We start from the raw sequence: 72,089 nt of genomic DNA, 5'->3' as shown, positions 1-72,089 counted from the left end.
GATTCTCTAATCGCTCTTACTATGTTCCTCAATTCATTCTCAAATTGGAGGGACAATTGCACGTTCAAGCGATTCTCTAATCGCTCTTACTATTTCCTCAATTCATTCTCAAATTGGAGGGACAATTGCACGTTCACCATTCATTGACATTCTTGTTGTACATGACTCCGTTACTTCGAATTATGACTAATCCATCATACCACTTATCGTACATCCCCTGTTACAATCCTTAATCCTTAGATACTCGCTATGTGTTCGATTGAGGATACTTTGACGAATTATTCCTTTCATGGTTACTTTGGTTATAACTCGCTCCTACGAGTGTCTCTGGGCCTCTTCGGTTATTTACATCCCCTCAAACTAAGTTCTACCATCTCTAACCATTCTTAGCTCTTACAAACCTTAACCGGTCGAATCTGATTATCTATCCAAGAGTCGAATCTGATTATCCAAGATAGGTAGTATCGATACTCTACTTGTAGTATCATTACCTTAGGGACAAGTATCGATACCCCTATGAGTATCGGTACCAAAATAACTTTCAAGTCCTGAAAAATGACCCAGTATCGATAATAAACACCCTCAGTATCGATACTGTAAGGGCCTCAATTCATCCAGTAATGATATTGTTCATCCCGTATCGATACTCGAACACAAAAATGGTTTTTAGGCTCGAGAAACATCTAAAAATCACTTTAAATGCCATAGTTTGGTTCTTAAACATGTATTAAAACTGTAGGAAGTTATTTAGGGTCTTAAGGTAGCGTAAAAACATCTTCTTACAATTAAAACATCCTTTGATCATAAAATCATGTATACACCCTAAAATGCTCATTTTCACAAATCCTAGCAATTTCTCACATTTATGGAAGCCTTAACACTCCGAAGGATTAGAAATACACTACATTGATTTGAATCTCGAAATTGAGCTCCTTGCTTAGCCACACTCTTCTCCTTGGTGGATGGAAACCCCACTTTCTTAATTAGGAATAAACCAAGCCTTTGATTCTTTAGAACTATGTTGCAAGGGATATTAAGAACGATTAAAGAAAAAGTTCGATTACTTCGGTTCGCCGATGGTCAATTAATCGTTTGAACGCTCCTATTTGGTATATCAATTTTTAAGATAATTGTGATATTATAAATTAGAATTGTATTTGTAATTTAAAATAATAAAAAGTATAAAAGTATAAATCACGTGGTATCCATAACCACGAGTGTAATTATACTAGCTAAAAAGACGTAAGCGACAGAAAGAGTGTATTTTATATCAAATTGGTTCTTAGATTTGTTTAAGATCTAATATCAAGAGGGGAAATACAGCGGGGGGAGAGATTCTTGGGTAATAAAGAGATTTTTCAGATGCACCTAATTTATTTTCTTGTGAAAGAGGGAATTACGCTATCATTTTGGTTCCGTTTCTCTTGGTCCCAACTTCACCGATTCTCTTCGTCTTCTTACATACTTCAGTGATTCTAGTTCTTGTGATATTGGGGAATCAAAATATGGCGAGTTTTCAGATTTTGTTCTTTGGTATTCGAGCAACCCATACCTCTTTCATTTGTTCTTTCTTTCTCTATTATTTGTTTCACTTTTTTTAAGTTTAAAACTTAAAATCGACCATCTTAATTTAATTTAAACTAAAATCAACCACAATCATGTTATGTTATGGCATATTATAATATAATATAATATGCATCGTACCACTGACTTCAAATAAATGATGAGTTGAAGAAATAAGAAAATTATGAAAAATTAAGAGAATAAATTAAAAAATATAAAATTTGTTATCAAAAAGAGAAATTGAAAGTACATACTTATTCTACGATGATTTAGGAGCATGTGGTTCAAATTTGGCAAAAACAGACTTAAAATAAAGGATGAATTGAAGGAATAATGAAATTAGAGACTAAATCATAAAATTGTTATTTTTTTTATATTTCGAGTAACTCAAAATTTCAAAATTTTAACTCGACTCAAACTCAATGAATTAGTAATTTGAGTTGACTGAATAACTCGTAATTGAAAAAATTGATTTCAAGGCAAGTCGAGTTTTGCTCACTCCTATAATCAGTGACGGAGCCAAAACTTAATCTTAGCAGAGGCCGTATCTTTTAACAGATCTAATTTTTATACATAGATTTATTTTTTTATTTATTTATTTTAAATGCATAATTTTAATATCAAATATGTATATTAGTTCTATCATTTCTATGGAATAACAATTAGAATATTAAAAATAAAATTAAAGTAAATTATATAAAAATATAAGATTTTAAAATGTGTCAAAGACATAATTATTACATAATCATAATAAAATATATTGCTCCTTTAAATCTGGAAATACATCCATGGGTGATATTGTGCTAAATATACTAAATTAAATATAAGATCAAACAACTCCAATTAATAAAATATTATTGTTTAATTGATTACCTTTAAAAATTGACACACAATTAAATTTAGACCGTTTAAATAAATATGTGACAATCATAGTAGAATGAGCTTACTTTTATTGTGAAATTGATGATTCTATCACAATATTGTATGTTGGAAGAATGAAGGCTTTATTGCTCATTACTATGCAATTTTTTATGGTAAATTATACGTTTAATACCTAAACTATTACTTTTGTTATGTTTTGATATCCAAATTTTATGATTTTTAAATCATATTTAATGTTTAGTTTAGGTTTCAAAAGATAATGTCATGATTGAAAAGTAAAATAAAAAATATCGTGTTAACAGTTTTGTTAATTTTTTAATGATGGATATCAAATTGAAACTTAAATTAAACATTATATAAGATTTTTTTTAAATAAGTGTCCAAATTATATTGTTTTCTTCTAAACAAGTGTTTAAACTTTTTTCTATCATACAATGTTCCTAACTTCGGGGTGGAATTAAGAATTTATTATAGTGAGGTTAAAATATTTTTTTATTTTCCATAAATACAAATTTTAAATTGAGGGAGCCTGGTAATTTTTTATTTTTAAAAATATTTTTTTTGTATTAATTAATAATTAAAAATATAATTTACTAGGGTCAAGGCTTCCCTTGACCCACTATGTTCGGCCCATGCCTAACGTTATAAACGTTACCACTTAGGGTGCCTCGGGCATAACAGGCATGAAAGAACCCCCATTGTGTTTATATTATTTTTAAAAAATTTATTTTTGATAAAAAAAATAACAATTTTGTTTTTTTAAAACCCTAAATTCTTTGAAATTACAAACCATAAAATTCTTATATTTTCTCATGTCGTCGGTGATTGCTTCTTTTGTCGTCAAGTCTATCAAGGGGGCTTCACACTAGTGAAAGGGATGACAGGGCAGATGATGTTAGCGAGGGACGATCGAATGAACAGTGTTGGAGAAGGACGATATGGCAACATACCTTTTTCTCTTTCGTTTGATTCTCCTCCACTGACGATGATAACTTATGATTGATGATTAACAGTGGATTTCGTCGACGACGGGTGAGGGCTCGCCAACAGTGGTGATGATCAATAACAATGATATACTTTGGGTAAGGGATTTAAGGGTATTTGGGGATTTTATGGTTGATTTTAGAAATTTTTAAGAATTTAGGGGATATTTTTATAATTTTATGACCATTTTAAAGAAATTAGAGTTTCTTTTAAATGTAATAATATTTTGAAGATTTTTTAAATATGTTTTTTAAAATAACATAAATGCGACACATGTCATTTAACAAAAATTTGTAACGACGTTTATGACTCAGACACCTAAAATATTAATGTTTATAACATTAAACACCTATATTGATGTAAAAAAGTTTAAATATATATTTTAAAAAAGGGTGAAGTACATAAATAGTTCCTGGACTTTTGGGACGTTTGCATTTTGGTCACTCAACTTTTAAAACTTGCAAAATAGTCACCAAACTTTTAAATCATTTTCAATACGATCCCTGATGTTACCTCTCATTTGTTGAATCTAACGTGGCACGTCACTATCCCCATTTTCAGCTGAATAAAATATCCTTTAGCCATATCAACACCTAACTCGATTTTTCTCCCAAAAATTGAAACCCTAAACCCTAAAATAATTTCTTTTATTTCATTTGCTTGATAAACAATTGCTAGTAATTGAGACACCACCAACTGCAATCTCAACATGATTTTTTTTTGGAATGTTAGCTACCTTACGCACAGCTTGGATGAATAATAATGCTGGAAGACGATTCTTTGAGTGCATTAACTATGGCCGAACATAATCTCATTTAAGCCATAGTCATCCTCATTGAAGCTTACCCCTCAATTACTCATGTGTCGCCTTGTTATCAGGACTTGAACAACCACAAAATGAATCACCTCCCATATTCTTTTCAAAAATGAGACTCATATGAGAACATCCAAAATGACATCTCGTCTTTACGATAATTCACCAAATTCACTTGAATACCTCTCTATTCTCGAATCGTTTATGTTATATCCATCATTCTCTGATTAGTTTTGGGACCTTGAAATATATTCTCATTTTGACCGATTACTTCTTCCCGATAATAACCCAACATTTTCAATAAGTTTTAGCTTGAAAATGTTTAGGTGGTCTGAAATCGTAGGATTCGTGAAATTGTCGGATAATTCACAAAGGGCTTCCCGTACCCATTTGGAATAAAGAGAGTTGAAAGATTGTTGAATTTAACCCAATTTTGAATCCTCGTTCGACATTGTTGCAGTCGTTGTTATTTTTTGATACATACAATTTTGGAATTTCCCGATTGGAACCAATCCTACGTGGGTAGCAATATATTTTTAAAGAACTCCGAAGAATTCCCATACTTAAAAGCAAAAAAAAAAGAAGATATTTTGTGGAGGAAAATTAGGTTGGGTGTTGATATGGGTTAAAAGATATTTTATCCAGCTGAAAACAGGGATAATAATCCACCACATCAGATTCAACTAACGGGAGGTAACGTCAGGGAATGTATTGAAAACGAACTAAAAGTTCGGTGACTGTATTACAAGTTTTAAAAATTGGATGACCAAATTGTGAGAGCCCTAAACGTTGGGGACTATTTATAGACTTTACCCTTAAAAAAATTGATATTATTTGGGCACCTACTAATTTATCAAATCAATGAGATCGAACAGAAAACAACCAGTAACAAACGACACATGTGACAGCTTTTGTTTTCTTATACACACCAACCAATAAGAGTGCGTCGCTTCTATCTTGAGTTCTTACAAACTCGTCAGATCAACGACCAGATAGACCATTTAATTGAATACACGTGTCAATAAAATAGAGGAGGACCGTGGAGAGCGTGTGGCCGTTTTTGCTTCGGGACTCGGGATGATTTAAAGGGTACGACTTTCAAAATTCCCGCTAGTCTCAAAGAATCGTTGTCTTTGTCTTGACATTTGGCGCCAATCGTCTTCACTGCAAATTTGTTCGCTCTTCCACTTGCTTGGTCTCGTTTGCAAATCCATTCGCTTGATACATCCACTCCTAAATTAGATAGTAATATTTTTAATAAGAGGAAATATTGTTTAAATTAAATTTAAGGTATAATATTAATCAAAATTAAAGTAACGTTTTTTACAAATACATTATAAACTTGTTTGATAAATCAAATAATTCCTTTTTCAAAGTTATTTGTCTCTAGTTATTTTAATATTTTATTTATACAATTTAATAGTATCATTCTTTTAGTGTTTTAATGTTTGCAAAAATACATTTTAGTTTTTATTTTTAAACTAAAGGAGGGCATCCTTTTTTCCTCATATTCGATATGATCTCATCACCTATTCAAGAAATAAAGAATATGACACGAACCAAGCGGTTTCAATGATAAAAGAATTGTTATAATTTTTTAAAGTCATGGGTTTGAGCATCAGAAATATTAGGGGTCTGAGCGTTCAATGTCAAATAAATGAATATTATATTTAAAATTATATTGACTTATATTTACCTCATATTAATAAAAAAAAAAGAGTAGAGAATAGAGATAGTCACATAATGAGATAGAAGTTCTGTCATGTCCCCTCCTTTGAAAAATGAAATCCAATGTTGATCTCGACTTACCTTTGATAGTTGGAATGTTTTAGGTCTCAAATCCATCCCAGAATTATATATATTCGTCTTTGATTCGTTTCAGTATGAGCTAATTTCACCAACAAAAAAAAAGCAAAACAAACCAAAAAGAATGAAGAAGCTTCATCTCTTTCGTTTTTACTACCTTACATTAACTTTTTTTTATATATATATATTACCTATTTATTAATTTAAGCATCAAACATACACTAGAGTACAGGCTCCGATGATCCAAAATTTATGCCTATCTTACATAGACTTTTATAGTCCCATGCTCGATATAATATCTTATATCAATCATCTCTAAACTCAATTTACAATAAATGTTAATAATTTCTTTTATCTAGATTAATTAATCAATAAATCAGATATTGATAATTAAATAAAAAATAAATTATATAAATATTATAGTTTTAAAAGCTAAAGGCGCTTAAGTCACAACATTCCAACATTTACCTAACGAGTTTTGGCTACTAATTAGATGTTATGGCTATAGTGCCGTACGGGATGGGTTAAGCTATAACGGATAAAGTAGGCAAAGATATTTGAGTCAATGAGATGAATTAATTTTGCTGGTGTGAATTTCCATTGGAAGAATGGGTAAAAAGGTCAAGAATCGATTGTCGCGTGCAGCATGCGTAGGTTACAAATGCAGAAAAGTATCTTTTGCCCCACTTTTTGATTATTACATGGCGTTGGCCATGACGTATTTAATATGATATGATGATATGATAGATTTAGTATAGATTTTGACATAATATCATTCCCCAAAAAGTAAAAGATATTTGTTTTATAATTTACATGTAAAAACATAATAATAGTGTAATTTGTTTAAACGATAATTTGATATTTCAGGTCCGACAAGTGCACATGATTTCTCCACTAGATAAGCATTTTCCCCTACTGTATTTCTTCTGAAAGAACATATTGCAGATGACCTTGACTACAAGGTGTAATTTTACTTCACATTTCTTTACTTTTGATTATTGACTTTCAGTTAGAAAACATCTACTCTTGTTGTCTCAAAAGCTTTTGCTACTATAAAAGTGTGGTTCACCCAGTTGTTAACTGTTTGATATTGAAACTTACAATGTGTTGCTTTCCAAAATGTTGCCTATACCTTTTCTCTTCATTTTATTGTCCTCAAAACAAAATATCTAATTCTGCACTACTGCTATGGTAACAAAGTCGGTAGCAGACGTTCTTCGTGAGCTGAACTTGAATGTTAGAGAGATTCATTCAAGAAAATCACAGAGTTACAGAACAAAGGTATCTGATGAATTCCGAAAGTCAAAAGGTCTTATTCTTGCGACATCGGATGTATCTGCCCGCGGGGTTGATTATCCTGATGTTAGGCTTGTCATTCAGGTAAGGCATTATTTTCTAATTAGAATTAGGTATTTCGCTTCTGAGTCAGAAACCCTACTCTGTACACGAGTGAATTTTCCTTTTAAATTCCGGTGGACTTTCTATACCCACATTCAATTTTCAGAGGAAGAATAAATTCTTTCTTCATCTTAAACTTTTCTTATACTTCTATGTACACACTGTTTACTTTGCAAATTTTTCTTTACCGTTGATGATCATATTTTACATTTTTCTTTTTCTTTTACCATCATAGGTGGGCGTCCCGTCTGATAGACAACAGTATATACATCGGCTAGGTTGAACTGGGCGTAAGGGTAAAGTAGGGCAGGGAATACTCTTACTAGCACCATGGGAAGAACATTTTCTGTCTAGCATCAAGGATTTGCCCATAACAAAGGCTCTTTTGCCTTCTTTAGATCTTGAAACAACAAAAAAGGTAAGCTTAGTCGAATGTACCTTATCATTTAACTACAATGAGGAACTGTTGATGTTCCAAAAGTATCTACGAATTGGGGAGTGAATACTCTGAATTTTATAATGGTGTTAAAATATGGTTGAACAGGTGGGCCGGGCACTTTCTCATGTAGAGATGAAGGCCAAAGAATCAGCCTATCAGGCATGGCTTGGTTACTACAATTCTGATAAGAAAGTAGGTAAGGATAAGTACAGACTTGTGGAGCTTGCAAACGAGTTCAGCAGAAGCATGGATCTTAACCCTCCTGCGATTCCGAAGCTCGTACTTTCAAAGATGGGGCTAAGGAATATCCCTGGCCTGCGTGCCCGATAGACTGCCAAAGCTGAACCAGTGATTCAGGCATCTCTAATTATCAGACCTTACCCTTGAATATTTTGTTAAATTTGTCTAGAAATTAAGTTGACAAGTTGGAAATTTCATCTTGGTTGGTGGCCAACTTATTGAAATTTCATCTTGGTTGGTGGCCAAACTTTGAACATGTGAATTTCATATTTGGTGGCTAACTTGTACACATTGGAAAATTCTTTGGTAGGTGGCCAAACTTTGAACATATTGTTCTTGAAACTCAACTATAAATAGGCCTAAGTATTTCTATTAGAAATCATCCCAAAAACAAGTTCTCTCTTCCTCTTGTATTCTTCATTCTCCCACTTTGTAATTCTAAAGAATTCCATTTATTGTAATATTGGCGATATAGTGAAGTTATCATCCGGTGTGGTGCCCGAGGAGTAGACGATATTCTCGTCGAACCTCGTAAATATTGGTTTTTTTTATTGTTTTTTCGGTTCTTTTCCATTGTGTTTCAATATTCAATAGTTTGACAGGTTTATCCGCTGTGTAACCTTTGGTGGTTTTAATCTTGACATTTTAGGTCAATTTTAAAACTACGTTCGTGTGGGAAATAACCAGTTTTCCCCAACAATTGGTATCAGAGTTTCGGTTGAGGTTATCTTGGTGGTTCCGTTGCTGAAAAGATACAGTTCGTGATATTGAATATTGTTCGTTAGAATTAAAATGCCAAAATACGGATCAGTTGAGACATCAAGCTCTTCATCTGGACCGGTGAGGAGGGTGATGTCAAATGCAAATTTTCGGTGGAGTTCGTGGATCCGATCATTTTGGCATGTGGCAAGGCGATGTGTTAAACGCTTTATTCCAACAAGGTCTAGACATCGCCATTGAAGGAAGAAAAGCTCAAATATATGGAGGAGAAAGAATGGGGAACAATTAATCGTTTGGCGTGCAGCACGATTCGATCTTGTCTTTCCAGGGAGCAGAAGTATGGCTACAAGAACGAGACTTCTGCAAGTAAGATGTGGAAAGCTTTGAGGAAAAATTCCTGAAGAAAAGCTCTCAGAATCGTCTCCACATGAAGAAAAGATTGTTCAGATTTGATTATCAACCAGGCACCAGTATGAATGAACACATCACTGCGTTCAATAAGCTAGTGGAAGACTTATTGGGCATTGATGAAACCTTCAAAGATGAAGATTTAGCTTTGATGTTGTTGTCATCTCTTCCAGATGAATTTGAGCACCTTGAGACAACGTTACTTCATGGTAAGGATAATGTTACCCTTAAAGATGTAACTGCTTTGTATAGTTATGAACTCAGGAAGAAAACCAAGAAGGAGAGCAAGTACGAAGCAGCAGAGGCCATGGTGGCAAGAGGTCGCTCGAAAAGTCAAAAGCCAAAGTGGAGAGGGAGATCAAAGTCGAAGTCCAGACTGGGAAAAGATGAATGTGCCTTTTTTCATGAGAAAGGCCATTGGAAGAAAGATTGTCCGAGGCTGAAGAAGAAAGGAAAAGCTGCTCCAGATGCATGTGTTGCAGAGCATGATGCACATGACTCTGACATATCATTGGTTGCTTCATCAACAACATTCCATTCCGATGAGTGGATATTAGATTCGGGTTGCACCTATCATATGTCCCCTAATCGGGAGTGGTTCTCCGATTTAGTGGAACTAAATGCAAGAGTTGTTTATATGGGCAATGACAATGCCTGTAAACTGTTGGGATAGGTTCAATTCGATTGAAGAATCAAGATGGATCAACCAGAGTTCTGACGCATGTTCGATACGTGCCCAGTTTGAAGAAAAATCTCATCTCGTTGGGAGCCTTAGAATCCAAAGGCTTAGTAGTCACTATGAGAGATGAAGTTTTAAAAGTCACATATGGCGCACTTGTGATGATGAAGGGCATCAGGAAAAATAATTTGTATTACTACCAAGGTAGTACAATTATTGGAGCAGTTGCAACAACTTCTGGAGGTGATGATTTGGACGCAACCCAGTTGTGGCATATGCGGTTGGGACATGCTGGAGAGAAATTCTTGCAAATTCTGGCAAAGAAAGGATTGTTGAAAGGTGCAAAGGCTTGCAAATTGAACTTTTGCGAGTATTGTGTTCTGGGAAAGCAGAAGAGAGTGAAGTTTGGCACCACTATACATAATACAAAAGGTATTGTAGATTATTCACTCAGATGAATGGGTCCTTCAAAGACATCGTCTTTGGGAGGAAACCATTATTTTGTAACTTTTGTAGATGACTTTTCCAGAAGAGTTTGGGTGTATCCGATGAAGTCTAAAGATGAAGTGCTTCAAATTTTCCTGAAATGGAAAAATATGATCGAGAACCAGACTGGTAGAAAGATCAAACGTCTTAGGACGGACAATGGAGGGGAATATAAAAGTGACCCATTCTTTGACGTTTGCCATGAGTATGGTATTGCTTCACTGTTAGAAATATACCACAACAGAATGGGGTGGCAGAGCGTATGAATCGAACACTATTGGAGAAAGTCCGATGTATGTTGTCTAATGCTGGGTTAGGCAAGGCATTTTGGGCTGAGGCTGTGACATATGCTGGCCATCTCATTAATCGTCTGCCGTCATCAGCGATAGGAGGAAGAACACCATTGGAGGTATGGTCTGGAAAACCTGCTACTGATTATGATTCCTTACATGTATTTGGATCCACTGCTTATTATCATGTGAAAGAATCCAAGCTTGATCCGAGAGCAAAGAAGGCTCTCTTTATGGGAATCACCCATGGAGTGAAGGGATTCATCCTTTGGTGTTTAGACACCAAGAAGGTAATTTGTAGCAGAGATGTTACCTTTGATGAATCTTCCCTAGTAAAGAAGGTAACAAGTGAAGCTGTCCAGACAAGTAGTACTCCGCAGCAGGTGGAGCATACTCCAAAACAGGTGGAGTTTCAGCAGATGATGATCCCAGAAGTTGATGCAGCTGATTCTTCAACTCCAATAGAAGAATCAGAAGATGAAGATGTTTAAACCCAAGAACCATTTGAGACACTAGAAACACTTGCAGTTACAAGGCCAAGGAGAGAAATTCGTAGGCCTGCTCGATTTGTTGATATGGTGGCCTATGCTCTTCCAGTTGTTGATGATGATATCCCTATCACTTACCAAGAAGCAATACAAAGCTTGGAAAGTGATAAGTGGAAAAGTGCCATGGATGAAGAAATGCAATCTCTCCAAAAGAACGACACTTGGAAACTGGCACAATTACCGAAAGGTAAAAGAGCCATTGTATGCAAGTGGGTATTTGTAAAGAAAGATGGATCTCATAACAAGAAAGATGTTCGCTACAAGGCACGGTTGATAGCTAAAGGCTACGCTCAAAAGGAGGGAATCGACTACAATAAAGTATTTTCCCCTGTTGTGAAACATTCATCCATTAGAATATATTGGCTTGGTAGCACAGTGAATTTGGAGCTAGCTCAACTTGAGAAATACGACTTTCTTGCACGGTGATTTAGAAGAGGAGATCTATATGACACAGCCAGAAGGATACAAAGATGGTGGTTGTGAGAAATGGGTTTGTAAGCTGAAAAAATCGCTATAGGATTGAAGCAATCTCCGAGGCAGTGATACAAGCGATTTGATAGCTTATGAGGAGGCAAAAGTATACTAGAAGCAAATATGATCATTGTGTGTATTTGCAAAATCTCAAAGATGGATCTTCATTTATCTTCTCTTGTACGTTGACGATATGTTGATCGCTTCGAAGAGTCAAAGGAGATAGACAAATTAAAGGCTCAGTTGAATCAAGAGTTGAGATGAAAGATCTAGGTGAGGCCAAGAAGATTCTTGGTATGGAGATAAGCAGAGATAGACAGATAGGGAAGCTTTGTTTAACAAAGAAGCAGTATCTGAGAAAGGTATTACAATGTTTTGGCATGAATGAAAATACCAAACATGTAAGTATCCCATTGGCTTCTCATTTGAAACTTAGTTCTCAATTATCTCCTAAAACTAACGAAGAACGAGTGTATATGGAAAAATTTCCATATGCTAATACAGTTGGGAGCTTGATGTATGCAATGGTGTGTACGCGTCCTGACATTTCACAAGCAGTTGGAGTTTCCGATTATGCTTGATTTGGATAAGCGTCGATCAACTACTGGTATTTGTTTACTCTTGCTAAAGCCCCAGTTAGTTGGAAGTCTACATTGCAATCTACGGTGGCCTTGTCTACTACAGAGGCAGAATACATGGCAGTTTCAGAGGCTGTAAAGGAAGCAATTTGGCTTAACGGGTTGATGGAAGACTTGGGAGTTGTTCAAAGTCACATTAGTCTCTATTGTGATAGTCAGAGCGCTATTCACTTAGCGAAAAATCAAGTCTACCATTCAAGGACTAAGCATATCGACGTGAGGTATCACTTTGTGCGGGAGATCTTTTAAGAAGGAAAGATTCTACTTCAGAAAATTGCGACATCAGAAAATCCTGCAGATATGATGACCAAGGTGGTAACAGTAATCAAGTTCAATCATTGTTTGAACTTGATTAACATCCTAAAAGTATGAACACCTTCGGGTGTGTGACGCTTGTGAGCGCAATTAGAGGCACTACAAATTTGGGGAGTTGAAGAAGTTGAGTAGGCTTGATAATTTCAAGCCAAGGTGGAGATTTGTTAGATTTGTCTAGAAATTAAGTTGACAAGTTGGAAATTTCATCTTGGTTGGTGGCTAACTTATTGGAAATTTCATCTTGGTTGGTGGCCAAACTTTGAACATGTGAATTTCATATTTGGTGGCTAACTTGTACACATTGGAAAATTCTTTGGTAGGTGGCCAAACTTTGAACATATTGTTCTTGAAACTCAACTATAAATAGGCCTAAGTATTTCCATTAGAAATCATCCCAAAAACAAGTTCTCTCTTCCTCTTGTATTCTTCATTCTCCACTTGAGAATTCTAAAGAATTCCATTTGTTGTAATATTGGCGATATAGTGAAGTTATCATCCGGTGTGGTGCCCGAGGAGTAGACGATATTCTCGTCGAACCTCGTAAATTTGGTGTGTTCTCTCATTTATTGTTTTTTATTCGGTTCTTTTCCATTGTGTTTCAATATTCAATAGTTTGACAGGTTTATCCGCTGTGCAACCTTTGGTGGTTTTAATCTTGACATTTTAGGTCAATTTTAAAACTACGTTCGTGTGGGAAATAACCCGTTTTCCCGAACATATTTAAATATTTTTTTGCATATCATCATATAATTAAGTAATTATTATCATCTTTCATCCTGCAGGTTCTTCAATTAAAGTAAAGAGAGATCTTGAAATGGTAGTCAAGAACACAACTTGGCCAATGGCATGCAACACCAATGAACACAATTTCTATTTTTCCCCCTTGCCATGAAAATGTTATCGTTACACTGGTGTAACTTTCAACAAGAAACAACAGAGCTAGGAAACTGGAATTCTAAAAACAAAAATGGAAACCCTTTGCATTTTGCGAGTTATAAAATGATATAAACTCGGTTGTGATCCTAAGGAGCTCTCATTTGAGTTACAATGTGAAGAACCCTAACTTTTATCGTATCTCCAATGAACAAAAAACTAGCTTCCGAATCCCGCATTATTGTCGACTTTAATCTGTTATAACAAAAAAGAACAAAAAAATAAAAAAAGGGCACTTTAAGAAAATGAATTCCTATCAATTCATAGTATACATAGAAGCACAAAGCCAAGAAACATGGTTGATCCATCTTTGGAGGAACCATTATTGGAAATGGGGTTGGGAATCCTCATCTTCGATCATAATTCTTCTTGGCCACTGATCTGGCTGTAAATTGAAAATAAATGATAGCATCATAAAACAATCTGGCCAAAACGAATGGAATAAAATTCTATTCAAGTTGCCATAAAACTTACTACATCAAAATTCTATAGCAAGTTGGAAAAGACAGTCTGACAGCACCCTAGATGCAGGGTACTTTTCAGGCAGGCAGCTTTCAATAACAAACTACCTCAGACAAATAAGAAGACAATTTACCTACAGAGTAGCGGTGAAGAAGACTGGTCCTGTGAAAACTGTTTGACCAGAGGTACCGTGAAATATTGGCTCATCAAGTATCCCACCTTAGCTACTCACATCACTTGTCAGCGATGGAGAAACTTCATTCATGCCTGATAAACCCACTGAGGTCCAAGTGATCCAATTTGGAGGAGTTCAGCAGGGGAAGAATTCCCAGAATTATGATCATAAGGATACAGCATGACAACAGATGGAATGTAAGGTCCATTAGATGACACCTCACTGGTGTTCATGGCTGGCAGTGGGCACGTGGCGTATGGCATGCTAGCAGCACTACTCAGTGAAGAGTTTGAGCGGGTTGATCCATTATGAGACTGGTATGTCGTAAACGAATCGTGCCTATGTGAGCCACAAGGCCTCTCTCAGCTGTACTTTCACCAACAACAGCTCCCAATTGGTCAAACTTGAACATTGATTTTCCATTCTGGTTATGACTTTGGCTGCCCCAGCAGCTCGTGATTTTGAATGCGCATTCCGGTTTCCTTCTTTATCACTATGATGGCCATTTCGATTGTAATTATGTTTTCCCCTCCTTGAATTTGCAGAATGATGTTCTCTCATTGAAGCTTTCTGAAGTAGAAAAGATTGAAAAAAAAATTATTGAAGGCTGTAATTCTCAAGGTTAGAAAGTTACAGAAACTAGAGAAAAGAGACATTAAGATATTTTCAAATATCTGATAAACCGAAGTAGTTAACATCTTATGAAGATTGCACCTCAAATGATGGTCATGTGACCAACGTTCTCCAAGGAATGCAATTTTCAAGGGCATCAATTTAAGGTAATAAAACTCATTACAGATTGTTATGACTTACAGGATTTAGCAGGTATGTCATGGTACCACTGCGGTCTCTTGGCATTTCATCAGCATACCGTTTGTATACACTAGCTGGTCTGTTTGAGACAGTTTGAGGAGGAGCAACGGGAAAAGTACAAGGTCCACAATTCATTAATGGAGAAAAGAGACTCAAATTAGATGGAAGAGGTCTCCTGGGACCATCTAATGGGAAATGGCCTTGTGAATAAACGGGTGACACCACAACAGGTGAGGGATAAACCAGATGGGTAGGAAATCGTGAATCTTGGCACAACTATCCATACTGCAAGTTTTGCCAATGGTTAGCATTATCACCATTAAAAGTATCAGATTTATGCTCTGCTGACTCAAGAGATGTAACCTTTCTCAAAGAACTAGATGTACATAACACCTCAGACTGATTAGGTCTTGCAGATGACTTAGAATTTTGACCAGAATCATTGTTGTCCGAACCTTCATCACAACTAAAATGGCTTGTGGATGCATCAGGAGTTCCTGTTTCTGCTGAAATGTTGTACATAGGACAGAACAAAAATGGAACTGGTGCCCGGTTACTGTGAAAGACAAGGGAGAAAGTTCAGATTCATCCATAGTTTTTTGCCCTGAATCAGAACCTAAGAGCAACGAAGACACATGTAGCAATGGATCTGAGCAATCTGTCTGATCTGCCTCAGATCCAGGTATTTGATGCCTAGTAACGGGTAAAGACCCAGACGGTTGAGGTGCAATAGTTCTTTCAGCCATTTCAGTGCTCACTATTGACTGTGGATTCCAGTCTCTGATATCATCTGCCGGAGAGGAATGTTCAGATACGATCTTACCTCTCCTACTTGCAGCAGAAGGAAGCACAGACGCAACTGTTTTCCTACCCCGTTTCTCGCTAGATGGCTTAGAGACCTTAGCTGGTGGCCCTTCCCAAGAACTTTCTGACGAGGTTATATTTCTGTAAGAACTAGTATGTGAAGCAACTAAGGGTCTAGAACTTGCAGTTCTTTCGTTGAAGTAAACATCAACGCCTCGGTTATCTTGATATCGGTAAACATCTATATAATCTTCCCTAGTTGATCCTTGAGTTTCTTCAGAAAACTTGTGTTTTATTTTTGTAGAATTATCATGTTCATGTTGTAACTCAAGTTCTGCTTCCCTTAGGCACATTTCTGAAAAACCACAATTTTCACTGCCAGGCTTAACTAGATCCTCAGCATTTGAGGCTAATCCAATGCCTGAAAAATAATGAGCCAAAGGAGAAGGGACCAATCCTTGGGGAAACATTTGAATATCTGTAGGAATAAATCCACCCAAATTTCTCTGATTGTATCCCATTGATTGAGAATGGCTATGAAAAGGTAAGTGACCTGCAGCTAAATTTAATGGAAAAGGAATCTGACCATTAAAACCATAAGATGCAGATGATGCTATCATGTTCACTTGATCTTGCTCTTCTTGATGCATTCCTTGTGCACCTGGAATTGAAGAAAAGTCCTGACCCAAGGTTCCCAAGCCTGAATCCTCCTTACAACTATTTAGAATACTTATTGGAACGACAAGAGCATCAATGCTTTGGTGGGTGGAAGAACACCTAATAGATAAAGATTTATCACACAAACATTTATCTTTGTTTCTTGCCACCATATCAGAATCCATGTTCTTCATGAAAGCAATCTGGGTTTTCTCACTTTCTTGCCACCATAGATGAGAGGGATATGATTGTTCAGAGGATTAGTTTGACCATGCTGATGTTAGGGAAAAACTTCATACAAGAGAGAAGGAAGACCGAGATCTCCATTTTGAAGCAAAAGATGATTACTGATAGATATTTCTGCACATAAGAAAGCCATGCATTACATGTTGCATTCATATTTCATGCATCAAATCAAATTTTTTTACAGATTTTCCAAGAAAAGAAGAGAAGAAAAAGACGGAATTCAAGCCTTGAATGAAGGAAATTATATTTCGATTGACAGAACCTCAAGAATTGAGGAGCCCAATCCAAGATGAATTATTACTTTGATGTGGGGCCACATTACCCAAACAACATGATATTTTTAAAAGATTTTTTTTAAGAAACTAAGCCTGATTTTCAGGGGTTTCTTGATGACAATTTTCAATGAATTTTTATAAAAAAAAACCAAGCTTGAGGGACCACCGTGATATGTAGGGGTTCTTTGATGAACACTTGAGGGACCAACATGATATGTAGGGGTTTCTTGGTGACAACTAAGAAACTGAGCTTGATTTTCAAGAGTTTCTTAATGATTAAGTCCTTCGGGCCATCAGTAAGTCTCTTGAGCATGATGCGTAAGTCCTTCGGGCCATCTATAAGACCTTCAATGCATGATGTTTTCAAATGAGATTTAAGAAACTAAGCCTTCGGGGGTTTCTTGATTTGTAAGTACTTCGAGCCATCCATAAGACCTTCAGTGCATGATGTTTTCATATGAGATTTTAGAAACTAAGCCTTCGGGGGTTTCTTGATTTGTAAGTCCTTTGGGCTATTTATAGGACCTTCAGTGCAAGATGTTTTCAAATGGGATTTAAGAAACTAAGCCTTCGGGGGTTTCTTGATTTGTAAGTCCTTCAGGCCATCCATAAGACCTTTAGTGCATGATGTTTTCATATGAGATTTTAGAAACTAAGCCTTCGGGGGTTTCTTGATTTGTAAGTCTGCCGGGCCATCCATAAGACCTTCAGTGCAGGATGTTTTCAAATGAGATTTTAGAAACTAAGCCTTCGGAGGTTTCTTGATTTGTAAGTCCTTCGGGCAGGATGTTTTCAAATGAGTTTTTAGAAACTAAGCCTGATTTTCAGGGGTTTCTTGAGGATTATTTCCAAAGAGTTTTTCAAAAAAGGAAGTTAAGCCTATTTTTTAGGGCTTCCTTGACAACTAAGAAACTAAGCTTGATTTTCAAGGGTTTCTTGGTGAGTAAGTCCTTCAGGCCATCAATAAGTCTTTCGAGCATGATGCGTAAGTCCTTCGGGCCATCTATAAGTCTTTCGAGCCATCCATAAGACCTTCGGGCAAGGTGTTTTCAACATTTCCTTTTGTGCAAAGCATTACATTTCGAATCAAACGCCTCACTCGTGAGACAAACATTTCTAGTAGACGGATCATGAGATATTTTTCCTAAGAATAAATTTTGTTTCGCTGGAGACGATTTTCCTTAAAACAAAATCAATCTCACTTGAGATTGTTTTCTCTAAAAAAACACGAATTTCGTCTCCCTTGAGGTAGTTTCTCTTGAAACAAATTTCGTATCTCTTGAAACAATTTCCCTCAAATCTTTGAGATCGCTTCATTTGAAACAAATTTTGTCTCCCTTGAGATAATTTCCCTTGAAACATCAATATTTGAATTTGGTTCCCTCGGAACAAGAAATTTTATCTCACTCAAGATAGCTTCTCTTAAAACACTTTTCTTATTTATTTTGATCCAGATGTTGAATATTTGACATGAATTCCAAAGTTAGCAGAGGTTTCATTTCACAATTGAAGAAGAAGATTTCAGCAAAGAATCGATTCACGTCTTCATTTTTGAAAAAAAAATGGATCTCAACAAGGATTCGGGAACCTTCAGGTCAGTACCTTCGGGTACTTCAAACACAGTTATTACTGACACATGATAATCTTTTGCAGGTTAGAAGATCTTCAAAGGGAACCGATCAACATTTCCAGTAGAGAGTTCATAATGAGAAGAACTCATCCGACGAGGGAGAAAAAGATCATAATGAGAATAACTTGTTCAACCTTAGCTCGATTCATCACATATGGAGTTGAATCAACAACACCTCACTCGAGGGATCAACATTTCCAGTGGAGATTTCATAATGAGAAGAACTCATCCGATGAGGGAGAAGAAGTTCATAATGAGAAGAACTTGTTCAACCTTGGTTCATCATTTCCAGTGGAGAGTTCATAATGAGAAGAACTCATCCAACGAGGGAGAAGAAGTTCATAATGAGAAGAACTTGTTCAACCTTAGCTCGATTCATCATATATGGAGTTGAATCAGCAACACCTCACTCGAGGGATCAACATTTACAGTGGAGAGTTCATAATGAGAAGAACTCATCCGACGAGGGAGAAGAAGCTCATAATGAGAAGAACTTGTTCAACCTTAGCTTGATTCATCACATATGGAGTTGAATCAACAACACCTCACTCGAGGGATCAACATTTCCAGTGGAGAGTTCATAATGAGAAGAGCTCATCCGAAGAGGGAGAAGAAGTTCATAATGAGAAGAACTTGTTCAACCTTAGCTCGATTCATCACATATGGAGTTGAATCAGCAACACCTCACTCGATGGATCAACATTTCCAGTGGAGAGTTCATAATGAGAAGAACTAATCTGACGAGGGAGAAGAAGTTCATAATGAGAAGAACTTGTTCAACCTTAGCTCGATTCATCGCATATGGAGTTGAATCAGCAACACCTCACTCGAGGGATCAACATTTCCAGTGGAGAGTTCATAATGAGAAGAACTCATCCGACGAAGGAGAAGAAGTTCATAATGAGAAGAACTTGTTCAACCTTATCTCGATTTATCGCATATGGAGTTGAATCAGCAACACCTCACTCGAGGGATCAACATTTCCAGTGAAGAAGTTCATAATGAGAAGAACTCGTCCAACGAGGGAGAAGAAGTTCATAGAGAAGAAGTTCATAATGAGAAGAACTTGTTCAACCTTAGATCAACATTTCCAGAAGAACCCGCGACTTGAAGAGAAGAGACCAAGATAAAAAATGGCGCTATTTTATCTTTGCTTCATTCCCGTTTCACATCAATGAGCAAAGAGGAGCAGCTGTGATCACCATTTTCTTATTTTAATTAAAACCCATGCTAGTGCCCATTCTCCACTAGACCCTCCCCATGCCCCACGTGAAGCACTCTATTTTTTCCCATACTTTGTTATTACACACCAACATCCCACCACTATGCTATGTCTCCTCCACAGATTCCAAGCCATCCACGCCCATACCTCCACAAATTCCAAGCAAGCTCCACACCCATATGCTCCAACACGACCACCAACTCCCCACTCACCTGTAAAAACAGAACACAAGGAAGTGGAATGTTTTTTATTTGGTTGTAACTGGGTATTTAACCCAAACAAATATAATATAAATAGGATTCAGAAATCCTTGCAAAAAGACACTGTAAACTTCATTCTCAGAAATAAATCAAGAACAAAACAAAAAATTTACGAGCAAAGAGGTATTTTATTTTTCTGGTTTATCATTTCAACTATAGGAATGCAATAAGAAAAATATAGTTAAATTCGTAGTTAGTTCTTTGTTTATGCAAATTTACGAGTAAAAAAATATGATTAGGTATTTCGATTTACCTTGTTGCCGTTGATTTCGTCAGAGTAGTAGTGTCGTCGGGGAGCAGGTAGACTAGTAGGTTATTTTGGGGTCGAAGGACCACCACGTATAGTGGTCGGTCCTAGGCGTGGTTCTCGGGCGATGAGAGAATGGCGTGAGAAGGGTTGTCGTTGTGGTTTTCCCACGTCGTAAACCACCAGTCGGAGTAGAGTGGCCACCCAAGTAGGGTGGCCGGGGTGGTGCTGGTTTCGGCTTACCGGAGCATCGGGCTCTTTAGGGGCTGCCACCGTTTGAGTGAAGAGAAAAAAAAAGAGAAGGAGTTAGGGCTGTTTTCGTGCATAGATGATTCAGGAAAAGGGGGGAGTGTTGATATCTTAGGAATTATGGGTAAATCATGTTAGGGTCCCTAGACCTTTAGCATGTTTTATCTTTTGGTCACTAGCTTAGGGTTAAATAACCCATAGGCCCTCTTTGTTTAGTCTGATTCGTATTTTAGTAACTTTTTAGGGTTAATCGTGCCTTAGGTCCCTTGAATTTTAGCACATTTTGTGTTTCAGTCACCACATTCGTGGGTAAATATCCCTTAGGTCCTTGTTGTTTTGCCGAGTTTTATTTAGATCAGTAGGTTGATCGTTTGTTTGTTTATTTCAAATAGGGCTGCATGTTTAGTTTTATTTTATTTTAGTCACTTGTTTATAAAGTTTAGTTATTTCATGTTATTTGTGTTATAGTTTGTCATATTTATATATTTACATTTTTAGCCATATTATAATATTTATATACATATATCATGTCTCAAATGTACTCATGCATATTAATTTATTTTATTTCGTGCACATGTTGTATCATATGTAATTATAAACATATTTATTAAATTTATTTTCTGTCCTTGTATATTCATATATGAAAATGTATAGTAAATGTTTATTCCATTTCATTTAATATAATTTATTTTAACTTGTAAAAATATCTAGTTGCCAATATTTTATTTATTTGAATATTTTCAAGAAGAACGATTTGTAGAATGGGCGTGGAAAGCAACGCTTGATCGAAGTGGTGTAATCCGATATGACGTTCGAACAAATATGAACTTGAAATAAAATTGATTTTATTTTGCTAATTAATTCTTTTTATATTAAGTTAATCAATGTGATGCATGTTACTAAATAGCAATTTAATTTCATGCAAATGTCGATTGTCAATTTATATTCGATTCATATTTTTAAACCGGATAGGAATATTCTTTACAAGTGAGAAATAGTCGAGTTAGCTTTCCCGATGGAGGATTGTTAATTTTGAGATTTCTTTTCGAGTTAAAGAATTTTCTCTAATTAACTAATTTGAAGCAAAATAATCAATGTTTGATAAACATATCATATTTTTAACTTTATATTCGATTCATGAATTCCACAATTTACGATAACGTGTAAGCGATTTTAGTACCAATCTTGGGCGCTATGGGGGTGTTAATCATTCCCTATGCGTAACCGACTCCCGGATCCATAAATTGAATTTTTGGTAAACGCAAACCAATTTTTTCTTATAAAATGATTTTTCTTAAAATTGTTTTAAAAGACGTTTTTAGGTGTTCGACCTACCTAACCCAAAGGTCGATGACGACTCCTTTTATTTTAATACCAATCAATTCAAAATCACCTAATTTTCCAAATAAAAGTCATAACTGTTTTTTAAAAACAATAAACAATTGTTCCGCCGAAAAACGATTACGACACAAGGGGATACGTTTAGATGAGTCCGTGATGAGCACCCAAAATACGGCTCTCATAATAGCACCAAGCTTTTATCAGTATGATGCTGCGCTTGAACAAATGGTTCTGATTTATCAAAACATCAATCTATGAAACATGGACATAAGTTAGATTAAACTTTACACACTTCGTAAGCAGAGTTTATCATTCCAAAGATAAATCTCTCAAGTTTTAGAGTCAGATTTGCATTACTAACCTCTTCAAGGAAACAAAGGGTACATAATCCACCAAGCTGATTAAATGAAATGTCTACCACAATATTTTCTACTAGACACTTAATAATCTTCACCTGAACGTATATGGGAAGGAAGAAAAAATCAAAATGAATAATTGTATTGAGATTTAGTAAATGTGTGGAAGAATCCTACAACTAGTTTTATGCAAGAAATTTCCAGAATTAAAACAAGGAACAATGAACTCCCCAGGCCCAGCAAAGAACCAAGTATTACAAATTTGCAAATTTTAATAAAAGAATGGTAAACGTCAGATTGTATGAAAGACAGAATTAAAGATTTGATCTGAATTGTTGAGGGGCGTTTCATTATAACACTACCTCGGCCTGAATTTATTGAACTTCTTGTACTCGGAATTCAGCATACTCCTTATTTTCTTTGTTTTCCAGCATACCGCGCACCTTGTGAGCTTACATGTCCTTCAAATTCAGATTCTTTCTGACCTCCATAAAGTCAATATCCCCATCAGGTAAATATGTTTTAAGGGGCACAGACCCAAAAGCAAACACCTGCCAACAACAAGCATGCAACTGCTCGGTAAAAATGATTGATGAACAGAAAAAGTTAAAACTACATACAATTTAATCTACATTCACCCCCTCCGCTCAACGGCCAGAGCATGAAATGTAACCATTGTAACCTTTTTATCCTTCTTACGAATTCCACTTATCAATGGATAGAAATAAAAACTAAAGAATTTGACATACTGTAAAGTTCCATATAACGACATTGATAGAGTACACAAATTATAAATGAAATGGAATTTGATTGGACCTGACAACGGAAGCATTTGACGATGAGGCCCTGCACATAATCTGTGATGGCATTACGGCGACCTGCAGAGGGTGGATCGGGCTGAATGCAAGCAATGAGGTCGGCGGTTCTTTCCTCAGCTTTCATCCACCGTCCGAGTCAAGCATCCGAAACACGGGGGTGGCTTCCTTCGGTAGCAAACCGGTTGGCAATAGCCCGCTCGGTGGTTCCAGCGCCGCCCACCCTCCATACTCTCCCATGCAATCCTTGGCTACTTTTACTCCCTAAACAGCTTTCTGAACCCTCCCACCGCCACGCCACAATTCGACCTAAAAACAAAGAAGTCAACTTTAAAATCACTTTTAGTTTTTCTTTGTTCTTTTAATTAATCAAGAAACAACACTGGATTGTATTAACCTTTCTGAAGTAATAAAATGGAAAGTTCAGTGAAGACTGCCAAAAAAGAATGGGGGTATTCCAATGAGTTTCCAAGGTAAAATGACAACATGCAAGTTTCTTTCTTTCACTAGTCGGTTAAGGACATCTACAAAACTTAATAAAATGGCCCAAAATTGAAAAAAAAAGAAAAAGTAGAGCGTAACCAAAAGGGAAACAATTGGGGGGCAGTGAAATGATCAAACACCTAAATTGGAGCTGCCCCAATCCTGTAAATTGGGAGATGTCGGCAAATAAAAGAGAGATGTGAACAAGAAGAAATAGAAGAAATGCGAAAGCAAAAGGAAAAAAAAGGAATGTGATGGGGGTGAAATAGTTAAAAGAAAAGAGATAACTATATAGGGGATCAAGAAAGAACGTCTTTATGCCATTGTGGTGAAGTGCAGGAGAAATGAAACAGAACGGGGGCGTTTGGTTGCAAGAAAAATAGATTGCAGAAGCATTATAGAGGAAGGAAGCTGGGTGCATTTGAGGTTTCTCTTTTACCTTTCCTTAGATGGAAATTGAATTGAGAGGAGGAAGAAGAAGATAGAATCTCTGCCGGAGAGATTAAAGGGAAGAAGAAGGATACGATTGAAAAGAAAATTATTTTAGTATTTCCTTAAATTAGACGGCCGTTTTAAGAAATAATTCCGCATTTCAATTTTAGTGGGTAAAAAGCCTTCTAAGATGCTCAAAACCATTGGCTCTCTTGATGCAATAGTGAGGCTTTCGTCTTCAGATGAGGTTTGTGTTCAAGACAAACATTAACAAATTTCTTATAACTAAACAGTATGAGCTGATTATAGACATTAGACACAGCAAAAGACACTGGATTTCAGAAATGTACAAGGATTGTCTTGTCTTGTTCCTTTTCCTACTTTCTTGTCTTTTCAACATTATGTGTTTGCCATACGATTATGGTAAAAAGAAGCTAACTTTGCTAGCTATATCCATGGAGAACCATGGGGAGAAGAAGGCTTCAGAGTATTCACACACCGGTCATTATCTCTTTATTTGATAAAATTATGTTCTCTAAACTTCTATCATGGCTCCATGAGTGAGGAGATGGTGAAGTAAGCAGTGGCCATAACAAGCTTTTCTCGATCCTCGCATGGCGGACAACCGTCTTTTGTAGCCTTAGGACCCCATTAACCGCTTTCAAGTAGTTGCTGGAGTCATGGTCTCTTAAAATCGTACCTTCCGAGCCATAGGCCGTGAGATCGCTGAGGGTGTCCAACGGATGGGGACAATTAAGGAAGGCCTTAAGTGCCTTTATCGAGTATCCAGGATGTGTTTTATCCAAAGCATAAAGAGCGTTTCCCGGTGGGATTAGCGGGTGTGGTGGAGACGACTTCTCGCTCGGCTGGAGGATGAAGAGTCTCCCAAGTGGAGTGTACAGAAGTTTCTGCATTGAAACAAACAAGTGAGTGAGATAGGCTAGATTTTCTACACGCTGTAAATGAGATAGGCTAGGTCAATCCTCTACTTACATTTTTAAGCAAACAGGGGTGAGATCGGAGGGAACCGGGCAAACGCTTGAGGACAACCGCAACATGGTTCGGATATTTGCAGGAGAAGGCTCTAGGGACTATGTCTCGATGCATTATCACGCAGTGAACATGGTTCTCATCTAGCCCCAATGCATCTAGTATCTTTTGGCCCCCGCAAAACACAAAAGGTGAGCCAAAAGTGACAACGGGTCGAAGAGCAGATGGCTTTATGGCCTTCCTAGTCAACAACATCAAGTTAATCAAAAGAGAAAGACTGCCCCCAAGGGAATGACCGGTAAACTGAAGTTTCGCACGGTCTCCATGTCTGTTCAGGTGGTCCATAATTTCTGGGAAGAATTGTTCATATATGCCCTTTGCAGCTTCATAAATTCCTCTATGAACTAGCACACCAGTATCCTATGACAGAACGAGAGTATTAGTTTTACAATAACTCCTCTAATTCTTGTTACTTGCTATACAATTATATTGCTTGTTAATTAAGCAATTAAGCTCACCTCAAATTCAGTAGGCTCAAAGAAAAGGTTGGCCTGCCATGACGCTAGAGAGTCTGACCCCTGCAATTCAACTTCAATTGTATCATATGGATGCAAATATAAACTTATATTAATCTACAGACATGTCAAGATTCAATAATCCGGTTAAATGTATGACAAAAGAATTGAACTACTACCTGAATTACGAAACAACGAGTGTATGTGCTTAAGTCATCGCAGACGAACCATTCGCAAGGTGATGAGTGTGGTGACTGTAGACCCTTTGCTGTCTCTTGCTTTTCCTTCTCCCCGGCTCTAACTACAGCGGTCATTGCTTCTGCTGCCATAAAAGCAGCCACCTCTGAGTTATATACTCTAGGCAAATTCTCGTTCTCCATTTTTGGCTGGTCTGAGAATCTGCATTTATCCATTTGATCCTCCCACTCCTCTGACTTTGAGCGAGGGGACAAAAGGCCCTTTGCCTGTGACTGGATGCGGCATGCAGCTGAAGCGGCAATTTCATAAACAACAGACAATCGAATTGGGCGCTTCCTCTCTTTACCCTCGACTTTCTCCGACTTGGACTCGGAAGTTTCCGGGGCAGCAACAGGTACACGAGTAGAGTCCTGATCTAATTTTGCTTTGATTGCTCCCACTTCAGCTTCAGCTTTCTTTTCAAGGGATGATGTTACAAACCTTAGACCATAATATTTTCTTAGATCCTTTTCCTGCATGTATTTCACTAGAATAATCAACTGGATTGATTTGATTTACGACTACTCAACAAATCTAGATCATAAAACATAATTAAGAATAGTTCTATACAAGGAAAACTTGACAATTAAAAGAAAATTGGAAGATGCATACCTTAATCTCTGGTATCACATAAGCCATGTTGCATAAGAAGGCCAGCTGAGAAATCAGCTTTGTATCAGACCATGGAACCTGAACCAATAATTTCGAGAAAGAATTACGGTTGTATTTCACTTCGCCTCCCTCTTCTTCCGAGTTGTAGTTCACTTCACATCCGCCTTCATCTCCATCACCATTCCCAGTTTCATTCTCATCATATTCTCCGTCTACTTCGACGCCCTCTTCGAGTTGTTTATGTTTAAAGCTACTTCGGATCTCCATCAGCCTCTTCAACCAATCCGCACTCTTCATTTCCTTCTCGTCATCGATAACATCCGCATCCTTGTCCACCTTATTCAAATCCTTACTCGTCTCCGGATCAAACAAAAATGATCTAACCGATTTCGGTATTACCGAGCTGGATATTTGAAATGGTAACGGCGGGAAAAATCCCGAAGGACCTGCTATTCTTGAGGGCTGGTCTAGTTGATGCAGCAAGTATCCTATTGGCAGAATAACAAAGGTGGTTCTCCGAATAAGAGCGCCGAATTCCAACTCGCTTATTAAGATTGACACCCGAGCCGGATCGACGAAGACCATCAATCTCTTCTATGCATCCGTCGTTTTTGGCCATTGAGGCAGCCGGGGCCATCGATGTGCATGCCATAGGTAGGTTCGTATAAGATCGTTGATGCAGCAGGACTAAACAATATATCTAGACTGACCAGAAAAGATAACCAAGAGAAGAAATCTATGGCATGAGAAGATTGTGAGCTGAAAACTAGGGGTGTTGGTAGAATTCAGGGAAACAAGTGGAAAGCATTATAAAGGACAGTGTCCAAATTATTACAAGGTTAGATCGGTGTTGGACTTTACGAAAACGGGTGTGTGTTTTGGGCATTGGAACTATATGCCTAGTTATACACGAGATTGTGCCCCTTTTGTAGGAACCCCACACCATGAGGCATAAATGTCGATGAAATCTATGTACTAGTTTAGTTTGAATCTCCAAGATAATTCAACTACTTATTACGACAAACAAAATACCCTTAATTACACCGGCAAAAAGGTCACCGCCACACACTAATAAAATACTAGCGTTACTGGAGAAAGAAGCCAGAGAATCTAAAACTCTTAATAAATTACACCGGAAATGCCTATGCTTTACTGTGTTATCCGAAATCTTATTGACTCTGCAATTTATTTATTTTTAATTCAATGAATAACAAAGATGAAGATAATATAATGCAGCTAATTAATCAAAAACAACGCAAGCTGAGAGAAATCGTACCGATGCGAGGAGAAAGTGAAAGCATTAGAGGTTGTTAGAATGGATTGAAACATGGATGTCCATATGCGTTTGTAGCTGAATTCGTACAAGAAATTTCACAAATTTGGGATCATTTTGTTCTCAAAGATCGATTTGTTTTTTGAATATTTTGGGGAGAACTGAGATCTGGTTTTGCTGCGACTGAGAGTGCATTGCTATCTTATATATACGTAAAGAAGAAGCAGAGATTCAGGGGAATCTTATATATAAGTAGAATCCTGTAATTTTTTTTATTCAATTCGTTAATAAGTAAAATCTTAAAACAAATTTTTAGGACCTTAGAGGAGTGACCGAGTGAGAGAATCATGATGGGTTTGGTGGTGGTTGGGCAGTGAAGCGGAGGGCCAAATGTGCGGTTGCATGAAGCAACCAGACCCCACATTCCATCCATGTAGTTGCCTGCCTTTTAATTCTGCTCTTTTTTCCCGCCCCCATTTTCAACACCTGGTTACGGCGGAGGCACGAAAATCCATAATTTACTACTTCCAATCGAAACCATCTTTCTTGGCAGCCTCATTAACCGCCACGTATCTCCTCTAAACAAAGATTCTCTCCTGCTCTTCCATCCAGAATGTAGGACAGCCACGCCTCATCTGAACAAGAGCTGTCAGCGTTTGCTTTTCTTGTTGTGGAGGTCAGATTAATTCTTGAGAGATTAAAAATATACGACATTTCTAAGGGTTATTTGTAACTTGTTATATATACTATAATAAATTGTGTTTAAAAATATTTAAAATATTATTAGATTTGTATATTGTTATAAACAATTTATAATATTTTTAGTTATATTTAGATATAAAATTTATAAGTTTTGAGTAATTTAATTTGATTTTTTATGTCATCATTTATAGTAAATTGTTATTTTGATATTATAGACCGTTATATCAATATTATGATTTGTTATGTATTATTTTAACATTTAAAGTTCATTTTCATTAGATAATATTATTATTTTTAATTTAAAAGTCATATTGAGTAAAAAAAATTCAAGGTTCATAATTATTTTTTTAAATTAAAAACATTCTATATCGTTGAAAATAAAAAATAATTTATTAAAAATAAAAATACTAAAAACACTTTTGAAAATTAAAAGACATGACAATTAGGAATCAAACAAACTATAAAATAGACCGGATATCGGGTCATGAATTTGAATTCTAACGATTGTGAATGGAACAATTAGTTGATCTAGTAGGATGAGATACTAGATCTTGTAAATTAGGTTGAGAGGATCACACTAGCTTTTGCAATACCCAATCCAAATTAGTTGACCAATAAATCAAATATTGATGATTATAAAATAAAAAATTTCTCCACGTTAAATATTAAAAATTTTGCAATTTAGAGTTTGGACATGTTTCATCCAGTGGACCGAGTGGTTGGATGGACCAGGTCTACTTGTTCTCTAATTGCAGAGATGACATATGCATTGCGATCACATCTTTAATTAGTGATAATAACTTGAAATTTCTTTACTGAACTTTATTTAGGAGTTTAATTAGTAATAATCACATTATTATATTATTAATTTGAAAAGTTTTCTTAAAAGAAACATTCAACGGTCCGTAAAAAAACGAGACCCAACCTCAAAAATCCAAACTTCTGCCTTCATCAATGTTTTTATATTGAACCGGTGAAGGTACTGATTCACTGGTTCAATCGAGTTCAACTGCAGTTGAACCGGATTTTATATAAAATAATATTTTTTTTAATTTTACATAATATTCAAAGCAATATTAATATATATGTAACACTTTTTTTTAATTTTATAATATTAAAAGGTATAAAAATATCACAAGTCATAACATATATAAATTAAAAACCATAAAATCAAGTGAAACAAAATGATTCAAATTAACTACAACATAATATTTAAAATAAAACATATTAAATAATAAATATAATTATATAACTATAATCAAAAAAATAAAATTGGGGCTTAAAAAAATCATAACAAATGATGTCATTTGGTTTAATTTTTTTAAAAAAACAATCTCACATGGCTAAGAAACATAGAAGAGCATCCCAAAAGTTTAAAGAGTAAAAATATGAGAACAAAACAATCTCACATGGCTAATAAACATAAAAGATCATCTCAACTTATTTCTATAAATAATAGAGGTAATTTGACATTCAAAATCATGAAGACTTTTGGTGAGCACATAGTGAACTATTCTTTCGCTTCAATTGAGATCAAATTTTAGGCTTCAATCGAACTTCTAAATTTTTTTTGAGTTCGAGTCTTTTTGAGTTCAAGATTTAATATTATATTTCGAGTTCGAGTTCAACTTGATAATTTTTAGCTCGTGAGTTTTTTAGTCGAGTTGAACTTACTTTTAAAGTTTTCGAGTTCGAGTCGAGCTCAGCAATACTCGAATTTGACTTGGCTCGTTGAACAAACGATGTCGTTTGGTTTTAATTTTTTTTTAAAAGAAAAAAGTGAACCGGCGGTTCAAATTGGTTTTGCCGGTTTCACCCCAATTTTACCGGTTTTCAGCCAGTTCATCGCCAGTCCGATTTTGTGAGGTAGCCGGACCAGATAGGCCACCGGTTCACGATTCAACCGGTTGAACCGACCGATCCGGTCCGATTTTGATAACCATGGCCTTCATAGCTAAGTAAGCTTCATCTTAATTAAAAAGTAAATTTGTGAGTTCAAGGAAATTAATAATATTGTCATTAATACAAAGGGGACAAGACCCGTTAAGTAAAATTTTGAGATTAAGTGAATTAATAATATTGTTGGATTTCAATCACAATGATGTCTGTTTTCTCTGAAACTTTTGATGAACCCTGTAACCCTAAAAAACCCAAACGACAAGATGATGATCCACCAGACAAGGGTGGATCCCCTTCTTCCTTCAACGATGCCGCCCCAATGGACATCCCTCCCCTCTCTGCTTCCACAGAATCACTCCCCAACGATGGTTCTAATCCTGATGAAGCGATGCCTATAGCGGAAGATTTGGGAAAGCCAATGTCGTACAAAGCCTCCTTAATGAATAATGCTGCATCGGACTGCAAACTTGATGATGAGATCCTTGATGATGAGTATATCGAAATCTAAGAAGGCGATGCCGTCTGAATAATGGTCGATGGATTAATATCGATTGATTTCTCGGATCGTATCATCTCAATGGTTGTTAAATCTCTAGATCAAACTGTGGTGATCAAACTCTTAGGGCGTCGTGTCGGATACTATTAGGCTCGATCAATAAACTGAAAACTGTCAAAAGGCATAAATTGTCCTTTAAAATTTTTTGGCGTGGAAGTAATATTAGACACAAAATTTATAGTGGTTCGAATTTTTTAACCAAAGTCTAGATCTACTACCTTAGCTCTACATTAAGGATTTTCAACAAATCTATTGATTTGTTGTCTTTTTTTTCTAGATTCTAGAGTAACATTTATAATTCTCTAATTTTTCAAGGCTGAACTATAATCATTCCCCTTTTCCATAAAAGATAATTTGTGTAAACAAAAAATCTCTCTCGGTAAGTGTTTACAATGATTAAACTCACAAGAATAAGAACAAAAGATATGCAATTAAGCTCTATACACTTATGTATAAGAAAAAATTGAAGGAAATAAGAATGAAAACTCGTTTATCTTGATCTCTACATTTGGATAGATGTAGTAACTTTCTTCAAGTATCTTTATAGTGTTTTTATAGTGTGGAATGAGTTGTTAGCCGTTCATGACCGTTGGGGATGAGTTATACCTGTTGGAAGCTTTAAAAATATGCAATTAACACGACATGCACATGAAGTTTTGAAATTTTGGGGAATGTTTTGAAACTTTGATGAAAAATTTCGAAACTATTGTGAAAGTATTAAAACTTCTAAACACCGTTTTTGAAAATTTCAAAATTTTGATAAAAGCTCCGAAACTCTTACTTAAAAATATGACCACTGAAGAAAATCAGGTCGGTGAAACAATTTCAGGGATCAAAGTTTCGAAACTATATTAAAAGTTTCAAAGCTGTGAACAATACCCGTATATAAACAGTATCATGAACAATACCAAATGGTGACCTAATGATGTTTTTCATATTTTAAAGGCTTTAAACAATTTAAACATATTTTAATTAACTCAAAAATATTTTATATATAAAAAATAATTTAGAACACATATCTTCAAGATATTTTGGACTTAGAATTATTTTTGAAATGTTTGATTAAATCTAAAATTAATTTTATAAATATTTATTATATCAAAATATAAGTTGAACAGATACAATATCTTAAAGTTGATGATATACAAACTACGGAAACCAAAATTAGTAATCAAATTAATGGATATTGAAAATTATTATTTCCTTGCCTCTTTTCATTCTCGTGATGATTTTCTTATTGCTCTTGCAAATGGACCTTGGACGATCTTTGGTCACTACCTCACCGTCGAGCCATGACCAAGGACTTTTCTTCTTCAAACCCTTATCCGAACAGGATCATGGCGTGGATCTGTTTGCCTAAGCTCCCAGCAACTCTCTACAAACGTAACATTATAATAGAGATTAGGGAATGTATCGGAAAAGCCATTCATCTAGATTACCAAACAAAGAGTGGAAGACATGGTCTTTTTGCTCGGATGATAATCAACATTGATTTGAACAAACCTTTGATTTCAAAACTGGTGATTAACGGAAGAGTTCAGATAGTCGAATATGAGTCTCTCCCATCAATATGCTTTAATCGTGGGAAATATGGCCACGTTCAAACTACATATTTTTTGCTCTATCTGATAGCCGTATTCCGCAATAATTGACATCAGAGTCAGATTTGAGTGTGTAATATCTACTTATTGTCTTTGTGGTTGTCACCAAAAGGTGGATCCTCCAACATAAGAAAGTAAGAAGGTATTACCCATTCTTTGAAGGTTCCAGAGAACTATTCACGATAAAATAGTGGTAACTATTCGTAATAATAGCTATTAGTAATAGTAGCTATTCGTAATAGAAGCTATGCCAACAAAATTTGATATTGAAAAGTTCAATGAGAGAAATTTCTCATTGTTGAAATTGAAGATGAAAGACATCATGAGGAAAGACGTTTGTCTAGCAGCTATCAGTTGAAGGTCGGTAAATTTCACAAATGACAGCAAATTGAACGAGATAGACGAGAATGCTATGGCAAACCTTCATCTAACATTAGCAGATGAAGTATTGTCAAGCATTTAGGAGAAGAAGATAGCTAAGGAGATATGATATCATCTCACCAAATTGTACGAAGCAACATCGTTGCACAATAAAATTTTCCTTAAGAGGAAATTGTACACTCTCCGGATGTCATAATCTACTTCAGTGACGGACCACTTAAACACATTGAACACTTTTTCTCAGCTTACGTCCTTAAGCTGTACAATAGGAGAACAAGAACGTGCTGAACTTCTACTTCAAAGTCTATCTGATTCGTATGATCAATTCATCAACTTGACAAACAATAATGTCACCAGTCTAGTATTCGATGCCGTTGCAACTGCTATTCTACAAGAAGAAAATCGACGCAAGAGTAAGGAAGACAGACAAGTAAATCTGCAACAAACAGAAGCGTTGACAACGATGAGAGGGAGATCAACAGAACGTGACCAAAGCAGCAGTCACAAACATGGTAGATCAAAGTCGAGAAGCAAAAAGAATTCAAAGTGCTACAACTGTGGAAAGAATGATCACTTAAAAAAGGATTGTTGAAGTCTAGGTAAAAACTCTAATCCACAAGATAATACTACAAACACTTAAGATGATGGAGATACTCTATGTTGTGAAGCGTCAACCACCGTAGAACCATTCTCAAATGAGCAATTTTCTCATTTACTTTTTCAACCAAATCAGCTACCAAATTGAACCATCGAATCAGCCGTGAATTGTTGAAAATTCACTCCGCAGCCAATTTTGACTTTCAACACCTATCCCACTGCTGTTGTCAATCAGGATATGGAGAAATCTAAAAACCCACAGACTGAAATCGAGACAAACAAAAGACTCCCCTATGATTGGTTCTTGGATGGTTGTTGAAAAATGACTGCATTGAACCTCAAAGAAATCTCAAGCTCAACTGGAGAACGCTTTTGGCATTGTGATTTCGGAATCGCGGTTTAATCTCATTTTTGAGCCATCTAATGATGATATGGACACTAGCACTCAAGACACTAGTATGACTACCCATCAATTCCCTTCTCGACCAAACAAAGAGTGAGCTACTTTGAAGACGATCTCCAAAGCGAAGGGTAAACTCCTAGTGCAGTCAAAGCCACCCAAGTTGGTTGTGCTTAGAAGACCCCTCACTACATCTCTCGTTGATTATCTAGTTTTAGCCAAAAACCCAAACAAGGCCAACAGCCCTCGACTCACATCCAGTACCAGTCTTGACAAAGGTCATCATACTGTCATCGTTTTAGACGAGAATGACAATCCTAATATCCATAATTCGCTAGTTGAGAAAGTGAGCAATCATTGCCTTCAATCTACCCCTCATACTAGCGACCCTCCTGATCCTGAATATGCCTTGAATATGGAGCAGGCTAACAACTTGAATTCGGAGCAGGATGACAACATGGCTATTGACAATCCAACAACCAGTGGTATTGAGATTCCTAATAGGGAATTGGGCACTCTCCAAAAAAACTATGCATATCACGAATGACCACGTTTAATTTGGTGGTAATTCCTTTTATCCTTAAATATTTTATTATGAATTTTAAAGCTTTCTATTGGAATGTGCAGGGATGCGACCATCCCAAATTTATTTCCCCCGCTAAATAGTATCATAAATTTATTTCTAGTTTCTTCTTTTTTGCATCACCAACATTAAATCCAGGAAGTTTATCCTTGCCACCACTGTCTACTTTAGTCCGAATGCTACCAAAAGATCTGCTCTTTGGAATCACCTTCGGCATATTGTCGACTCCATCCGTAATCTCTATATTATTTTCGGTGACTTCAATGCCACTTTAACTTATTATTCGGACAGGCTTGGGTGCGCCAATTCTACCAAACTGAGTACAGTTTTCTGACACTTTGTCTCTGATTATGGTCTTGGCGACATGGGCTTCCAAGGGCCTAACTTCACTTGCTCTCGTGGCAATGCAAACTCCCGCCTTGACGGATTTATCTGCAATGATCATTGGGATGTAGCTTTTCCAAAATCTCAGGTCAACCACCTTTTCAGGATACGCCCATCATGCTTCATGTGGGCAATTTGGCTTTTTTTAGTTCCAACCGTCCTTTCTGCTGTTACTCTAGGTGGAACTCTCATGATGACTTCCCTCGTACGGTCCGTGATAATTGGATATCCTCTGAGAGTCTTTCGACGACTATTATAAATTTCACTAAATCTACTGATACTTGATGGTCTTTCGCTTTATTGGCACTAAAAAGTGCATCATTATGGCTCATCTTAGGGGTATCCAGAAGTCTCTTTGTTAACGTAAATCCCACTTCGATTGATCGGAGAAACTGCTCTCCATAAAGGAGAGCACTCTCGAATAATTAGGAAAATTTCAAGGATAACATAATCTGGTCCATTGGGAATGGTAGCACTGCCCAGTTCCTTGATGATGTTTGGATTCGTTCCCTCGGCCCCCTCAGACAGTATCTCCCTGATCACTCTCGTATGAGACAACAACACTTTTCATTCTCTTTTCCCTAGCTGGGTTGTCCATCGTATAATGAGCATAAGATGCCATGATCCAAATGATATCAATGACATTTGTGTTTGGAAGCTCAATTCTACTTATTCTTTCAATGTTAAGTCTGCCTACAACATCCTCAGAGCTTATGGCTGGGAGCCTAAATCCTCGATATGGGAAGGCATTTGGAGCTTCCAAATTCCACAGCGAATCCCTTGTTTTATTTGGCTTACTTATTGCAACAAATTGCTAACGAATGCTGAGAGGTGCAGCAGGGGTATTTTGGATTCTGCTTGTTGCGACCGATATTCTTGTACGATGAAATCCTGCCTTCATGTGCTTCGCGATTGCCCCGTTGCCTCCGCTCTTTGAAACCGTTTGTTACTTTTTAATATGAATACTTCTTTATTTCGGACATTAAAACTTGGCTCAACTCTAATATTTCAACAAACGTTATCCATTCTACTTGGGGAATTCCTTGGAAATTTCTTTTTGCAACTTTAGTTTGGAACATTTGGAAGAGAAGAAATGACGTTATCTTCAACGCTGCTACCCTGTTGGACTTGGATATCATGCGCGCTAGTCTCAACTGGGCCAGGTATTTTAATGGTGTTCCAAATGCTCAATCTTCTAATTTTGATTTGCAACAGAGCTTTAAACATTGGAAGGCTCCAGATTCAGGAAACTGCTGCATCAATGTTGATGGAGCTGTTTTGAGATCAAGCGACGAAGGTGCTATCGGAGATCAAGCGGTGAAGCTGCTGAATAAATGTTCATTAGTTTCCACAAAGCGGTGGGAGTTATTGAAGCTCTCTAAGCCGAGCTCTGGGCAATTCATGAAGGCTTACATTTTGCTTGGCAACAAGGCTTTAAAGTGATTCAAATTCAATCAGATTGTTAACAAGTGACTAGTCTGGTTAATGCCCTTGCTGCTGATAGTTCGCCTCACTCTATGGTGCGGGCAATTGCTAGACTTCGAAATAAAACCTGGTTTACAGAGGTTACTTGGTCTCCTAGAGAGGGGAACTGTCCCGCTGATGCTATTGCCAAGTACCACCACGCCCGCATTGATGTTTTATCAATCCTAGATGAACCTCCTACTAGTCTCATTCACCTGCTTGATCAGGTTTGTTTGGGTCAAATGTTTTGCAAACCAAGCTAGTTTGTTAGGCTTTTACTCTTTATCATTCAAAAAAATAATAATATTGTTGTTTAGATTATAATAATAAAAACGTTTTGAACTCGTATTTAAGTTATGATTAGTTGGATGATATGTTTCATTTTCATTCCTATCCCCATATAGTCTCATGCATTGGTCGTTAATGTTTGTTCGTTAAAATGATAAACAAACACAAACGAACGAACGTAAACCAACAAACATACAATTAATTGAGTTTATATTTGAGAAGTTTTTTTTATTTTTAAATAATTTTGGGATTTATATTTTCTTTAATTGATTTGAGTTTTTTATTTGGGTTTAAATTTAATTTAATTTTAAAATATTAATGTGTTTAATGTTAAAATTTATTAGATCATAATATTTTAAACGAGTTTGGAGATTGAACTGAATATAAACAAACGAATATAAATGAACGGATTTCCGAATGTTCACAAACGTAAATGAATCAACGGACCCTTCGTTCGTATTCATTCATTTAATTAAACAAACACAAAATCATTTTCATGTTCGTTCATTTAATTTGAAAAACGTTCATTTAAATAAACGAACATAAATGAACTTCTCGCCGAATAATTCACAAACGTTTCGCTGAATGTTCAGTTCGTTTACAAACCTATTGGTATAGGTAGAGTTGGTAAAATTTAAAGTTACCTTTATTTTATGAAAAATAGAATTTGAAAAATAATTTTCATAAAATAAATTATATTTTCTTGAAAAATATTTTTTGAGATTTGAATGATATTGTGTAAATCATTTTTCATAAGTTGATAATTTTTTTAGAAATAATTTATAATAAATATTGAATATAATAAATAATATTATTTCATTAAAAATATTATATCTATAATTTTATAAATAAAAATACTAAGATTATTATATTTTATTAAAATGAAATTATATTAATTATTTATTAAAATAAGGAAAAATATTATTAATTATATTAATTAGTTATTAAAATAATAGTATTATTATAATATTAAAAATTATAATATTAAATATAAAAATATTATATTATATTCTGAAAATCATATCCTAAGTTATTTTGTAAAAAAATATAAAAAAGATATTTTGACCAGAAAAGTAAACTATATTGATTGTTTATGTTCCGTTTACAAAACATTGAAAAATAAAAAAAACTATTTTAAAAAAATCAATTACAAAAAATAAACGACCCTAAAATTAAATTAGAGTGAAAATATATGAATTTTAAATGAATTACTTTAACAAATTTTATTTCAATCGATTTAATTAAAACGATTTAATTAAATTATTGGTTATTCAATTTAGCATTTGTAATATTTGATTTTCGATGCAATAATTGTTGATATAATGTTCTGATCACTGAAAAAAAAAGTAAAATACACAAATAATTTCTCAATTATAGAATATTGTTTTATTGAATCCTTTAAATATAAAAGTTACAAAATAATCCCATAACTATAGGATGTTGCTCTTTTAAGTGCCCTTACTAGATTAATCGAGAATTGAAAAAATCAAATTAATTGAGACTTATACATTTTTGATTAGTCGAAATGTATTGTGTTTTTCTAATTTCTTTTATTTAAAAGATAATTTTATAATAAATTTCAACATAAAATATAATTAGAAAACATAGTGAGTTTCAACTAATCCAAAATTTGTAAATCTTGACTAATTTAAATTTTGTAAGTCTTATTATTATTTTTTGAATTGGTAAAGTTTAGGTAAAGGGTGACTCCCCCAGTCCAAGACCAAGACATACCTAAAACACAAATGAAATTTACATAGGAATTTACATATTGTCCACCAAGAGAGACGATAGTAGGATTCAATTGACCTTACAAGCTTAAATTCCTGAATCTCACTTGTACCGACACTCATTGTCAATTGTTTTTTGTAAGAATACTTTGTATAACTATATAAGTGTTGATGACATGCCTATATATTACATGTATATATTATATATAATATATCTTTTTAAAAATATTTTTAATAATTTGTAAGTTATCATTTTGTAACCCATGATGCATATTCAAAAATTTATAATAGTTTTTGGTGTTTTTAATATGTATATTCAATTTTGTAACCCATTTTCGAGGGTCAAATTGTTAAAAATTTATCAAAGCCATCATGAGAAGGACAACGTCGATTAAATCCACCGATGATGGAAGTAGTAAAGAAAGAAATTCAGAAACTCCTCAATGCTGACGTAATCTATCCGATATCGGATAGTAATTGGGTAAGTCTGATTCATGTGGTTCCCAAGAAAACGGGAGTCACAGTGGTCGAAAATCTAGAAGGGGAGTTAGTGCCCACAAGAGTTCAAAATGGATGGTGAGTTTGTATTGATTACAGGAAATTGAACTCTCTTACTCGAAAAGATCATTTTCCTCTTCCTTTTATAGATCAAATGATTGAAAGATTAGCTCGAAAAACTCAATATTGTTGCCTTGATGGTTTTTCAGGTTTTTTTCAAATCCCAGTGGTGCCAGAGGAATAAGAAAAAATGACTTTTACTTGTCCCTTCGGTACATTTGCATATAGATGAATGCCATTTGGTCTTTGTAATGCACCATCCACCTTCCAAAGATGCACGGTAAGTATATTTTCCGACTATGTGGAGAAGATGTGGAGAAGGGCATCGAAGTCTTTATGGATGACTTTACGGTTTATGGTAATTTTTTAATGAATGTCTTGATAATTTAACTAATGCGCTTAAAAGATGCTTAGAATATAACCTTGTTTTAAACTATGACAAATGTCATTTTATGGTTGATAAAGGGTTAATTTTATGTCATATTGTTTCCTCAAAAGGGATTGCGGTTGATAAAGCTAAAACAGATATTATACGCTCACTTCCTTAACCCACAACTGTGAGGGAAATTCGTTCTTTTCTTGGCCATGCAGGATTTTACCGCAGGTTTATTAAGGACTTTTCAAAGATAGCACAAATACAATCTACTTCAAAAGGATCAAGACTTTGATTTTAATTCAAAATGCAAGGAGTCTTTCGATTCATTAAAGGAAAAACTTATTTCAACTCCAATTGTTCAGCCGCCAGATTGGAATCATCCCTTTAAACTTATGTATGACACATCAGATACTAGCGTTGGAGCCGTTCTTAGACAAAAAATAGGGAAAGAATCACATGTCATAGCCTATGCATCCCGAACTTTGGACTCGGCTCAGAAAAATTATTCGACTATGGAAAAAGAACTTTTTGCTTTAGAAAAATTTAGATCTTATTTGCTTGGCACTAAAATTTCTGTTTTTTCTGATCATGCAGCTATAAGGTATTTGATGACCAAAAAGGAGGCAAAATCGAGGCTTATCCGATGGATCCTATTTTTACAAGAGTTTAACTTGGAAATTAAAGACAAAAAGGGATGTGAAAATCTTGTAGCAGATCACTTGAGTCGAACTCCCTTTCTACATCCGAACCACCACTTAGAGAAGAATTTCCTGAAGAAAAACTGATGGTAGCGTAAAGCATAACCCCATGGTTTGCGGACATAGTTAATTATTTAGCCACATGTAAGTTACCATTAGATTTGCCGAGACTTGAAATCAATCGAATTAAGCAGGAATCCCGATACGATATTTGGGACGATCCTTATTTATGGAAGCACTGCTCGGATCAGGTAATTCGATGATGTATTGTCGATAGCGAGGTAAATTCAATTTTACAAATTTGTCATTCTTACTCTTGCGGTGGTCATTTTGGACCAAAACGTACATCCCATAAAATTCTTGAATGCGGTTTCTATTGGCCTAACATCTTTCGGGACTCTTATATGTTGTGTACAACTTGTGAAAGATGTCAACGTACAGGTAATTTAAGCCGTAGGAATGAAATGACACTTAATTCTATACAGGTTTGTGAAATTTTTTATGTTTGGGGAATCGATTATATGAGCCATTTTACTTCGTCATTTGGAAATACTTATATTATTTTAGTTGTATATTATGTTTCTAAATGGGTGGAAGCTAAGGCCACTCGAAATAATGATGCTAAATCTACAGTTAAATTTTTGAAAAATATTTTTTCCAAGTTTGGCACGCCATGGGCTATAATAAGCGACAGAGTAACACATTTCATAAACCGAGTCATTGAGTCGCTAATGAAGAAATTTGGAGTAACTCAAAGAATTGCTACCGCTTACCATCCACAAACAAATGGACAGGCAGAAATATCAAATCAGGAAATTAAAACAAATCTTGAGAAAATTGTTAAACCAGACAAAAAGGATTGGAGTTTAAAATTAACCGATGCATTTTGGGCATATAGAACTGCTTGTAAAGGTCTCATTGGGATGTCACCATACCGGCTTGTTTTCGGTAAACCATGTCATTTACCAGTTGAGTTAGAACATCGTGTATATTGGGTCGTTAAACAATGTAACATGGACATGGATGCAATTGGTGAAGCTCAGAAATTGCACATTCAAGAACTTCAGGAAATCCGAAGAAATGCCTATGATAATGCTCGGATATTTAAAGAAAAAAAAGAATTTCACGATAGTATAATTTCTTTTAAAACTTTTTCTGTCGGTCAAACGGTTTTATTATTTAATTCCAAATTTAAACTTTTTGCAGGAAAGCTCAAATCAAAATGACTCGGACTGTTTACAGTAACTCAAGTATTTCCTCACGGTGCTGTTGAAGTTGAAGATAACTCAGGAGTTCGATTTAAAGTTAACGGTCAAAGACTAATGTCGTATTATGAAAATGCATCAGTTGGTCTAATCGAAGAAATCAATTTAGAGGAACCTACACTTTGAAAAATCAGGTCGTCGAGCTAACGACGTTAAACAAAAGCGTTTGATGGGAGGCAACCCATTTCGTTCTATTTTTTATTTTATTTTATTTCATTTTATTTTCGTTTTATTTTTATTTTATTTTTAGCAAACTTTATTTTCATTTATTTTATTTTAATTAATTTTATTTTATTTTTCTCTGAACATATTCGAATTCCGATCGAATATTTCTTACATTCGCCCGGGTTCGTCTCGACATGACCGTGGCCACGGTCGCCACTAGATTGGGTGTATTCCTTTTCACTTTTTTTTTAAATTCGACATACGTTTTGGGACAAAACGGATTAAGTGAGGGGGAAGGCTAAACATGTGTCAAATTTTTGCTTAACTTGTTTAATTATTTGAAATTGAGTTATTCTGATGTTGATATGTTGGGATCGATGGTTTCTAGTCTTGAATTTCTCTTTATACTCTTGTTTCCTTTTGGATTATGGCCATGTTTTTTTTATCGAATTTAATTTGAATGATCAGTGATTGATATAGTAGGTGAATTTTTTGTTGAGTATTTTTCATGCTTTTGTCGATAGAGATGAACTTGACTCAATGCATATAAATTTTTCTTGTGAGATTTGAGCCTAACGAGCATACATTTTCTTTCTTGCTCATTGTTTGACTTGTGTGTGCCGAACTAATTAGGATATTCTAGAACTTTTAATCACAATGCATATTGAGACTACATGTTGAACGTAATGTTTTAATGTGATAGGGGCACTAGAATAAACCCACTCTTCCTAAAAAGCCTACTCGTTTATATATCCACTAGTGAACCACATTTGAGCCTATTTCCCTTTCTTTGTTTTACACCTCATAATTAAACCCGAAGTCTTTCTTTTTATTTTTGATATCTTTTCACACCCTTGCCGAAACTTGAGATCTTGTATCATTGTTGTTCCACGAAAAAAAATCAATGTTTAAAAAAAACCGAAAAAAAACAAGTTGTTCACTGTTTCGAACAACAAAAAAAAGAAGAAAAAAAAGACCCTTTGTTAAAAAAACAAAAAAAGGGGAAGGAAAAATCGATCTCTTTAATTGTCTTTCATCTATTCTTTTTCCTTGTTTTGTTCTTTATTGCGCTTCATGTTAATTCGTGGATTGTTCTTAATTATTTTGATCTCTTGTTTCGGTATTTTAAACCTTTCTTTTCGGCATTTCCCTACCCTAACCTAAGCCCCGTTACACCTTGTTTAAAGATCCCTTGATTATTACATTATGTTCATTTTTCGTAGTGGATACTTGATTGGATTCCAAGCTTATGGTAATATTTTGGTTAGTTTCGGTTTGAGTGATTTCATTTACCTCAAACACTTTGAGTGGATATGTATGAACCTTTGTGAGGTATTGAGTCATGTTTCATTGAAGTTGGAAATTAATTGAGATATCTTGCTTACTTTAAATTTTCTTGGTTGTACATTTACTTGATTGTTACTTGAATTCGGCAAATATCATGGACTTAGTTCGATTGGAAGTTTGAGGAATAAATTGAAATTGAAGATGACGACTTGTGATTTAGATGTATTAATTGATGAATGCTTGAGGGCAAGCATTGAATAAGTGATATGGAATTTGATAAGTGCTTAATTTAGTTAATATTTCACTTTTAAATTACTCCTTAATCATTGGGTTTTGTGGCTTAATTGTTCGTTTTGATTCATTTTCTATGCAGGACGTCAGATTCTAGAAATTCCATAAAAAGGATAGAATTCTACAGTTTTTTTATTTTCGGAATCAAAGTTAGCTGGAATTCAGATTTGAATTAAACCAAAGTTTAGGATAATATTTTAAACATTATATTTTATCTTTGTATTTTAGTTTAAATAGGTTTTAGTAATTTAATTAAGTTTTAGGATATTATTTTTATATTTTATCTTTGTTTTAGGTGTTTCAGTTTAAATAGGTTTTAGTATTTTAATTAGGATTTAGAATATTATTTTAAATATTATTTTTTAGATATTTTAGTTTAAATTGTTTTAAGTGTTTTAATTAGGATTTAAGATGTTATAGCTTATTTTTAGGAATTTGAAGGCCATAAATATCCTCTTAGGGTAAGCCTAGAAACATATCTCTCTCATCTAAAAATAAAATCTTCTTTTTCTCTCTATTTTTCACATTCTTTTCAATTATGATAAGTATGACTTTGGTCATGCTTAGCTAATTTTTTTTCAAGCCGAAGACTAAAGCGAAGGCTCAATTCCAAACGTGAAAATTGTAAGGTACTTAAATCGCTTCGGATTTTCTCTCTGTTTTCTGAGCTTACCTTTCAAATCAAAACGATTTTGATATTGGTTTGGATATTATTATGGTTAACGTTTGAAGAATGATTTGCTTATTGAAGCATATTCAACTTCCCGAGAACACACTTAGCAAAATTGTTTGCTAAGAGGAAACTGAGATCGAAATCAGTTATTGTTGAAATGACACAATCCAAGTTGGCAACGAAGAATTGTCCTTGTAAGCCGACGTGAATCTTGAAGTAAAAAATCTATTTCGATGATCCGAGGAATTTGAGGCAAAGCTAAAGTCTGAGGCTGCTTTCACTATAAGTTTCTCTTTATCTCAATCTCTTAGATTATTTATTTAATTATTTAATTTTTATCTTTTATTTTAAAAAATAACTTTTAAAAACCATTTTTTTATCTTTACTGTTATTATTTATTATTTTATTATTTTCCCTTTTTATTTATTATTATTTATTTTATTATTTTTCTTTTTAAATTATAATTATTTATTTTATTTTATTATATCTTTTCAACTTCATCTGGAATTCTATCCTCCTCTAAATCAAAGAGTTTTACTAAATAAAAAAAAAACCATAATCCTTGTGTATCGACCCTGCTTCTCTATACTACATTTTCCTTTCTATTTAAGAAGCCGAAATTATTTTGATAGCAAAATGACGGTTATCAATGATTAAAATATACACTATACAAAATCAAACAATCTCTTTATATAATCCTACGTACTTTTCTTACTTTTGTATCAAACTTATAATCTACGCATCGATAAAATCCTAGTCATAATTGATCCCTTAAACTCTGTCTTCCACTTTCCTTATTCATTTATTACTCTAAAAATCAAAATATCCTTATAATTTAAGTTATATATTTTCCCTTACTCTCCCATACTCTTTTCATATCACTCATTCTTATCCCTGATCACCAATCTTTATCATATCTTCCTAACTTTGATAATCAACACTAGCTACACCAAAACCTTATTCGTGAAAAATCATTATTCAAATTACAATTCATATATCCATTTTTATCATCTTAAACTTTTCTATCAATCCTTAGCTTCACTCAAACATATGAATACTCATATTCTTCATTACATCACATTACCTGATCAAAATACACAACCATATCCAAATCCATATCATGCTTGGTTAGCTTAACATGCCATCATTTTCTAATCTTTTAACACTAATACATTCATCATCACATAACTTTGTTAGCACCAATTCTTCCAATCAGGTACTTCTTTTCGGTAGGAATTAACTCAACAATAACTTATTCAACTTATCAAAATCGTATTTTTACTCATTCTCAATGCAATTTCCTGGGTTCAAACTCAAACATTACACCTTTCTTTGTCCTACAAACTGATCACCGATATACCCATTCTTAAACTTCTTCGACAATATCTATATCACTTGATCCATTTTAGATAATTCTTCTACTTTAATTTACATAATTTCTAGCAGAACTTTCAATCCAATCCACCACTTCCATTTCTAAACTTAACTTCATATCCATTCTTATCTCCTTATTTAATCTTCCAGTAACATACCCTACTACTTAAGTATATATGCCTTTCATCAGATTTAATCTTTTAACATGGAATAAAACTAATTCAAACCAAGTCTGTAATTGAAAACCAGAATCTCTGTCTCTCTTTGATAGTGTTGATCTATATGAAATATCAGTTCTCCTAATTATTCTGAGCTCTCTCTTTAAAACTTTTGCACAACTAATCATTTCTTTAAAAATGGAACAATTTCAACACCAATAACACTATTTTAATCTAGGCACAATCCCTCCGCAAACCACTTGCATACATCATTTTCATTTAAATTAGCTTCATAACAATTTGCTCAACTTATCAAATTGCATTCTTATCCATACACTTTACGGTTCCCTGTTTCAAACTCATAAACTATGACTTAATATGTCTTATAAACTTGTCACCGAGATACTTATTCTTGAACTTTTCTAAAAGTAATACCCATATCACTGAATCTTCTATCATTCTCATGATAATATCTGTTCACTATACTTTAAATTGTCCACATAGTAACTAAACTTCTTCCTCTAACTTCTACACTTCAAAACAATGGAGACATACTAACAATAGCTTCACATAATTTAACTAAAGATTCACAACAGCAAGACCTTCCCTAATTTCACTCTTGAAGTCGAGTGTTTCTATTCCTTTTTCTCTTTCTACAGGCACTCCCTGAGGTATTCACTCTTCACCCTGCCTGGCCAGGGGCAGGTGAATTGCTACTACCCTCAGGTATATCGCCTCTCACTTTACTTCAGAGAAATTATCATGGTCAAACATCTAATATAACATAAATATTTAATCCTATTAGCAAGACAACATACTCCTTACACCATAAGATCAGAAATTTTCACTTTATGTTGGCGTGTATACATTTTAAAACTCGGTTAACTTCGGTTTAAGCCTAGAATCGGCTAAATCTTAGCTCTAAAACCATTAAATGTAACACCCTTAACTCATACCCGACTCGGATATGAGTCTGAAGTGTCACATTGACTTTTCAAAACGTTTTCTTTTTCAAAATAGCTGATAATTCAAATTGACATTAAAACTGAATACCTTGTATTGAAAATAATTATGTAGTTTTACGAAACTGATCAGAGCGTAATCTACTAAATCTTTATGTACATGCCAATTGCAATCAATATTATAAAATACATATGATTCAATTCTTTTCTGATCTGATTCTTATAAAAGAGAAGCTGACATGTCTTGCATGTCTTCGATCCCTTTTCATCCTCTCGAAACTTACGTGTGAAACATTCACACGCTAAGTCCTTGACTTAGTGAGACATAATAAAACATATAATGAAACCCTAACTAATTAACAATTCATGAAAATTTCCTATCAATGATATCAAACAAAATATTATCACATTTTGTATAGTCAATTGTATACATCTACATATCTTGTCATTATCATCATTAACCTCATTCCTTATCATTATTATATTCATTCATATCTTTTAGTCATATATTCTTGTACTTAACATTCTTAACTATTATATGATTCATTTAACCAAACAATACACATAACTACATATGATTCACGTAATACATTTCATATCATAACAACGCATACATCATATGATACATAAATCATTTCACAAAGAAAAACACATAACATCATACCCAATTTATTTATATTATCTCTTTATTAGCCCATGTATATTCCTGAGAACTTAAGGTATGCGAGTACTTTGAGGTTGTGCACCTATGCTGTCACCACAACTCGTATAAGAATCCACTGAGTGGCATGTGAAAATCTATCCCGAAGGACCTCGTGTATGTCCCGAAAGACCTATGTAATCCTCTACTCTTGGTATGCCAACTATACATATAGTTCTCATATCACATAACATGGGCATAATCATTTATGTTTATCACATATGCACATGTAGTGTTATAACTTCTTATCACATAGATCATATAATATTCTTGTATATTCTCCTAACTCATTGTCATATATTGCATATCACATATACTTATTTTCACATAGTTCAATGTCATTGAACTTATTTCACTTTCTCATGTTATCACATAAGCATATCATCTCATATGTCTTATCAATACCATATAGACTTACACATGTACTCATGTATACTCTTTCATATAATTAACATAGTAATACCATATACTTATATCACCTAATAATTCCACCGGACTATATCTTAAGTTCATTTCCAGGCCTAAATCATATAACACCTAAGTCTTCCTCATAGAGTTTATACTACATATTCATATAATCTCATATTATCCTATAAGTAAATGCTACTTATCTTATCTCACTTTTCCATTTACTCACATAAATCATATATACCAGTTCACATAGTTTATTACACTAGCTTGAATTCATACATATCATGTAATCTATACCATAACATATAACCTATATCACTTATCTTATAGGTTCGTATCATCATTTATGTTCATGTCCCCTAATTTATATATATTATTCTCATAGATTCTCATAATTCATTATCATATGATTTATATTTTGTTCTCTTATGATCATATATTTACTTAACTTATTTTATATTATCTTATTATCATATAATAGTCTTTTTACATAAATCATATAACACATACAAAAACATATCAACACATATAATCATGCATACATACAATTCATGTCATTCACATATCTATATTCAGGATTTCATGCACTATAATTATAGGAAATAGACTTATCACAAGTCCAATTTCCATATAATCCTATATCAAAATAAGATGCACTCATCTGGCCTCACCGATCAATACCGATCTCTTATCTCTTTCTCGACAACTACTACATGGTTAACTTGTTCAGACTTTGTTCTCGATCGATATCTACACGAATACACAATCCAAAAATTATCGGGATTCGAATTACTCGAAAAATATTCTTACGAATATAAACTAACCAAAGCACTACTTTCTTAATCCCACTTAAGTAGTATCGGTACTACTGTTACAGTATCGATACCCTCATGCTTGTAGTATCGATACCCTTCCATGGTATCGATACCCATTTTCGATTCTGTAATTTCATATCAAGAATGGTATTGATACCTCCACCTTGGTACCGATACCCCTTTCAACCAGTACCGATACCACCCCTTTAGGTATCGATACTTCTTAAAAGTTCTCATCCAAATCATATGGTATCGATAATGTTCCTTCAGTATCGATACTCTAAGCTCAATTTGTACTCTTTGTAGCTTTGAAGTGTTGGTACTGGATGAACAATACCGATACCCCATGCCCAGAACTCACTTCTTTCACCCGAAAATTTTCCATAATTTATCTAACTTCCACTCTATTTGCTTCTCTTGATTCATTAAACTCAAATATACCTACTCAAACCATCTTATATCATTTTAACTAATCAAATCATCCAATATCTCATTAAAACCTTTGAATTTAAAGATCTTGCCAATTATTCGTCATGTTCTTAATTCACTTATATTACTTTTAACTTCTTAATTAGATCCTTGACAAGTCAAATTTGACTTAAAAATCCATTTGTAACTTCTTCCTCATCAATTCACTTAAAAACTCTTCATATTTAATCCTTCATAACTTATTTGTCTTGGAGTTTCAAAACACTTTACTCTCTAATTAAGCTTTCTTAACACACCAAAAATCAAAACTAAGCTTAAAACTCAAGAAATAATCAGTTTACCAAAACTCACCCTTTAAAATAAAGCTAAAGGCAACGAGGTTGAAGAAGAGAACCAAGTCTCCAAACTTTTCTTTCCTTTAATCCTATTTGTTAAAAACATTTTGATGTTTCGATATAACAAATTAAGTATAAATGAATTTTAAGATTTTACAAATGATTTTCTAAGTATATTCGATTTAATTACTCGAATATCAAATTATTACTCCAAGTCTTTCAAGATCAATTTCAAACCTTACTAACTGTGTAAAATTGTGTTTTATACTTAATATATTTTTGAAAGAATTTTCACAAAGTATTTTGAACCAAAATCAAGCCTAAAATCAATTTTTTAAAGTGATGCACCGATGCACCAATCCATACATCGATGCACCATGGAATAAATTGAACATCGAATGCATTTCATGCATCGATGCAAACTCGGTCTAAACGTCTCTCTCGACAATCCCATCCCTCTCCAAAATCAAATCAATCTCACATCGTTGAAGAAAGCGAATTGGAAACAAGACGAGGAAACCGGTCTTTGGGTCTTTCGACCCGGTAAGCAAACTCCGGGAGCGAGTTCTTCATGAGCTGCTCCTAGCTCCTCTCGTGATCCTCCTCCTCCTCCGGATCCGGCTGCTGACAATGATCTCGAACTTCAACAGCTTATGCAAGATATCGACGATCACGTACCAGACGATGAGCCTGTACTGGAACCAGCTCCACAAGAGGATCAAGTGCCTCCATATTTTCGTTCGTTTTTGGAGACATTTGATATACGATATGCTTCCATCGAATCCCACTTGACTGATACTCACGAAGTGGTAAATCATCGCTTAGACACTTTGGAAGCTCGACAGATGGAGTTTCAAAGGGAGATGCTTGCACGTATGGATGCTCTTACTCTTGAGATGCAAGCACAATTTCCTCCTCCTCCTCCCGATCCTTCTATGGACGAGTAGACTTTGTTTTGTTTTGGAACAACTTAGAACTTTAATTGTTAAAACATATTGAATGCTTTGGGATTGTTTTCTTTAGTTTGACATTTGTTTGGATTTATGATTTATATGTTTGGATATTTAAGCTTATTATCTATATTTGGTTTGGTTTTAACGTTCAATTTGAGCTTAATGTTTATTAATTTTTGCATAATTACATATATAACCAATTATCCTTTACATGTTTATGAATATTGTTTATGAAACCTAATGGTTAATCTCTCTTTTGATTGTGATCTTAGCAGCTTAAACGTTAAAGTAATAACTTAATTGGCTTATATTTTTCAAACATTGTTTAATAACGTTTTAGAGTCTTTTTGATTTAACAAAAAAGGGGAGAAAAGTGTTATAGTAAGGGGGAGTAATTTTTCAAAATTGATTTCAAAAATAATTTTCTTAAACAAATCTTAAAATTACACAAATGTTTTTTTATATCAAATTAGGAGAGATTGTTGAAAACATTTTGATGTTTCGATATAACAAATTAAGTATAAATGAATTTTAAGATTTTATAAATGATTTTCTAAGTATATTCGATTTAATTACTCGAATATCAAATTATTACTCCAAGTCTTTCAAGATCAATTTCAAACTTTACTAAATGTGTAAAATTGTGTTTTATACTTAATATATTTTTGAAACAATTTTCACAAAGTATTTTGAACCAAAATCAAGCCTAAAATCAATTTTTTAAAGTGATGCACCGATGCACCAATCCATGCATCGATGCACCATGGAATAAATTGAACATCGAATGCATTTCATGCATCGATGCACATACCATGCATCGATGCACTCAGGGTTTTATGAAAACATCGAATGCATTTGATGCATCGATGCACGAGCCATGCATCGATGCACTCAGGCTATTTTGAAACATCGAATGCATTTTATGCATCGATGCACTCTTAGTGCACCAATGCACTAAGGGTCCAACGGTCAAAATATTTGAATTTTACACTTGATGCACCAATGCACCTTGGGTATGCATCGATGCACTGACGCTCCCAACTGATTTTATTAATTGTTTTCACACTTAAACGACTCTATTGACCCCACTAATCATCCCCAACGTTCATAATTAATTGAATGAGTATTTAAACAAGCTTAGAAGCCATTGGTCAACAACAAGAAATAACAAGAAACAAGAATCAAGTGAGAATCAAAGAGAAAACATCAAACTCATTGTTTGAGCACTTCAAGCCTATTTTTCATTCAATATTCATTTTGCTTTCAAGAACACTACTTGTACTCAATTGTATTCATTCTTGAGTGTTCTTTTCTTTGTTCTAGAATTGTGCAAACAATCTACCTTGTGAGGTTTCCTTGTAAGTTTGCAAATTTGTGTATTTTTCTTTGAGAAAGAGTGTTCTCAAGAATTGGGGTATATTCTTGAGGGAGTTGTAAGGTTATCTCTTTGACCTCAAAAGAAAGAACAAATTAGTGAATTTGTTGGAAAATTCTTAGTGTGGATAGCTAAGGTAGTGGACGTAGACTTTGGTTGAGAAAGTCGAACCACTCTAAATCGCTGTGCAACTTCTTTCAATTTTCTGCAAAAGCTTCCACTAACTTTTTAATTGTCAATTCACCTCCTCTTAGCCGATTCCATCAATCGATTAACTCAATATTATTTCCACGTGTTTAATATTCTTATAAAGGGAAAAATAAAAATCTTTTATATCAAATGACCATAATACTCTTTCTACTTTCAAACTTTGTTATTAACTCTAAAACAAAAATTTTCCAATTAAGTACATGAACTTTTAATCTTTTATGAAATTGATCACTAACTTTCAAAGACTTTCATTTTAGCCACTAACCCGACTTTTGGAATGTTACAAATATACAAATGCCAGGAGTAGGTACCAGAAGAGCTAAAAAAACAGTAATACATCCATTGTATGAAAAACCATCTGCCTAGTTTGGAATGACGTAAAAGAAAGCTTAATCTAGAACGTGGGGAATGGTCGAATAATAGACTTCTGGTGTAACCGATGGATTGAAGGCATAAACCCTCTAATTACGTATGTCCAAGCACAAGATTTGAATAAAGTAGGGAACGAAACATTAGCAGAAATGGTTGATAGCACAGGCAGCTGGCTATGGAATAAATTCCAACATTTACTGCCCGTTAATTTGCTGTTGAGAGTAGCAGCAGTGAAAGGTCCGATGGATACGCTAATTAACGATTCAGCAGGCTGGTTAGTAAGCAAGGACTAGTAATTCACCATTAAATCAGCTTATGCAATCTGAGTGGGGCCACACGTGAATAAGGAAGAGACCCTTTGGAATAACTTACACAATTTCAAAGGCCTACAACGAGTCAAGATATTCATGCGGCTCGTCTGCAAGAACAAGATCATGACAAATGCCGAACGAAAATGGAGACATTTCACATCTAATGATAGTTGTCCCGTTTGTCAGCGAGCGCCTGAAGATTTAAACCATTTACTACGGTGGTGCCCCCAAGCTTTGAGCATATGGACGGTGATTATCAAACCTGATAAACTTCATGAGTTTATGTCTTTGGATATCAGGTTGTGGTTCCTTTCGAACTTAACTAACAACGGCTAATATGCACTCGAGGATCACAACTGGGCGGTGTTATTCGGGTGATCGGGTCCATACTTTGGAATCTCTGGAAAGCATGGAATGGCATAGCTTTCGACTCATTGCTAGAACCATCAGGCTCAATCAAATCCTTTTCTCTAACGCAGCTGATGACCCCATCAAATAGTCCAAAAACAATTTGACAGGAAAAACCAGTGAAGGCAAAAGTGGGCCAGTACACCTGGTCCAAATCTCCACTAGGATGGCATAAAGTCAACACTGACGTTACCGTGATCGGAACAGTGGAGTGTCTAAATGCGGGGGAGTCATACGTGACCATACATAAAAATGGATTATGGGTTTTCATAAATTCATAGGAGTATGCACAGTAATGGATGCTGAACTGTGCGGAGCCTATATCGGATTGATGAGTGCACGAGAATTAGGGATGTCAAACAGGTGGGTCGGGTGTAGATACTCCTTCCTCTATCTCCATACTCAGTTAATATTTTCAAATCTATCCTCTGTCCACCACCTATGATAGGTAAATTTTTTAAATCCACACCAGCTCACGCGAGTACATCCTCAAATCATCCACACACCCACTACCCAACTGGAGACGTACATCGCTAGACCCTCCTGACAACAACCTTAAGTTATATATAAGCAACAAACATAAAACAAACAAGTCCATTAAGAAGCATAATATTAGTCTCTAAAATTATATTTAATATTTAGTTAAATTATAAGTTATATCCTATGCAAAAGATTTATAAATTAATCTCTAAAATTATACATAAATTCATAATGATCTAAAATTTAATTGGTATTTAGTGGGCGGGCGGATGCAGGGCGGATAAGGTCTCAAACCCATTACCCGCCCACTACCCCGCGACATGTACCACTTTCTAAATCCACACCCGCCCACTACCCACTAAAGTTACACTCATTCACGCCTTAATTGGAACGGGTACAGTGCGGAATCTACGAAATTGTACAATGAGAACTAAGGATAACTCAACCTGTAGTAGAGCTTGACAGCATGGGTGCAGTTAAATTACTAACGCAACCGAACAAGAGATAGAGCGAACCCTCAGTAGCACTTAGGGATGGGCATGGGTCGGGTTTTTGGTCCACCCGACTCAACCCAAATATATGACTTAGAGATCCGACCCAACCCGAAAAAAAAAATTTATTCAATAAAAACAGTGACTTAATTGAAAAAAAATTATATATAGAGGGGTATTATTATAATTATTCCTAAATATAAGGTAAAATTATATATATTTTTCGGGTCGGGTCTAGTATTTTTCACCCTAAACCCGAACCCGACCCGAATATCACACTTAAAAAACTCGACCCGACCTCAAATTTTTTAAAAAAAATCTGACCTAATCCAACCCGTCTGATTCGGGTTTAGTTCCCATCCGTAGTAGCACTACACATAGGGATGGCAGTATGACCCTAACCCGATGTGGAAACCAGAAACCCGTCCAAGTTCGGGTCGGGTCGGGTATCGGGGATTTTTTCGGGTTCAGGTTCGGGGCAAGGTATCCCCACCGCGATTATATATATATATATATAATATTTTATATATTTTATATTAATTATATATAAAATATTTTTGGATTTGGGTTTGGGTATAATATTTTGGGTCGGGGACGGGATAAAAAAAATTTCTAACGGGACGCGCCCCGATAAAAAAACCGTTGGAGATCGGGTCAGGGTCGAGGATGGGGATTCATTTCGGGATCGGGGACGGGGTGAACAAAACCCGCCCCGACCCCGACCCCGACCCGTTGCCATTCCTAACTATACATACACGAGTTACTACGAAGAGACTGGAATGTAATAGTTCAATACACTCAGAGAACAAGCAACGAAGTCGCGGATGAACTGGCCAAACAAGCGTCACCAATGGACTTAGAGGTACACTACCTCACCAGTCCACCCGCAAGCTGTGCTAGACTGCTGCAGCATGACGAAGCCTCAGCGTAGTTTAGTTTAAAAGCTTTTCCATTTTATTCACAAAAAACAAAACGTGATTCACAAGATATGTTTGTCTTATAAAATAAAATAAATATAATTTCCATGAATATATATATATATATAAGTTATGATTTAATTATATAATATAAAATTAAAAAATTTTACACTTTTATAAGATCGTTGGATGAGAGAAAATCAAATGATGATATTAACAATAAAAAATAATAAGATATTCACAGGAAAAAAATTAAAAATTAATCTTAGACTTTGATTTTTTTTTCAATCTTAAAAGGATGTAAAATTAAAAATTATACATTAGATATAAGTGACTCTTGAAATATAATAAATTGTTAGATTTAGTTTATCAACTTAGCGGTCCAATATGATTTCATCAACATTGAATTTCGATTCATGTGAGTTCAAAGCTTTATTAATTAAGTAAATGCATGCTTCCCCCAAAAGAGACAACATAAAAGAGTTTAGTTTACAATTTTATCTTTAATCTTCTTACTTTTATTACCATATGTCCCACTCTTTCATCATTTAGTGTTTTTTCACACCTACACAATAGGACAAAACACAATTTTCACCTTGTCTTCGGACTGTCCTTTCAGAATGAGGGTGAAATGAGAGATTAACGCCTGGCTTACACTCATCACTCATTGGTACGAGAAAAGAAAATAACCAAGTTGAGGGACTATTAAACCATCAATGGTTCATAAGGAAAAAGACAGAAAAAAAGTCTACACTCTTTCGGTCGTTTCGAAACGTGTCTTTCACCTGTTAGCCATCCAATAAGAATGTAGATAAAAAGGTGCTTTTAACCATTATTAATGAATATTACTAAATATTGTAAATTTTTCAATTGAATTTCGACACAGTTAAATAAAATTAAGATTCTGAAATCTTTGAGGGCTCATTTTCTACTAATCTGTGTAATTTGTTAAGCTAGTTTCAATTAAAATGGTCATCGAGTTAATTCCATTATTATGTATTTGTATTGATTAATTAAATTCTAACAAAACAATGATTAGTAATAATAACAAAAAAAAACTACGTGATAATAGTGAAGTTAAAAATTTTGTGTCCTAATAAAATAATAAAATTATAAATAATTTTATCTTAACCAATATAATTTTAAAATCAAAGTTGTTATCCAAGATTTACACAAGACCTCAAATTTATACATCTAAATCTATGCATGCATACGCATGCAGTGATTGGAAAGTCGTCTCCAACCGATGAGTCGAAATCTAATACATACACGATGTGGATGGATGTTGATAATTGGACCACTCCACCAATCTCTTTTACTTCACTTGGAGTGTTTTCTTTAACCAATTAAATCCAACTTAAAAACGGATTTTACAAAAAATATCCATAACTCGTATGAGATAAAACCTTAAAGATCTAAAATTATGTAATGAAAAAGTACACGGCCGTTAAGGTAAACAACAATTTACATAGAAAACGGGGTTAGATAATCTAGTACGAGCAAGTGCCTGGGAATAATAATAATAATAAGTACACGTATTCCAAGACTAGGTATTTATTTACTTATTTTATCAGAAGGCTAAATCTAGTTGGGATATTTATATAGTAATGGCACTCGAATCGAACTACCGCAAAATAAGATATTAATAAAAAAGGGAAATGGAGGTCCCGGCTCTAGCAAGTGGGGAGAAAATGTAATTATCTTCCACTCAAAGTTAAGGAATTTTAATGGATTCTATAGGATCAGAGAAACCTTGAACATGGCGCAAAAAATAAAACACCAGGGATGCCTTCCTGAATTTTCCATAAAAACTTAAAATCACTGAGTTGTTGGAACCCCATTGGTTAGTGGTGGGAACACTTCCCTGCCACCCACTTCTTGACCTAACCTCATCTCTGCCCCTCAGGATACTGCCAAAATATCCATAACGACGTCGTTCCCACTTGTTTTTTTTCCTAGTTATATGTTATCCTGTACAAATTATTTATTTAATTTATAATAAAAGGAGAAAAAAAAAACCCTATATGCATAATGCATTAGATTGAAAAGTTAATAAAAAGTATAAATTAGACTGAAGGAAATTAGATGCCAGCAGATTTTAGGAAATTTCTATTTTGGGTTGATGAAATTTCCATTTTGTAGTTAATAAAAACAAAAAGAATTGATAAAAGTACCACACAAGTCCTTGAATTAGGTGGTCGATCGGACGAGTCCCAAATTAATGTTTTAACTTTTACCCACAAGAATTTCTTCAAAAGTATACTAGTGTCATAAAATTCTAATTTTTTTAAAAAAAAATTAGAAAGAAACCAATACGCAATTATCTTTATCCAAAACTCAAATCATATTGTAAACCATAAGTAAATTAGACAAATGTACATTCGAGTTCATCTCATATATTAAATGTGTGACGATGCGGGGAGGACGAGAAGACACTAGATGTGCACTTGTGTATATTCATTTAAGTTTGTGATTTGATATGAATATTAATGAATATTGGACAGATATTTTTTCTTCCCAAAACTTTAAGAAAGTTTGATTTGTTTAACTTTTCTTTGGAAAATTCCAAGTTTAATACTATTTATTATAACTTTTAGCATTTTCTAAAAAGTATTTTGAAAATTTTAGATTCTTTATAAAATTTTGGCATTTCTTATAATTGTATGACCTTTTTTTTGTTGTTGCAAAACTATAATTTTAAAGAATTTGTTATAATTTTGAAAAGTAAAGAATTTTTCTAAAAAATAAAAATATAATTTTAGATTCGTTTTGCACGTCAAAAATATATTTCTTCTTCTGAAATAAAATAAAAGAAATTAAATATAGTACAAAAGAAATAAGGATCGCTTCCACATAGACTAAGGAATGCAATGGATGAAATTATTAGCTTTTGATTTTGACCTTTGATGTGAATTTAAGTAAAATAAATAAAATATGAGGGTGTTGAAGAGAAATAATAAAATATAAGTATAATTAAAAAGATTTGAAAGAAGATTAAAGAAAATAAAAAGGAAAATAAAACCTGAAAAAATCGATTGATTGAATCAACCTTGGGTAATAGCTCTGACTTAAATTCTTCATATCGTCGAAATAGATTTACCCTTCGGAATTCACGTCAGTTACTTTGTCTGCGATAATAATCTATGAGACTGAAATAGCATACCAAATACCCAATACTATTTTTTATTCCGATTTTGGAAATTAATCTAGTCAAACATTAATTATTGTAGATTAGGATCCGCTTAAGCGCATAAAAATCAAATTGGATAGTTGTTTTCATACAAAATGTTTTCGGTCTCAATTCCCTCTTTAGCAATCAATTTGCTAGTTGTGTTATCATGAAGTCGAATGTGCTTTTTATAAGTTGATAATTCATCCCATATATATATAATCGCGATAATAATCCGAGATCAAAGTCTATCTTTAGTTTTGAAAAATTGTTTTGATTTTATAAAATAGGAATGAGAGAAAAATTCTGAAGTTACTGAAGTGATATTCAATTCTCTCGTTAGAATTGAGTATTCGCTTTTACCCGCAGTTTAAAAAAGAAATTAGCTAAACATGAAAAAAGTCGTACTTAGCATTTTAAAAACAAAAATTTGAAAGTAAAATTAACAAAGTAAAAGAAAGTAATTTTATAAAACTAAAAAAAAAAGAATAAGAAAGAATTGTTTCTGAATTAGATATATAAAAAATGGCTTACTCGAGGTGGATATTTATAGCATTCTAAAACCCTACAAATACTAAAGATAATCTTAAAAAAATACAAAAGATAATTATTTAAATTTAAATCCTAAAAATAAAAAGATAAATCCTAAATCTTGAATTTGAATGTGCTTGAAATGCTCAGCCGTTCACTACTAACTCACATGTCAGCTATTCATACCTAAATTCATGCCCACTCTTCCAATTTTGATTTTAGAACAAAAAAATGTTGTTTTCGGCCATTTTAAGCACATATTTTAGAAGTCTTTGTCCTCCACAAAAAACACATAAGAACGTCCAATTTAATAATAAACATAAAAAAATTAAAGAATATTTAAGCACAAAATGTAGCGCAAAATAAAAAAAAAACAGATGATAAATCATTTTATAAGAATTTAATATTTTTACTAATTGTTTTAAAATTAAAAAGTAATAATTAAGTATTTACATAATTTTTAATATCTTTTTATATTTGTTCACACCCACATATAATAAAAGGAACAAATGGAAGAGGATAAGTGCAATTTGGAGAGAGAGTGGGTCCATATGGGAAAGCTGAAATCAGGCTTTCGAGCAACAAAAATAAAAAAGCAAATAAATTGTCGGTGAATTATAGCGTTTTCATTTTATTGATAATCTGCCAAGCCAAGTTATGAGCAAACCAAAGCCAAAAACCTTAAAACCTTGAACTAAAAGCTATATCCTAAGTTTTGTGTAGCACTTTCCCTTCCTTCCTTTGTCTTGTAATTCTCTCCTGTAATTTTTGCAGCTTCTACTTTATATAGACAGTATCGAGGTGAATTGGTATATTTGTTCACTGATCAGAATTAGAAAAAGAAATGAACGGTCGTGATGCTTACGGTATGATGGAGGCGCAGTACATACGGAGACATCACCGGCACGCCATCAGAGACGACCAGTGCTCCTCTGCTCTGGTCAAACATGTCAAAGCTCCTGTTAATCTCGTATGTTTTTGCCTCTATGCATTTTCAAATCTTCATCATATTTTTCTCCCCCGGATCTGCTAAATTTATGTTCATGTCTGAAATTTTTAAGAAATAAATGAATAAACCTAGGAGTGTTTTTTTAAAGAAAAGGCAACTACTTAAGTACTGTTATTTTTTTTAAATAATGATTTTATTGCAAGTAATAATAGTGGTTATGGATTTGATTATGTTATGAAAGGTATGGTCGTTGGTAAGGCGTTTTGATCAGCCGCAGAAGTACAAGCCGTTTGTGAGCAGGTGCATAATGAAAGGGGACCTCGGAATTGGTAGTGTTAGAGAAGTCAACGTTAAATCCGGCCTTCCGGCCACCACCAGCACCGAACGATTAGAGCTTCTTGATGACGAAGAGCACATTCTCGGCATCAAAATAGTCGGCGGCGACCACCGTCTCAGGGTAAAAACTATATAGCAATTATTCTTTCTCCTTTTTACTTCATTCCCCCCCCTGTCGTTTCAACTCGAAAGAATAAAAAAAGAGGTACGGATTTTGTTGACTTTTTTTTATGGCAGAATTATTCTTCAATCATAACGGTTCATCCGGAGGTTATCGAAGGAAGGCCGGGAACAATGGTGATAGAATCATTCGTCGTCGATGTGCCGGAAGGGAACACCCAGGACGAAACTTGCTACTTCGTAGAGGCTCTTATCCGATGTAATCTCAAGTCATTAGCCGACGTTTCGGAGGGGATGGCCGTGTTGGACCAAACGGAGCCTATCAACGGATACTAATTCATAAATTTTGACGACCACTAGCTTCTATGGACAGAGACATGTAACAACATGGGGTTCTCTTTTGTTTTTGTTCACTGTTAATGTTTTATGGTGATCTGGGTTTTGTCCAGTGTTGGTAATGTACGTTATTATGGTGTTATATATGTAAATATCTATGTAATATAAGAAGCAATGGAGGCTTTCATCATTATAAGTAACAGTTCTGCTCTTTTGTCTTTGTTTTGTACAAGTAGCTGTGTTTTTCTTCTTTTTAGGGTGAACCATAAAAGTATTTTTTTTTAGTTTAAGTGTAATTGTTTAGTTCTCGGCTGTTGAATTCGAGTGCAGTGAGTGCGGGTACAATAAGCAAACGGGGATCACATTTTGAGTCATAAAAGTTGCAGAAACCAGTATGCTAACTCAAAGATCTTTTGTGACGATTTCTTACCAAGTTTTTAAAGAAATTTAGACCTACCACGCTAGAAAAGTTTCTCCAGTTTAACCAATCACTCAATCTTTGCTGACGTGAACTTCCAACACGTTACTAAGTTAAACTATGTTTTGTTTTTCCATTCAAGACAGCATAGCTTCTAGATAATATTTGTTAAAGAATTGTCCAATATGATTATGCTTCCATTGCCAATCTAAAAGAATGACCTTTCAGGTTGACATCTTTTTCTGGACAAAGTGGTGGTTTTCCAGCTACCATTGACCTTGCATGACGGTTTCATAGAGTAGAAGATACCGGAAGCCATTAACAAAATTTCATGCAATTAACAAAGATTGAATGTTCTGTTATATTATTGTCAAAATTTCCCGCCATTTGTTTGCCTTCTAAGCTTCAATTCTTAAGTGAAATAAGATGCTTCTTTGGTCCTCTTTGTCTTGAAGTTCTCTCCCCAGCCTCTTACTAACAGGATTCGAATTGGTTGTTTGAAGATAGTAAAGGTGCAAAATGGTCCTAAACAGAACAAGTGTTTCGGAAATGCTGTGACTCCACATGACAGAGACACCCATGACCGATGGTTTAAGGTGGCAGCTATGGTTCCTGTAAAAACAGTTGGAGTCTTGGAGATGTCATCCAACGGTACACAGAAATGGAGGAGGATGCAAGTGACATAGGGGCCGGGTTGACAACTTGATTTCAGTTAGGACAACGACTCCTGGCGGTTCCGAAAATTTAAAAATGAAGTTTTAAAAAAAATTAATATGCAATTCTTCTTATTTGTTTTAACACTAATCTAAATCTAATAACATTTTTAAAACAATAAGTATGCAATTATTCTCTTGGGGATTTAATGCATCTGCCCTTACCACTATCATTAGTGAAAACTCAACTCTTTATTCAGGAAAATGATGACATGCGTTGTTACTTTATTGACGGATATTGATTTATGAAAGAAAATATCACGTAGACATGTTTCATCAGCAATCGAAAATAGTGGCGGAAGGTAATGACCTCAATGAAAGCGAATTAAAGAATCAATGACTTAAATGTAAATTTTAAAAGTTCAATAACTAAATTGAGTGTTTTAGAAGTTCAAGGACTAAAATATGATTTACGCTAAGCTTTACAGCGTCGAAAACAGTAATTCAATTTCAAATCCTGACAGGAACAAAAAAAAGTCCTAATAGCCGTAAAATTTATCTTGCAATAAATAAAAAGGAATATCTACCAAAAAGATTGAATTACACAAGTAATGGTGTGGGATATTGTAATTTAGCAACAATTCTTTTTCTCTCAGCACTATAGCTCTGCAACAGTTGGTTGGAACAGCTTTCGTCTGCATTCAACATTGTTCAGATGTTGGGCATACATATTTCACATTGCCTGCAATTCCCAGTACACACAAGTTAGCTGTTAATTGTTGATTGGTGCATATATTGAATTACGGGTATCAGTGGGCAGTGTAAGTTAGCTCGGATTGGGTGTATATGTCGATGAAGTGGTAAAAGTGGATCAACAGCAAAAAATGAGAATGATCACTCAAAACTTCAAAATCTCATAAAGTTGATCTATCAAAATAATACTTCAAAAGGATCTTTTCCAAAGCTGCCATCCCAAGGTTCACCCTTGCAATGATTGTTAATCAGAAACTAATTGGATCAGCTTAGTTAGCTGTCTGCTCTCTCCACAAACATGCCATGCCCAGAGAAAACGGCAACTTTTGAGGAAAGAAATGAACCTCTGTAGTATTTGACCAATACATGCACTTTGTTTTAGATTTGGATTAAGTTAATTGGACTCAACCTCACTGGAATCCTAATGCCATCAATATATTTTCACAAAGATTAAAGCAGCAGCTACTGATATTAGATACTAATTATGTCCCAATTAATTCATATATTGAGAATGAAAAATGTTGTATAGGGAAGATAAATGGCAGTGCTGCCATCTTAGATGGTGGTGCCATAAAGCAGAGACAAGACTTAGACCCGTGTGTGGGTTGCTTACGGCTTTAACACAGACAACTACAAGTCAACCCCATTCATATTTGTTTGTTTGGTAGGACCTGTCGTTCGTTGCTTTTGTTCCCCCCAAAGGGAAAGCCTTGAACCTCATCTCTCAATGCCCCATCCCAATTTTTTTATATTATAAATTTCCCTTTTCAGAGGTAACTATTAATTGCCCATTCTCATCATTTCCATTAACCTCACCAATTCTACAAAGGGCTAAAACAGATGGACAAACAGAAGCAAGCCAAGACCAATAGCTGCTGTTCTCAGGGTACATGCAATACAGTACAACTTTATGGTTCCATTTTGTAATATACTTTTCTGGGTTTGGTTTATTGATGTTCTTTTATGACAGAGGTGAGCAGCATTGAATGGGAGTTCATAAACATGTCTGAACAAGAAGAAGATCTCATTTATAGAATGTATAAACTCGTCGGAGACAAGTAAGGGCAGGCTGCCCATCTTTCTTTAATTATTTTTCTAAAACATTAACGATAGCAAATGTGACATTACTGCAACAGGTGGGGGTTGATTGCCGGAAGGATCCCCGGTCGGAAAGCCGAAGAAATAGAAAGGTTTTGGATAATGAGACATGGAGAAGTGTTTGCAAAGAGGCGAAGAGAGCTGAAGAATTCTTCTTCCTCTTCTTGAGAAAACGCCATGCATTTCTTAATATAACTTTATTAGGGGCTTATCTTATCCTGTTTTTTTTGTTGTCTCGTCATGTTCTATTCCTTCTCTTTAAGGCTTGAGATTGCCTGTTTTTGTTGAGATGGAAAATGGAAGAAGGTAGTTGTTGCAGTTTTAATCTAATCCGCAACCTAATTTAAGGATAAGGAACATCTGATAAGAGACTTTAATTAAAATATTATAGAAAACATATCATTTTCGATTAGATACGATCTAAATTATTAGTTTTTCGTTAATATTTTTTTATTATACATTTTATTTTCGATTTAATAAAAATTTTAAAAATTAACATTTCATATTATTATCAACCGAAAATATTATAACATTACCGCTTTATATCATTCCTTTACGTGAAATTAAACTTTTCTTGTGCCCGCTGCTTTTAAAACGGAACTAGAAATTGTTAATTTTTCAATTTGTTTGCTTGCTTTAGTTTGGAGGTGGGTCCCACTATATAGATTGGATTTTAACTTAAAATATTATATTATATAGTTAATAATAATTTTAATTATAATAAAATGTTATATTACAAATAATTTTAACTTAAAATGTTATTTGTTTACTCTAAAAAATTACTTATTATTAACAATTTCAATTATAACCAAGAATGTTACGACGCTAACTTTTAGTTTCAAACTAAAATATCATCCAATTCATTCTAAAAGTTATACTCTTTATAAAATTTTAAATTATAATATTTTCTAATTTTATATTAAGTGATTGTATTTTATACCATCTATTATCATCCGCTGAACACATAATTATCATCCCTTCTAATTTTGTTTTTTCCCTTTCTAAAATGATTACACTCTTGATTTCCTTTCTAGAATTTATGCATGATGTTGTTTCACACCAACTTTTTTGAATAATAGTCAATAGCTGGGAACATTACAAATTCTATATTATAGGATTGGATGATTATTCCGAATTTTATTATATGATTGGATTTCCGAAAATAGCCTAAAAGAATCTTGTTTCAACAACCCTCAACTACATATTTAGAATCCCCCAAGGAATTGCATGTGAACTCGTGTGAAATAGTAAATAATAACGAAAGGACCTAGGGAAATGGACAATGATGATAGGATGATTGTTGGGTTGAAGTTTGTTAAAACTTGGCAGAATACTTACTCTTTTTCTTTTATTTCACACTAGATAAAAATTACATCTACAGTAACAATCATATTTGTGCAGTTTACATAACAAGTTAACCTTTTAACTCTGGTAGTTACAAGCTGATAAAAAATAAGTAACTAACAAACTTTTAACTATTTCTAGCACTCTCCCTCAAGTTGGGGGTTAAAAGAAGTTGACGGATAAAGCACATTTTAACCCCCAACTTAAAAATAAGGCGATTATATTGCTCTGGGCCTAAAGTCTTTGTGAAGATATCAGTTTGTTGTCATGCAGAGGTGATAAATTCAATGTTGATAAAATCTTGTATCTTTTCTCTGATAAATTGGTTGTCAATCTCAATGTGTTTTGTTCGCTCTTGATAAATTGAGTTAGCAACTATTTGTATCGTTGTTTTATTGTCACAAAACAGTTTAATCAGTTGTTTCTTTTTAAAACCAACCTTAGACAACAAACCATTTAGCCAAACTAGCTCTGTTGAAGTTACAACCATGCTTTTATACTCGGTCTTGGTAGATAATCTAACCACCGTGTTTTTTTTCCGATTTCCACAAAATCAAGGAATTCCCAAGCTTAACATAGAAACCAGAAATTGCCCTTCCAAAAAATGTACCTCATAAGCAATCCCTCAAATTAGCGCACGATAGTGTCTTTCTCTGAGTGTACGTTAGCAGGCCTAACGGAATCGGGAAATTCCATCGTGTCTTCGGTGACCCTTTCGTTCTCGCAACCTGTTTTAAAGTCTCTTTTCTTCCAAATCTCTTCTTTCATTTAGATGGACTGGAGGAAACTTTTCGAGAGTTCATCAAGCCAATCCCTAAATTTTCATCCCCCCTCAATCAAAGACAGTATTCCAACAATCAACCCCCCTCAGAGATCATAGAAGCCAGAATTTCCGAATGGAAATTATCTTTAGTGTGGCAGTTCCTCGAGCCAACACCAAATTTTACAACGATGCACGGATTGTGGACTCTCTGTGGACAAAAGCTTTGCAAGGTTCACGAGTTCAGGTGAGTTTAGCCGGAATAATCTTTACATCTTTTCTTTTGCATCTGAATCAGCTAGGGATTGGGTTATTGAAAATGGCCCCTGGCACATACTCAATAAACCCCTTATTCTTTGAAAATAGGAACCTTTTCTTAAACGTCTGCATTTTGATTTAGCTAAAATACCTATCGGGGTTTATCTCTACAATGTCCCTTTATAACTTTAATCCCAAGCTGTCTAAGTTACATAGCAAGTGGTATCGGTGTTCCTATATTGATGGATTCTGTAACAACTTCCAAGACTAGACTTGAATTTGCAAAGATCTGTGTGGAAATTAGTGTTGATGATTACATTCCAAAATCTATTGATGTTATTCTTAAAGATAATGTTACCACCTCATTTTTCATTGAAGTTCCTTGGCTGCCTCCTAGATATAGGAATTGCAGAAATTTGGCCATAATGAAAAGAACTGCCTTGTCAAAGCTCCTCTAATCCCAGCTTAGTACAAGTTTGGAGAAAAGAGCAAATTCTAACAATATCCAATCCTTAGTAGGATCAGATAAGACTCAGGAACTTGTCACTACTAAAATTCCTATTGAAGCTACTCAACAGAATGAAGCTATAACTGAACCACTTTATGTAGATTCTAATATAGTAACTTCACATCCTCCTGATGGCTGTCCAGGAAAAGAAATTGTAACTGTTACTAATCCCACTGAGCCGACCTCTTCATCTAAAGAGGATTCTTTTATTAACCAGAACTCACTCCCTAAAAAAGTTCGAGGACATCCAGCCAAGGAAAAAGCCTCTTTTGCTGGCTCAAGTAATAGATATGAACTCCTAAACTCTGTTGATGAAAACTCTACAAACCTTGAAGTGCCTCAAAGGACAAGTAGAATTGCATCCAAGGGAGTAAAGAATTAGTCAAAGAACTCAAATTGAAAAAGAATATGAAACTGGAAAAAGTTAAAAGTTCAGTAGCTGGGGGTGCAGGTCCCTCTCGAGGCTCTCCTTTACAATGATTGTGAGCTTCTGGAACGTTAGAGGATTCAATAATCCTCTAAAGCAAGATAAGGTAATTCATAGAGCTTCTCAGAATAAAGTTGATATTTTATGTTTGCTGGAAACTAGAGTCAAAGAGGAGAAATCCATATCTATTTTTTTATTCAAATTATCAAATTGGTATGTTAGTTCGAATTACAATTATGCTGTCAATGGGAGAGTATGGATACTTTGGAAGAAAAATATAGAGTTATATATTCTTCAAGCTACTGATCAGATCATCACTGCCACTGGTTCTTACTTAGGAACCCCTTTTGTTTTATCTTCTATTTATGGAAGTAATGACAGCATCATTCGAAGACAGTTATGACAATAACTTCATATCCTTGAGAGAAACATTGGCCACCTTCCCTGGATGCTAGGTGATGATTTTAACATCACCTTACACCGAGATGAAACTTCTGACCATGAACTCTTATATCCTATTTCCACTCCAGAAATGAAAGAATTTCAAGATATTTCTCAAGAGCTAAACCTCCATGATCATCCCTACATTGGCCCTATTTTTACTTGGAGTAACAAGCAATCCAGTTCCTACCTTGCTAGGAAGTTAGACAAAGTTCTAATTAATGCTAATTGGGCTACTACTTTCCAAAATTCTGTTGTTGAATTCCTAGCATCAGGTGTCTCTAATCGCTGCATAGCAATAGCATGGTTCTCCAAAAATGCTCCTATTAACCACCCCAAACCTTTTAAGTTCTTCAATTTTTGGACCTTCCATCCTACTTTCTTGAATATAATTGAACAGTCTTGGCATCCTACTGTCTTCGGCAATCCAATTTTAATTTTGTTTCTCAAACTCAAGCGCCTTAAGACAAGTCTTAGGAGCTTCAATAGTTCATGCTATAGTGAATTAACCACCCGGTCAAGGTTAAGAGAATTGAATTGGAACAACATCAAATTCTCTATTTAAATGGAGCTGATACTATTGACAAAGAGCTTCAGATTCAAAAAGATCTACTCAATCTTGAAGAAGCTGAGCTCATGTTCTTGAAACAAAAAGCCAAGATTCAATGGATCAAAGAATGCTCCAAATTCTTCCACTCTGTAGTAGTTTTAAAACAAGAAGGAAACTATCCAAATGCTCATTAATGATCAAGGATTAAGATTAGAATCCTTTGACGCTATGGCTTCTGAAGTGATTGCTTTCTATAAGAATCTAATTGGGAGTGTTGATTCTAAAGTCAAAGGCTGTGACTATAAATTCTTGAAAGACATTCTTAATTATTCTCTGCCTCCTGAGCATTCTTCTAATCTCATCAAAGATGTCACCACTGAAGAAATCAAAGAAGTTATCTTTGACCAAGGCAATGACAAAGCCCCGGGGCCAGACATATACACTCCTCTGTTCTTCAAAAAGACATTGTCCATTGTAGAGAGGATGTAGTAGGAGCAACCAAATATTTTTTCCAGCAATCTAAAATGCTTCATGCTTTCAATGCTACCACACTTTCCCTTATCCCTAAAGTCCCAAACCCAAGCAAGATCAAAGATTTCAGGCTAATATCCTACTGTTTAGTCATTTACAAGATAATCACCAAGATTTTAGTTAAGATACTGACTTCTCTTATCCCTGGAATGGTTTCTTTAAATCAAACTGCTTTCATCAAGGAAGAACATTGTTGATAACACCCAACTTGCACAAGAACTAGTTAAAGGTTATGGAACAAAAGTCATCTCCCCAAGATGTTCTCTAAAAATTTACCTTCAAAAGGCATTTGACACTCTTCATTGGGGCTTCTTATATGTTGTTCTTAAAGCATTGGATCTACCTCAAAGATTCATTGACTGGATTGAAGCTTGCTTCACACAAGCTAGATTTTCAATCTCCTTCAATGGGAGTCTAATTGGTTATTTCAAGGTAGAAAGAGGTATAAGACAATATGACCCTCTTTCACCCATCCTCTTTGTTCTTTCAATGAATATTCTTTCTTCCATGCTTAATAAGGTTGTTGCAAGAGGCCTTTATAGCTATCAATCTAAATGCAAAAAAGTAGGGATCACTCATTTATCCTTTACCGATGACTTATTAATCTTCTATAAGGGTAATGTTGAGTCAGTAATTGGTGTCATTACTATCCTTGAAAGCTTCTATGAGATGTCCGGTTTGAATTTAAATACTGCTAAATGTACTTTCTTCACTGCTGAAATTTCATCCAGTAGCATCGAGTATATTAAACAAGCTACTGGGTTCACTTATGGTTACTTACCAGTTAGATACCTTGGAATCCCATTGACTACTCGTAAACTTTCTAAGAAAGACTGCGAATCTCTTATTGAAAATATTAAAGCAAGGCTCACTCTTTGGTTTGGTAAAAATCTGAGTTATACTGGAAGACTAGAACTTATTTGAGCAGTCATGTTCAGTATTGCTAATTACTGGTGTAGGCAGCTTCCTCTTTCTCAAGAAATAATCAGTAAAATTGAATAGCTTTGCTCTAGGTTCTTCTGGAAAGGCTCTGAAAAATCTGCTATAGGTGCAAGAGTCAGCTGGGCAAAAATCTGTCAATTAAAATTCGAGGGTAGTCTTGGTCTGAAAAACCTTAAAATTTGGAATAAAGCTTGTATGATCAAACTTATAAGGAATTTGCTAGCTGGAGAGGGATCATTATGGATTGCTTAGCTCCATGCATATGTTATCAAGGACAGTGATCTGTTCCAAATGGAAAGCAGAGCAAGTTTTAGTTGGAGTTTCAACTGTATTCTTAAATTACGCAGTGAAGCAACCTCCCCTATTTCGAATGGTGCATTTTCTATTAAAGACATTTGGCTAGAGATTAGGGTGAAGGAAAACAAGGTTCCCTGGCATTCACTGATATGCTTCTCTCAATATCCCCAAGCATAGTCTAATTGCTTGGATGTCAATACCCTGGCTGCAGTGTATGGGGATCACCACTGAAGGGAATTGTGTGCTTTACAACAATACAATGGAATCTAGGAATCACTTGTTCATCGACTGCCCCACTATTTCTTTTTTAGGAACAAAATTATGTTACTCTGCAGCATCAAGAATGACTGCTCATCATGGGAGGATTTGCTTGTTGGGCTTATAGTTCTTGGAAAGGAAAGTCTCTCTTATCAACTATCCTTAAGCTCGCATGGCTTGCTTCTATTTATATATTGTGGGAAGAGTGCAACCAAAATTTTTTTAAAGGATGTTCCCGAACCAATGACGACCTCCTAACTTGCATCAATGAATGTATAAGAATCAAACTTAGGGGAAGAACATTAATAGGATTGATAGAGTTAACTTTAACCTCTGTATTTTATGGGGTTTAGATTAAACTGATATGCTCTTTTGTATGTAGTTTGTATAATGTCTTGTGATCTATATTTTGTAGCATTCTATGCTTCTTTGGGGGTAATAAATGATGAATTATCCAAAAAAAATTGCCCTTCTTGTCATAGGGCAAGACGCCTAGTCTAAATCATAATGCACCACCAATTCATTTGTTGGCATCTAACTAAACATCCTGCCCTAGGTTCCTCTTGATGTAACTTACCACCTCAAGGAACAAATCAAGTGGGATTTTTTAGGCTGTTGCACAAACTGCTTAAGTGATATGCAACGAAGGTTATGTCCGGTCTTGTATGCGTGAGGTAATCCTTCCAATAAGCCTTTGAAAAAAACTTGTCAGAGAGTAAACTCTCTTCATTATTTAACCCTTTGCAACATCATCATAATTATTTGTAGTTAATTTTTCATTTAATTCAAGAGCATTGTGGCTGAGCTCCCTAGCCTTGATTCTTCTATTAACTCAAGGGCATATTTGCGCTTTAGTTTACTCAAGTCTTTCATTTTAAATTCTAATGCACAAATTTTTTACTCTGCAATCAATTCTTGGTAATTTTCAGTAATAAAAAGGTCGTCTACATATATTAACATAACCACAATCTTTTTACCATTCTTTATAGTAAATAAGGAATAATCATATTTACTTTGTACATAACCAACATTCAAAAGATCATTTGTTAACTTTAAATTTCAAGGTCTAGATGTTGTTTTAATTCATAAAGTGATTTTTTTGTAGTCGATAGACCTTATACTTTCCCTAACCGTAAAAATCAGGCTGTAAATCCATGTAGATTTCTTCATATAAATCTCCTTGGAAAAAACGTTATATACATCTAGTTGGAAAAGTAACCAATAAAAAATGGAAGCCAAAACAAGTAAGCACCTAATAGTAACCAATTTTACAACATGAGAAAACATATCATAAATGATAATGTGATGTGGCATGACATGTTATTTTTTTAATATCCAAATCATTTTCTATTTCCTATCAGTATTTTTTAGTTAATTTTATTCAACCAATTAAATTGTTACACATGTCCCAATTAAGAGGATAAAATAAAAGATAAACTATTCTTACTCTTAGCATGAATTGAACCTGGACCTCTTACATGAAATACAAGGCATTCAATCATTGAATTAAGCTAGTCATTTATAATAATTTTATCATATTTGTATTTAACTTGTATATAATATCACAAAAAATCAATATTTTTCGATGGTTAAAATTTGAATATGTAACACTTTAAATTAATGAAAAAGTTTATCCATTCAATTATAATACGAATATTTTTTATTATATCAAACTTAATATTACTTGTATCATTATTAAATTAAAGAGTAATTTTTCACTTTATTTGAAAATAAAAAATAATTAAATAATTATTTTATATATTATAAAATTTATATTAAATTATTCTTAAAAGTTTATTTATAATATTATGAAAATATTTAAAAATGTTTTATTTTTTTAAAATCATCTCATTTATTTATTTGAAATAATATATTTTAAATTATCTATTTAATTTTAAATAATATTGTGTGGAACCAAAGTAATAGTTGGATGGTAAACATAATTTACCCTAAATTTAATTATTTAAAATTAAATAGATAATTTAAAAATAATATTATTTAAATACATAATTAATTGGATTTTAAAAATTAATAAATATTTTATAATATTATAAATATATTTTTTTAATTATTTCATATAAGTTTTATAAAAATATATGAATTATTTAATTATTTTTTATTTCTAAATAAAGTGAAAAATTAACTTTCAATTTAATAATGATATAAGTGTGTATTAAATTAAGTATAATGAAAAAATTCACATTGAGTGATTAAACTTTCGGTGATTAATTTAAAATGTCTCAAATTGAATCTTATAATCATTGAAAATCTTTGATTTTATGGTGATATTGTTATATAAGTTAAATTCAAAATGTGGTGAAATTTACTCAAATGATTAGTTTTTTTTGTGAACAAAAGGATAAATTACAGATGATTAAGCTCTGTCAACGTGTAATCTTCAGCTTCCTGTTGGATAAAATCAATCACTTCCAATGGTGGGGTGGAGAAAACCATATGAACTTCTCCTCTAGTCGCGACAATCTTAGCTAGTCTATCCATCACCTTGTTTGCATTCCGGCTTATGTGCTTTAAAACAACATTTCAATCTCTGTTAATCAACTCATTCACATGGTCAATAAGAGTAAAGATCAAGCCTCTCTTATTATTTACTTTTAACATCCGGACAGCCTCCAAACTATCTGTTTCCACCGTGATTAGTCGCTCTCCTAGATTCCAAGCATGAGAAAGACCTTCATGGATACCCCATAACTCCACTTCAACTATAGAACATATTCCGATCACTTTTGAGAATCCAAACATCCAACCACCATTTGAAGATCGAAAAACACCTCCACATGATGCAAATCCGCTTCTTATGTTACAGGACGCATAAGTATTAATTTTACACCAATTGTGAGGAGGCGGTTGCCAAGCATCATGTATAGTACATGGACGGTGAGAAAGATGAATCGTTGGTAAAGATGATTCCATTGCACGGTTAGCTTCAAGAGTGAGGCGCCTGCTTCTCTAATACGGACTCATGCTCAAAGTAATCTAGATCAAAGATTCTACCATTCCGATGTTTCCAGATTAACCAAAGGATTGAACCAAACTGTAAGTCCCAATCATTATCCTCACGTGCATAAAACCCCGGGGAAGTGAT

The 72,089-nt window shown here is 34.4% G+C and overlaps 4 protein-coding genes and 2 pseudogenes across 4 annotated transcripts; 3 read left to right on the top strand and 3 right to left on the bottom strand.

Annotated features, from left to right (window-relative positions):
- The first annotated feature begins 6,823 nt into the window (after nt 1–6,823).
- Nucleotides 6,824–13,451, top strand: LOC120125310 (annotated as a pseudogene).
- A 993-nt stretch (nt 13,452–14,444) lies between these two features.
- On the bottom strand, nt 14,445–15,317 carry LOC120125689. Its single transcript, XM_039144057.1, has 2 exons — nt 15,065–15,317; nt 14,445–14,821 (listed from the first exon to the last, which is right to left on the bottom strand). Exons 1-2 carry the CDS (start codon nt 15,197–15,199, stop codon nt 14,591–14,593), a joined length of 366 nt encoding a protein of 121 aa, XP_038999988.1. The 5' UTR covers nt 15,200–15,317; the 3' UTR covers nt 14,445–14,590.
- Nucleotides 15,318–15,340: 23 nt separating this feature from the next.
- LOC120125299 lies at nt 15,341–23,588 on the bottom strand (annotated as a pseudogene).
- Nucleotides 23,589–24,518: 930 nt separating this feature from the next.
- Nucleotides 24,519–27,120, bottom strand: LOC120125668 (phospholipase A1 PLIP1, chloroplastic-like). Its single transcript, XM_039144039.1, is given in 6 exon segments — nt 24,519–24,989; nt 25,075–25,491; nt 25,590–25,649; nt 25,766–26,296; nt 26,436–26,864; nt 26,866–27,120. Coding segments are annotated over 6 exon segments (2,076 nt in total). The 5' UTR covers nt 27,088–27,120; the 3' UTR covers nt 24,519–24,572.
- Nucleotides 27,121–42,629: 15,509 nt separating this feature from the next.
- LOC120125678 (abscisic acid receptor PYL9-like) lies at nt 42,630–59,937 on the top strand. Its single transcript, XM_039144046.1, has 4 exons — nt 42,630–42,634; nt 58,850–58,977; nt 59,198–59,413; nt 59,530–59,937. The coding sequence occupies exons 2-4, from the start codon at nt 58,852–58,854 to the stop codon at nt 59,746–59,748; spliced, it is 561 nt and encodes a 186-aa protein (XP_038999977.1). The 5' UTR covers nt 42,630–42,634; nt 58,850–58,851; the 3' UTR covers nt 59,749–59,937.
- A 2,468-nt stretch (nt 59,938–62,405) lies between these two features.
- Nucleotides 62,406–62,838, top strand: LOC120125288 (transcription factor CPC-like). Its single transcript, XM_039143761.1, has 3 exons — nt 62,406–62,458; nt 62,543–62,630; nt 62,709–62,838. The coding sequence occupies exons 1-3, from the start codon at nt 62,413–62,415 to the stop codon at nt 62,836–62,838; spliced, it is 264 nt and encodes an 87-aa protein (XP_038999692.1). The 5' UTR covers nt 62,406–62,412.
- Nucleotides 62,839–72,089: the final 9,251 nt, after the last annotated feature.

Source organism: Hibiscus syriacus, unplaced genomic scaffold, assembly GCF_006381635.1.
Source record: "Hibiscus syriacus cultivar Baekdansim isolate YM2019G1 unplaced genomic scaffold, ASM638163v2 tig00001349_pilon, whole genome shotgun sequence".
Classification (NCBI taxonomy): domain Eukaryota; kingdom Viridiplantae; phylum Streptophyta; class Magnoliopsida; order Malvales; family Malvaceae; genus Hibiscus; species Hibiscus syriacus.
The sequence above is the reverse complement of the archived record's forward strand: the minus strand, read 5'-3'. Positions and strand labels throughout refer to the sequence as shown.

Bases quoted from the DNA above. Each gene is read 5' to 3' on its own strand.
- LOC120125288 (XM_039143761.1), top strand. From the start codon at position 62,413: ATGGACAAACAGAAGCAAGCCAAGACCAATAGCTGCTGTTCTCAGG. The intron at 62,459-62,542 runs GTACATGCAATA...CTTTTATGACAG, and splicing joins CAATAGCTGCTGTTCTCAGG to AGGTGAGCAGCATTGAATGG. The intron at 62,631-62,708 runs GTAAGGGCAGGC...TTACTGCAACAG, and splicing joins TATAAACTCGTCGGAGACAA to GTGGGGGTTGATTGCCGGAA.
- LOC120125689 (XM_039144057.1), bottom strand. From the start codon at position 15,199: ATGAATTGTGGACCTTGTACTTTTCCCGTTGCTCCTCCTCAAACTGTC. The intron at 14,822-15,064 runs GTAAGTCATAAC...TTTCTACTTCAG, and splicing joins TGACATACCTGCTAAATCCT to AAAGCTTCAATGAGAGAACA.
- LOC120125678 (XM_039144046.1), top strand. From the start codon at position 58,852: ATGAACGGTCGTGATGCTTACGGTATGATGGAGGCGCAGTACATACGG. The intron at 58,978-59,197 runs GTATGTTTTTGC...ATGTTATGAAAG, and splicing joins TCAAAGCTCCTGTTAATCTC to GTATGGTCGTTGGTAAGGCG. The intron at 59,414-59,529 runs GTAAAAACTATA...TTTTTATGGCAG, and splicing joins GCGGCGACCACCGTCTCAGG to AATTATTCTTCAATCATAAC.